This window comes from Rutidosis leptorrhynchoides, chromosome 3 (genome assembly GCF_046630445.1).
Source record: "Rutidosis leptorrhynchoides isolate AG116_Rl617_1_P2 chromosome 3, CSIRO_AGI_Rlap_v1, whole genome shotgun sequence".
NCBI classification, from domain to species: domain Eukaryota; kingdom Viridiplantae; phylum Streptophyta; class Magnoliopsida; order Asterales; family Asteraceae; genus Rutidosis; species Rutidosis leptorrhynchoides.
In genome coordinates this window covers 39,051,502-39,123,590 of record NC_092335.1, presented here as the reverse complement: position 1 = coordinate 39,123,590, position 72,089 = coordinate 39,051,502, and the positions used below count along the sequence as shown (strand labels likewise).

The window sequence follows — 72,089 nt, the reverse complement described above, 5'->3', positions numbered from 1 at the left end:
TTATTACATTAATGTACGTGAGTATCGTTATTTTTTTAGTTTGCTTGAAGTTCTCCAGCGAGACATACCATATCCTTTCAGACAAGTTTGGTATTTCAAAAAACCCGACGTTCCCGCCACGCTACTTGAAGATGACCACGATTGTTATGCTTTGATTGGAAAAGCTTTGGTACGTAAACTCTTAACAAAATTAACCACATTTTCATCATCAGAATCATCAATGATAAAATCGAACATTTTGTATGCATTTTTCATTGTATGTGTTTTTTTTTAAAGAAGAAAGAGAGAAATATAGATATTGTGTGTGTAAAATGATATATTTAGATGTGTATATATAGATAAATAAACTTAAAATTAATTTTTTTTATTCAAACTTGAAAATGGCCAACGGATTTTTTTACCAACCGAAAACATCCAAGTAGCCTCAACTGCCGTTGGAAGTACCGTTGGAGTCTCCCCAACGCCGGAAAAACGCAGGTGGCCAACGCCGGGATACGGCCGATTGTTGGCGTTTCCGGCCTGCCACATAGGCACCAACGTCGTTGTGCTTGGTGCGTTACAACTCATCTTATACCTTAATATAGAAAAAGATTGATGGAATAATGATGTAAAATTGATATACTCTAATATGCTACCAACAACACTTGTGTAATCAAGAGCATAAAAAAGCTCGAAGTGCGGTAACTCTAATCGGGTCCACTTTAAATCATCTTATGCCTATCACGTGAGAGGTAACTCAACATCTAGCGCCTAACCAACTTATTCAACGATAACAAATAATTTTTTTAATATAATTGATTTCTCTTTGTTGTTGGTAAGGATTGAACCTAAGCTACTTTCAAATGTCCACATATACAGAATCAACTAGAATACACGTTGAAGACTAGAGCAATAGGTATATCACAAGTGTATTATAATTATGCGTGCTTAATGAAAATTCATATTTTAATAACGTGATAACTGTATAAAGTAAGAAACTTAGTTAAAATTGATCATCTAGTCCTCTACAAGACAACAACAAACATTACATAAATTTTTTGCTAAGTTTTTTTTTTTTTTTTTTTTTCCCTGCTGAGTATAGAGATTAGAGAGCAATAGATGGTGATATATAATATATAATTATTATAATATAATAATATAATATAATGTGATTATTAAATAGAACAAAAATATTCAATGAGAAGTCTACACACACGGTCACTTGCACAGTTGACTTTATAACTTAATTGTTTCTTGAAATCATTACTACTTTTAACACTATTAAACATATTCACATATACTACCAACTTGATATTAACTTTATATATTTTTATAATTTATCATTTTGTTATTCCCGCTTTAAGAACATCATTTTAAAATTTCTAGTTGACCCTATTTCACATGGTAATAAAGTAGTCAAAAGTAAAATAAGAAAACTACGGTCGATAATAGAGTATAATACAGAGTATAAGACTAATTGTAATATAATTATTAGTTATAGTTAACTATACAATTGATCCATGTAATTTAGTTAAAATTATACCCAGATGTGTCTTCGAGCATAGACAAGATGAGCAACCGTCTATGGCTCAAAAAATTAGAATGGTCCAAAATTTTGAATATGTAAATATTTTTTTCATTATATTTAATTTAATCAAATAAAAAATTATCAATTAAAGTTAAAATACATTGTTTTTATTAGTAAAATACATTGTTTTTAGAGTAAAATACAATGTAAGTAAATAAATAGATAAATAAAAGTATTATTTTTTTATGAGTAGTAAAAAATATTAACGTATATGCGAGCCCATTTTTATTTTCGTCTAGGGCCTTTAAATTGTTGAGGCGGCCCTGATTATACCGGTAGTCTTTCCTTTTTAAAATCATACGGTAGTCCCAATGATTTTTATAGCGCACGTCATTGATCCTATATCAAACGCCAAGTTAAATTTTTTTCGTTAAATATGTAGATGTGCATTGTACATGATGGACAATTAAGTAATTTGAGTAAATTAGAAGGACCCAGATATAAATAGCTCTATTATTATTATTATTATTATTATTATTATTATTATTATTATTATTATTATTATTACTATTATTATTATTGTTATTGTTATGTTGTTATTATTATTATTATTATTATTATTGTTATTATTATTATTATTATTATTATTATTATTAAATAAAACCTTTTTGCTACAAAGCATAAATAAAAAATAATTGAAGGTTTTCTAAAAATTACTTTAAATAAGAAGGCTAAAACTTAGAAGCAAGTTATCAACCAATTTAGTTTATTGTAATCTAAGATAGAAAAATAATTTTCAACATATCATTCCATCCGAATTCATTAGAGTATTCTCTCTCATATTCATGGCTCTTATAATATATTCATTTTATCATATGTAATTATGATAATTAAAATTAATTATCATGATGAAATTTTTATTTTTAACAAAAATAGCGCAAACTCGTATAAAAATGAAAACGTTTTTCAAAATAAAATATTCTCTACCGAAAGATACAAACCGATAGCATAAAGACTCAAACCTATAAAGCATGACCAAACAAAACGAAAACTATGTATCACCAAGCCTCAAATTATGCAAGAAACAAAAAAAAATCGTGCACCACACAAAAAAAAAAAACTAAAATCTAAACAAAAGAACAAAACAAAAGAACAAAACAAAAGATAGTACAACAAAACAACCAACCAAAGACACTAAATGTAGTGACCCGAACTTTTCCATGTTTATATATATTAATTGAGATTGATATTTACATGACTAAATGTTTCCAACGTGTTAAGCAGTCAAACTTGTTAAGACTTGATTAAATGAAATAAGTTTCATATAGACAATTGATCACCCATGTTGACCGGCAATTCACGAACGTTACAAAATTGTAAAAACTACATGTTGTGGTATATATAGACATATATATATGGTTGACATAAGATTATGATGAGTAAGTATCTCACTAAGTATATTAACAATGTGTGATATACATAAGAAATGAGATTACTAAGTTAAGAAACTCGAAATGATATATATAACGATTATCGTTATGATAACGTCTACTAAATACATATGTATCATATTAAGATATTGATACACTATATTTAACATGATAAAATGATATTTAAATATATCATTAAGTGTGTTAACAATGAACTACATATGTAAAAACAAGACTACTAACTCAAGAATTACGAAACGAGACTTATATGTAACGATTACCGTTGTAACGATATTTTAATGTATATATCATATTAAGAGATATTAATACATCATAATATCATGATAATATAATAATTTAACATCTCATTTGATATAATAAAGATTGGGTTAACAACATTAATTGAGATCGTTAACTTAAAGGTTTCAAAACAACACTTACATATAACGACTAACGAAGACTTAACGACTCCATTAGAATGTATATACATGTTGTGTTTTGATATGTATTCTTACACTTTTGAAAGACTTCAAGACACATATCAAAGTACTTCTACTTAACAAAAATGCTTACAATTACATCCTCGTTCAGTTTCATCAACAATTCTACTCGTATGCACCCGTATTCGTACTCGTACAATACACAGCTTTTAGATGTATGTACTATTGGTATATACACTCCAATGATCAGCTCTTAGCAGCCCATGTGAGTCACCTAACACATGTGGGAACCATCATTTGGCAACTAGCATGAAATATCTCATAAAATTACAAAAATATTAGTAATCATTCATGACTTATTTACATGAAAACAAAATTACATATCCTTTATATCTAATCCATATACGAACGACCAAAAACACCTACAAATACTTTCATTCTTCAATTTTCTTCATCTAATTGATCTCTCTCAAGTTCCATCTTCAAGTTCTAAGTGTTCTTCATAAATTCCATAAGTATAGTTTCATAAAAATCAAGAATACTTTCAAGTTTGCAAGTCTACTTCCAAGCTTTCTAATCCATTCTAAGTAATCATATAAGATCAAGGAACCTTTGTTATTTACAGTAGGTTATCTTTCTAATTCAAGGTAATATTCATATTCAAACTTTGATTCAATTTCTACAACTATAACAATCTTATTTCGAGTGAAAATCTTACTTGAACTGTTTTCGTGTCATGATTCTGTTTCAAGAACTTTCAAGCCATCCAAGGATCCTTTGAAGCTAGATCCATTTTTCTCATTTCCAGTAGTTTTATCCAGAAAACTTGAGGTAGTAATGATGTTCATAACATCATTCAATTCATACATATAAAGCTATTTTATTCGAAGGTTTAAACTCGTAATCACTAGAACATAGTTTAGTTAATTCTAAACTTGTTCGCAAACAAAAGTTAATCCTTCTAACTTGACTTTTAAAATCAACTAAACACATGTTCTATATCTATATGATATGCTAACTTAATGATTTAAAACCTGGAAACACGATGAACACCATAAAATTGGATATACGCCGTCGTAGTGAAACCGGGGGCTGTTTTGGTTTGGATAATTAAAAACTATGATAAACTTTGATTTAAAAGTTGTTCTTCTGGGAAAATAATTTTTCATATGAACATGAAACTATATCCAAAAATCTTGGTTAAACTCAAAGTTAAAGTATGTTTTTCAAAATGGTCATCAAGTTGTCGTTCTTTCGACGGAAATGACTACCTCTTTAGTAATTGACATGTAACTTAAATTTCCGAATATAAACCTATACTTTTTCTGTTTGGATTCTTAAATTAGAGTTCAATATGAAACCATAGCAATTTGATTCACTCAAAACGGGTTTAAAATGAAGAAGTTATGGGTAAAACAAGATTGGATATTTTTGATCTTTTTAGCTACTGGAAATGTTTAACAAATCTATACAAATCATATCCTAGTTAACTTATATTGTATTATACATGTATTCTAATATATTATGTAATCTTGGGATACCATAGACACGTATGCAAATGTTTTGACATATCATATCGACCCATGTATATATATTATTTGGAACAACCATAGACACTCTATATGCAGTAATGTTGGAGTTAGCTATACAGGGTTGAGGTTGATTCCAAAAATATATATACTTTGAGTTGTGATCTAGCCTGAGACGTGTATACACTGGGTCGTGGATTGATTCAAGATAATATATATATATCGATTTATTTCTGTACATCTAACTGTGGACAACTAGTTGTAGGTTACTAACGATGACAGCTGACTTAACACACTCAAATCTTTAAAACATAATAAAAATGGTTGTAATTATATTTTGATCATAATTTGATATATATGTACATATTTGTATAGGTTCGTGAATCGATCCGTGGCCAAGTCTTATTTCCGAGGAAGGAAAAATCTGTGAAAGTGAGTTATAGTCCCACTTTTAAAATCTAATATTTTTGAGATGAGAATACATGCAGGTTTTATAAATGATTTGCAAAATAGACACAAGTACGTGAAACTACATTCTATGGTTGAATTATTGAAATCGAATATGCCCCTTTTTATTAAGTCTGGTAATCTAAGAATTAGGGAACAGACACCCTAATTGACGCGAATCCTAAAGATAGATCTATTGGGCCTAACAAACCCCATCCAAAGTACCGGATGCTTTAGTACTTCGAAATTTATATCATATCCGAAGGGTGTCCCGGAATGATGGGGATATTCTTATATATGCATCTTGTTAATGTCGGTTACCAGGTGTTCACCATATGAATGATTTTTATCTATATGTATGAGATGTGTATTGAAATATGAAATCTTGTGGTCTATTGTTACGATTTGATATATATAGGTTAAACCTATAACTCACTAACATTTTTGTTGACGTTTAAAGCATGTTTATTCTCAGGTGAATACTAAGAGCTTCCGCTGTTGCATAATAAAATAAGGACAAGATTTGGAGTCCATGTTTGTATGATATTGTGTAAAAACGGCATTCAAGAAACATATGTCGATGTAATATATTTCTATTGTAAACCATTATGTAATGGTCGTGTGTAAACAGTATATTTTAGATTATCATTATTTGATAATCTACGTAATGTTCTTAAAACCTTTATTGATAAAATAAAGGTTATGGTTGTTTTAAAAATGAATGTAGACTTTGAAAAAAGTCTCATATAGAGGTTAAAACCTCGCAACGAAATCAATTAATATGGAACGTTTATAATCAATATGAACGGGACATTTCACTAAAGGACCACTATTGTGACAACCCGGAAATTTCCAATCAAATTTAAACTTTATCTTTATATTATTCTGACACGATAAGCAAAGTTTGTTAAGTTAAATCTCAAGAATTTTAAAATGTGTTCATACATTCATTATAACCTCGACCAAATTCTGACGATTCATGAACCGTTATATATAAATAGATATGTATATATATGTATATATATATATATATATATATATTATAACTTGAGAATATTAATAAAGTATTAAACGTATATTACTTTACACGAACGCATTTGTTTCAATATATTTATCGATGGAATTAGAAGATAATATCAAATGATTGATTTATCAGATACATTGTGATATGATTACGGGTCTATGTTATGAGGTCCACTGTGATTTAAGAAATCTATTCTTTTTGACAACATTCGGAAAATGGTAAAGTGATTTATAAGTAAGAACGTGGAGTGTAAATAACTTAGATGTTGGATATCGACAAGTTAAGTAACTCGACATTTTTCATACGTTTATTTAACCTTTGGACTTTATCCCATGCTTCACCAACAGACCGTAATTTAAAAACTTGAAACCTATTATGAATATATATGATTCTACTTTTCTAAAACGTTTTATGATATAACGATTTCCATTATTTTAACCTTTTAACAAAATGATTCTTAAATATATTTAGTTTTGGAAAACAAAATTATCATATTTATTTGATTTATTTTCAAACGTACAAAAACGTTTTTAGTTTAAAAAGAACTTTATTATTAAAACGTATATAACTTTTATAAATATCTAGAACCACTTTTGACAACTCATTACTTAACCAGTATGATAAAGATAACGATATTTATATTTTATTTTATTAAATATAAATAATGATTTAAATTAATTTTATATATATTTATACGCGTATTATACGTACATAGTTTTATACTTTTACTATACTTTAACTTTATATTTACTTTACTTTTACTTTACTTTAACTTTAATAATTTACTTTAATAATTCATACTTTAATAATTCACTTTAATAATTCATACTTTAATAATTCACTTTAATAATTCATACTTTAATAATTCACTTTAATAATTCAAAAATCTATTATAAATAGAATTCAATAGGTTTCATTATTTCATAGAAACTTGAAATATATTTCTCTAAACTCTCTCAATCGACTTACATATATATATTTACTCAGTATTATATCAAGATATTATTAGTATACATAAAATACTACGACGAGGTCATGAGCGTATTATTTCAAAATGGATTTTTCGAGCGGGATAGAGCTAAGGAAAACATGGGTTATAGCTATGGAGGTGATGGGTATGGTTCATGGGTATGCTTGTGAGGTCAATCTAGTGTTTATCGTCTCTGTTGCGTCTACGTACCTTTCCTGCAATATTGAATCTTAATATTGATACGTGAGTACTCGTAAATTATTTTTACATATTAATAGTGTATCCCTGACTAGTGCTCGAGAATATAGGATTATGCATGCTTGTACTTTTGATATTGCCCTTAGATAGGTTATGTTGAATCCTGAATTAGTTACACTTGCGGTTGAGATAAGGTATAAGATATGCATGTCCTTGGAAGGCTAGCAAAAAATTGAGAACTTTTCATTTAGATTTCGAATGGGTTCGATGAACGGATTAGAAGTTATAGTCAATTGAATTTTTATAAAAATGATTATTATTATCGTCGTTCTAGTTTTATCTTATTATTATCATTATTAATAAAAGGAATTATCATTAAAAATTGTTATTTTTATTATTATTACTATTGTTATCATCGTTAAAGTTATAATTAGTATTATTATTATTATTATTATTATTATTATTATTATTATTATTATTATTATTATTATTATTATTATTATCTTATTATTATTATTATTATTATTATTATTATTATTATTATTATTATTATTATTATTATTATTATTATTATTATCATTATCATTATTAATATATATATCACTATTTAAAAATGGTTATTGTTATTGTTATTATTATTATTATCATTAAAATAGTTATTAGTATTATTAATAATATCATAGTAATTATCATTATTAGTATTATTGTAATTAAAACTAATATTAGTAACACCTAATTCTTTTTAGTACTACTATTATTATTAGTATTATAAACACAATATAAAAGACGATTAAAAGCTATTAAACGAAACGATTAGGAAATAATGAGTATGAGTATCATGATGAAATTAAAATATTATAAGATATTGATCTAGATAAAATTATCATTCTTATTATTTTTATCATTACTATTATTATTAAAAGTATCGTTAGTATTAAAACTATCATTTTAACAAAAAATATCATTTTAATAGAAATGTCATTGTTTTATAAAATATCATTATTATTATCATTTTAAATAGAATTATTATTTTAAAGTTAATATTAAAAAGTATCATAAATATTAAAGTTATCATAATTAGAATTATCGTTTTATTATAATATCATTATTAGTAAATATAAATATTGATATTTTTAAAAGAATAATAATAATTATTATTGCAAAATAATACAACTTTTACTTATTATTATTATCAATGTTATTTTATCAAATAAATATGTAATACAAATAATATAATTACCTTAATAAAACCTATCATAATATTTTTTTTAAATTAACTTTATAAATTTTATTACTTAAGATATATAAAAGTATATTTTTATATAAAATTTTATTTATTAATAAATGAATTATATTATTTACTCTATTAAATCTTTTAAAAATATTTAAAAATATAAAATGACGATATTTAAACTACATAATAATCATGTATAAATTTTGGAAATCATTTTGAGTCAAATTAACTTTTGTTGATCTTTGCATATTAGTCTCGAGCATTAGGATTGTGGTACACTATGACTTGACCTAATTTGTTAGACAAATATTGACCAGCACATATATATACATAATTAATTTAGGTTCGTGAATCCGAGGTCAACCTTGCACTTGTTCAATGACGTTATATGTATTTTTACTACGAAATACAGTATGGTGAGTTTCATTATTCCCTTTTTAAATGCTTTTGCAATATATATTTTTAGGACTGAGAATACATGCGCTATTTTTATAACTGTTTTACGAAATAGACACGAGTAAATGAAACTACATTCTATGGCTGAATTATTAAACGGAGTATGCCCCTTTTTAGTCTGGTAATCTAAGAATTAGGGAACAGACACCCTAATTGACGCGAACTCTAAAGATAGATCTATCGGGCCCAACAAGCCCCATCCAAAGTACCGGATGCTTTAGTACTTCGAAATTTATATCATGTCCGAAGGAGGATCCCGGAATGATGGGGATATTCTTATATGCATATTGTTAATGTCGGTTACCAGGTGTTCAATCCATATGAATGATTATTTTTGTCTCTATGCATGGGACGTATATTTATGAGAACTGGAAATGAAATTCTTGTGGTCTATTAAAATGATGGAAATGAATGATTATGATAAACTAATGAACTCACCAACCTTTTGGTTGACACTTTAAAGCATGTTTATTCTCAGGTATAAAAGAAATCTTCCGCTGTGCATTTGCTTGTTTTAAAGATATTACTTGGAGTATTTCATGGCATATTTCGAACAATGTTGCATTCGAGTCATTGAGTTCATCAAAGATTACTATTAAGTTAATTTATAATTGGATAGTGGATATTATGAAATGGTATGCATGCCTGTCAATTTTCTATGTAAAGAAAGTTTGTGTTTTAAAAACGAATGCAATGTTTGTAATATGTATCATATAGAGGTCAAATACCTCGCGATGTAATCAACTATTGTGAATCGTTTATAATGTATATGAACGGGTCCTTTCAGTTGGTATCAGAGCGGTGGTCTTAGCGAACCAGGTCTGCATTAGTGTGTCTAACTGATAAGTCGTTAGGATGCATTAGTGAGTCTGGACTTCGACCGTGTCTGCATGTCAAAAGTTTTGCTTATCATTTCTAGTCAGAAATCATCTGCTTATCATCCTTAGGAAATTACCTACTTATCATTATTAGTCTAGACACGTCTTGCTACATTAATTGCATGAGTAGTGTATAGACAAAATTCATATCTTAGCGTATCTGCTAAATCATATCTTATCGTATCTATTACTGTAAACTTTGTCTGACATATTCCGTAAATTCCTCCGTAATCTACGAAATCTTTTGATCTATATACATATATGGATATCCTATGTAAATAGAATACCACCCGATAGCCGGAAAATCATTTTATATCGAAAAATCCTTTATCCAATCGTACGAAATGGAAGTTGTCATCAGTTCAAGTCACTCGGATTCTGAAATGGAATCTCACTCAAGCTCCGAAAGCAGTGTGACCGGAATGGATCAACCAATCAGTCATCATCTATTCTGGATGAATTTGGGATGGGTTCATAGTCTCCTCAATCATTGGAGACAAGAAGAAGGCGATCCTTTCCATCCACCACATTGCCCTCTTGACGAAGAACCTGAAGCACTTACCGGCGAACCTGTCCAAAACACCATTTTCTCTCTCATTTTCAGAGTATCTCGTCACGATTATATACTCCATCAAATTCTAGATTTTATTTATCCACTCGTCCGAACCGACAATCACCCCGGTGTAATAGAAGATGTCAACGAGCTTCGCGCTCGGGTAGTGGCTTTGGAGAATATGGTGCAAAAATTACAAACACCAGTAGCAGCACCAGCAGCAACACCAGCAGCATAACCAGTACCACCATCATCAACGCCAACAGTACCATTACTACCTCCAACCACAACCGCGTCGTAAACCTCAACTTCACAATCTGTCCCACGAGCATCAACGTCATACGCACCATAGATATCAAGGAATACCAGCAACAATAACTGACGATGTATTAATTCATAACTTCATTGGAGAAACATTCCACGAAGATTATGTAATCTATAAAGTCTTAGAGATTATCTAATCTAGCCCTAACCATAAATCAGTTAAGCGAACCAAAATGATAGAAGGAAGAGTAGAAACCCTGACAAAAATGGTGTGTGATTAACAATCTAAACTTGTTTTACCAACAGCATCAACAGTACCGTCAGCGTCACCAGCATCGTCAGTACAGTCAACATCAGAATCAACAACACCTATAACATCACAAACTCCGTCAGTTCAAGAATCACTGTGGACATCATTACTAATCAATAACGCATATATTGTATCAAGGAGTTATGAAGAGTTAACTCATTCCCTCTGAAGAAATTATATGTATATTTTATATATACATATTTTGAAATAAAAATAAATCTTTCCGTGCTAAGCTATTGTGTGTGAATCTTAACTACTCGGTTAATTCATCTTACAAATATGCAATAATGTACGTCCTTCACCCGCAACTTAACCATCGTTAACTACAATCTCTGTCTCAATTCAACAAATTCCAATTCATAATAAATCAAGTATATATTTGATTTTACACTTTCATCATCGATGTAACCGAAACTTCTCAGATACCATCACTCGTACTTTGCGAAGTTCACAAGAATTTAACAAAAATCAACATCACGCCTCAACAAATAACGAAGTATTGATTCGTAATTTCAATATTATTGAAGAAATACTTATGTAATCTCTAAAGCCTTCAAGGGATTATTCAATTCTAGTTTCAACCGTAAATCGAATGAGTTTAATTTAGTATTAACTCATTAAAATTTATGTTATATCTGAAGAGAATATATACATATATATTTTCACAAAGACTGTAATAAAATTCTTATGTACAAAATATTAATTGTGAAATTTTTTAAAGGGTAGGTAATACCCGAGAGATATATATATTCACAATTAATATGTTACATTCTTCGAATCTGATCAAGCAAATTATCAATTATACTTCCTACTTTCACAATAATATACATTCTTTCATAGAGATCAAAACAACCATACTCATTCAAACCCAATTACAAATTTTGATTTTGAAACCTCAGAATTCAATTCGAGATATAACCGGTATCATCACTTTTAGATTCCTACATCTTTCAAAGCTATACTTTGACTTCAAAACTGTGTTAGAACATCAAATGTATATTAACGATTACAATCTGTGTTCAAACCCTTCGAAAATATCTGAAGACACTTCAAATAATGAGCAATCGAGATGATGATCCAACCACATATTACCCACAGTTAGGTACTTAAAAAGCACTCGAAACTAAAGTCATAATTCCACACATATCTGTGTCAGATTCTTTGGCATTTATTAGCAAAAATAACTTTGCAATTCCTTTTCAAAGTAGCCAATTTTGTCACAGCTACAGCAAGTCAACTTCGACTTTTCAGTCAGACTAACCTTATTATAACCTTGAGATATACACCATCGTTACCAGGGAACCTTTTACATCCCACCACATTATTAGCAGATGTACCAACAACTTCATTACCCTTTGACTTTAACCTCTCCAAAAAGTCATTATAGTTATTCATTGAAACCCCACCATTTACTCATTCGCATCTTGTAACAAGAATTGCCATACGAATCATCGGGAATTAGCAATCATTAATTTGAAATCTCGCAGCATGTCTACGCCAACAGTTATATGTTGATGTCTAACGAGGTGTATATAAAATAGTTATTATTTTACTAGGAAAATACTATTAAATACGATACAATTTTACACAAGATATTTATTTATTTATAGAATGGATATACTTAAACCTTGCTACAACACTTATAGGCAGTGTACCTAATCGTACAGTAGTGTAGTTTTTAGTAAGTCCGGTTCGTTCCACAGGGAAATCTTTAAACAAAGCTCAACGCTATATTAGTTTACTTTTATAAAAATACAAATATATATATAAGTAATATTATTATTATAAAGGGGGGTTTTTACCGTTTAATGACCGGTTTGTCGATTTTAAAACTTTAGTCGCAGTTAAAACCTAATGTAAAATATAAAATAAATACAAGACTTTAAATTAAAGCGTAAAGTAAATAACGATAATGAAATTGCGAATAATAAAAATGCGATAAAATTAAATTGCGATAATTAAAAGTACGATAATTAAAAGTGCGATTAAATAACAATAAATAAAAGTGCGATAATTAGAAGTGCAATTAAATATAAAATAAAGGAAATTAAATATGAAATAAAAGAATTATGCTTATTTAAACTTCCGTAATCATGATGTTTGACGTGTTGATTTTAGTTTTATGCCCATGGGTTAATTGTCCTTTGTCCTGGATTATTCAATATGTCCGTCTGGTTTTTGTCCATAACAGTCCATCAGTCATAAATATAAAGTGCAAGTGTCCTTGTCAAATTATTATTATACCCGAAGTTAAATATTCCAACTAATTGGGGATTCGAATTGTAACAAGGTTTTAATACTTTGTTTAATGAATACACCAGGTTATCGACTGCGTGTAAACCAAGGTTTTACTACTTTGTTAACAATTACACCAATTACCCTTGAATGTAATTTCACCCCTGTTTTAATTATTCTAGTGGCTATTAATCCATTCCCGTGTCCGGTTAAATGAACGATTATTCGTACATATAAATACCCCGCCCATCGTGTCCGATCGAGTGTATATGGTAATTTATAGGGACGCCCAATTGTAAATCTTTATATTAACATTAACAAACTTTCATTTAGTTAAACAAATATAAAGCCCATTAATAGCCCATAGTCTAATTTCCACAAGTGTCGTTCTTTTGTCCAAACCCCAATTATGGTACAAAGCCCAATTACCCAATTTTAGTAATTAGCCCAACATCATGATTACTTCGTTTTAAATAAGCATAATAATAACTTAGCTACGAGACATTAATATAAAAAGGTTGAACATAACTTACAATGATTAAAAATAGCGTAGCGTTACACGGACAGAATTTCGACTTACACCCTTACAACATTCGCTAACATACCCTTATTATTAGAATTATAATTAAAATTAAAATATAAATTATAAATATAAATATATTTACGTATGAAGAGGAAGAGAAAAAAAATGTAGTAAAACTCGGCAGAAAACTGGCTTTATATAGGACCTGACCAGCAATCTCACACCATGCGACTCGCATGGATTTGTGCTTCTGGCCATGCGAGTCGCATGGCCACCCTGGATTCAGCCAACTACTTTGTTTTCTTCTTGCCGACGTAATATAATAATAATAATATATATAATATATAATTATATATAATTATATATATATTATATTATATTCTTGTGCATAGTAGACTAGATATTTTTGGCCCGTTGCGTCGGGCGTTTCTTCTTGGCTCAGGTCCCGGTTCCGGATTTTCGGACGTCCTCGCGTATTATTTTAAATCGCGTACTTTGCGTTCCGCAACTTGTACTCTTGTCATTTTGAGACGTTCCTCATCAATATTTTGAACCTTTTTAATTGTATCTTGTACTTTTTAGCTCTTTGGACCTTTTTGTCTTCAATTTGTCGAATCTGCTTTTTATCTTCTCTTTTTAAAATTTAAACGAATATCGCTTGTAAATCGAACAATTGCAACTAAAAGCTTGTCTTTCTTGAGGAATAATGCTATGAAATATATGTTCGTTTTTAGCATTATCAAATATTCCCACACTTGAGCGTTGCTTGTCCTCAAGCAATATTGTCTTGAAATACTAGAATCACTTCTTTATTCTTCACACTTTGTACATCAGTGATTTCTATACGGCGGTATAAACAATGGTAGTAACGATATGGTTTACAGTCCCACATGACTATAAAAATTTAGATCCATTAAGGAAATTGGATCTTTATGAAAACATTTGATCTTTTGAAATCTAGTTTTTACCCTAGATAAGTTTTCCGGAATAACCCTTTACCGGTGTTTGCAAAATATTTTTGTGGGTTTGGTGGGTTTCAGATTTGAAAATTTTAGCTCAAAACTTGCGGTTTTGTGTCACCCACTTGCTAACCTTGTATTTGGAAAGCAACACGTCCAGTTTACTTGTTCCGTATATTACCTTTCGGCAAACTACCGTCCGGTTGTAAAGGAAAGCATTGAACAAGCAACTGTTAAGGCAATGTCCCGTGACATGCTTTTGATTATGGTCTATAACGTGTCGGACGCAATTACTATCCTTGGTAGGAGCAATAGTAAAGCTCACCCTTATAATTTGTCGGTTTGGCACAAGGTCCTGTCTTTGACCATGTTATGCAACCACCGTTCTTACGGTTGACACCCGATTTAGTTCAGGTGACCTAATGAATTTCAGGTGAATTCCTAGGATTTTACGTTCAATGGTAATGAACGCATTGAAAATAGGGTTTTCAGAAAACAAATCGGTTTGTATTTTTGATCAAAATATTTTCTCGTTCAAGCTCGAGTTTAGATATCATTGAATTCCATGAGTTTGAATTCTCAATCTTTAAGGTCAATCTCAAGGATTGAGTAATATCAGTCTTAAAAGCTGATTTTTAATCTTTAAGGAGATTATCCTTTCTGGGGATCTGATTCATTAGTCTTATCCAGCTAATTTGCACGGTGCCTCCCCATTGTACGAGATAAATCCTTCTCATGGTTAGGATAAATCTGACCACTTGGCGACCCTGTTTGATGCTGAGGTCCGTGGATTTCCTGCTGATTTTAGTGATGACTTTTCTAGATTTTTCGTCAACCTACAGCTGGTCTGGACGACAACTTCATGACCTAAATCAAGAAGCGCGTGTCTTTTTCGGAAGACTTTACTTCCTTTTAATGATGGAATTGATTCATCGTGTAGATCCATCTCTTCTTTTCTTTCATTGGGTAAAACAGTTTAGTTTAGTCCAAAGCAAAAGTATTTTCAGTTATTTGTTACAGATATATGTGACATATGTTTAAGATAACTTGGTAAATTTTCCCACACTTGGCTTTTATTTTCCTTTTTATCGTCCTCTATTCCATTTTAAATGAATTTTAACATTTTAGTTTGTTTCTCAATTTATGTCCTTTCCGAGGTAACAATAATTTCGGTGTTAAAACCTAGTTTTATCGTTCATAAATATGTATAAACATGATTTGAATTCATTTAATTGAAAATTTTGAAAAATTTTACTAGAATTGGGTAGTCAGTATATAAGACTAGGGCTGTTCTTTTTTATCAGAGAGCACTAGATTCTAATACAACTACTGCTTTACTAGTATTTTTAATGGTAACCAAGTGTTTAATATAAAAATTTTAAAATCCGAAAGAATTTAACCCCTTCCCACACTTAAGATCTTGCAATGCCCTCATTTGCAAGAAATCAGTAACAATTTAAATTATTGAGGGTGATTTGTGTGAAAATGATTAAATTTTTACCAAAATTTCCAAATATATTGGCGTTTGTTTGCTGAATGATAAATGGTGCACATCATTTGTTCATTCCGTCTTGTTGTTATTTCACATATATTTTGCATCATTGTCGTCAAAATTACTTGCTTTTGCTGAACTTAATGCCAGTCTTTGAAAACGCGTTGTTTTACCCTGTTTTGTGCATAAAAGAGAATACATACAATACAAATATAATCATACATGCAATTTGAAATGGAACTTTCGCATCCCACTTTCAAACTATAAGAAAAATATTAGTACACAATAATAATAAGAATATCAAACATTACATAAATGTAATAAAATGTTAAGTGTTTAAAATAATAAAAATAAAAATTACCAACTTATCTCTACTGATCAGGAGGTGGGTTAGGAGGAAAATTAGGATATGGATCCCAATTCATGTTCGCGTCCGGGTTCCATGGCTGATTATAGGTGAACTGGTATGCTGCGTCATAATCATATGAATCATAGGGTGGTCTCATTTCTGGCTGATGTGCGGGATAGTATGCGGGTCGGGTCGGATAATACATCTCGCCAGGCTGCAACTGGCTTATAATTTGGCGCTGATGATAATCCCATCGGCCATGCTCTCGTTGCCGGGAATGCTCGTAGTCATTCCGGCGTTGCCATGCCTCGTACTGCATATGCCTATCATAGTTCGTCATGTATTCATCCTCCATACGAATGCCTAAATCAAGAGCAGTCTCCCGAACAACTCCTATAATGTTGTTCGCCTCCTCCATCTCATCATCCGAACCTCTCTCTACCTGTCGCTGAGGTCCCTCGTATCGATATACCCGACCACGTCTCATCAATAATACCCTTGCACCGTGATAAAGGTTTGAACTTATGGTTTCACCTCCGTCCTCTATTTCGTTCATTGGACCCCCTTGGTGCTTATCTACACCTAAATACTCTCCAATGAGAGTAATGAAAATACCACCACCTATAATACTCCCCGATTTCATCCCCGAAACTACATTAGCGAGATAATAACCAACACAATAGGGAATGTTAACGAAACTCCTCGGGTCTCTAATACACTTGAGGTAGAACAAATCGTTTACGGTCAATTTCTCCTTATTCCTACCCCTTTGTGTAATTGTGTTTGCTAAGAATCTATGAATCACCCAGAGTTCAGCTCTGTCTATATCTAAGTATGTATGATTTCCACTGGCGTGAAATTCATTAAAGTGGGACATACGCCTCCAGACAGCGTTAATATCAAATTCCCTATCTACCCTTTCTCCTTGGGCAATCAGGCTATTACAGTCGGGGCTCAAAAGTTCAGCAGGGGTGTAAATCTGTAAGGCCCTGGCTAAATCTATCATGGACATTCTGTACATGCGTCCACCTAACAGAAATCTAATAAAGCTTCTATCATCTATCCTCCTAACATCACTGTTTAACTTAATAGTACTAAGTAATTCTATACACCATTCCCTATATATGGTTCTACGAATGGAAAATAGGCGCATCCAATCGTTAAACTGAGAATTACCATACCTTTGCACCAATAATTCCCGAATCGGTTCGGCAAGGTCAACTGTTTCCAAAGGTACCCAGTCAATTGCCCTTGGCATTTCAACAACCTTAAAGTAGAGAATGTGCATGTTCTTTTGATAATCTGGATACTCTATCCAACATCGATCAAATCTCAGATTTGGGTGTAACTGATCTTCATTAATGTCTAAACTCAGAATCCTTTGATGTGGAGCGAATTGAAGAAACTGATTAATAAATAATTGATCTTGATCGTGATATGGAATATGTTGCTCCTCCTGTTCTTCTTCTTCTTGTTGCATATGTTGTTCTTGTTCATGAAACATTTCCGGTTCGGGCTCTGGTTGCCTGGACGATGATGCTCCTGAACCTCCAGTATCGGCTTTCTGCAAAACACATTAAACACAAAATTTGTGCATCCAAATATGCATTAGTGTTAGCAAAATAATAACTTGAAACAATTATGATGACATGTTCAAATCATAACACATTTTATACATATTTTCCTAAAAATAACAATTATATACTTTTACATACGAAAATATGTACAATGTTTTATCACATTTAAACTCTTAAACATGTCAACAATAATTATTATAACAATTAAACACTTGTTACATGGCATTCAAATCAAACTAGTGCTCATTTTCATATTTTTGTCAAGTCTACACTTTGTCAAATAAGCATATACGAAAAATGTACATCAAGTTCATAAGCATTTATCTTAAATAACATGCCAAAATAATCACTACTAGCAATGAAACAAGTTTCAAATGGCCTTTATATCAAATTATCCAAGTTCATGAATTTTTAGACTTAAAAAGTCCACTTTAATTCTCAAAAACATGTTTAGGCTCAAAGTTTGGATCAATTAACTACCTAAACATGTTACACTACTTAATTTAGCAACAATTCATGACAAAAATCGGCCATAACCTGTTTATATCAAAAAGCCCCAAATTTCTCAAGAACACAAACCCCAGATTCTTAAAAATTTGAAGTTTTTAGCTTCAATTCATGTTAAATAGCTTCTATCTAGGATATACATGCATAATATAACAACAATTTAGCTCTAATTACACCTAAATTTAACAAAATCAAAATATAAAATTTCTAGCTCAAGAACACAAAAATTCGAATTTAAAGAGATTAGGGGTGAAATCTTTACCTTTCTCCTGAAGGGGTTGAGACTACTGAATCTAGGCATGATTATTGTGAAGTTTTGCAAGAAATTTGATGAAAAATGATGAATTTTTGAGAGAGTTTGGGAGAGTTTTCGTGTATATGTGTGTGTGTTTGTGAAAGAAGCAGAACTCGGCTGGATTTTGTTCCTGTCCAGTTTTTAACAGCCATGCGAGTCGCATGGCTTCCTGCCCATCCCCATGCGACTCGCATGGGGGCCAATTCCAGGTAATTTTAATTTTTTTTTTTTTTTTTTTAAAAATAAAAACCTTATACTTTTAAAACATAAAATTTAATAAAATTTAAAAATTTTGTTTCTTTTTAAGACGAGGTCGTTTCGGGATGATGCCCTAGTCCGTCCCTCGACAAAATTTTAAAATTTGTCAATTTCAAGCAATTGTTTTAAAAGCTTAGATTTTTGGGTTTTTTTAATGTTCTTGGCATACTTTAAATTAAAAAGATTAAAAATAATGATAATAAAAGTTCTCGTCCCTCCCTCGGGTAAAGCAATTTCGGTTCAAAGACCTAGTCTTCAACTTACGACGAATTTTAAAAATCATATTTTTAACTTAATGAGATAAAGTAAATTTTTGTTTTTAAATTCACACAACTTAAATATAAAATTCAAAATTCACACCAAACTTAAAATTTGAAATGCATAAAATTAAAATTTCATATTTTAAAAATTCACACCAAACTTAATTTAAAAATTCATAAATTCATACCAAACTTATATTAATTTTTCAAATATTTACAATTTTAAAAATATTGTTTTTACAAAGTTTACAATATTAATTTAAAATTTAAATATTAATTTTAAAAACATAGTAAAATTAAAAATCTTTTTATTTTTTTATCCCACTTTAATCAATCAAATATTATCAAAAATATGCGCCCCTCTTTTCGGTAAAGTAATTTCGGTTCCAAGACCTAATTTAACTCATGACGAATTTTTGAAATATTTTGGGTTGATTGATTAAAGATATTTATACCTTAAGAATAAACGTTAAATTTCGCAGTGATGTAATAAATTTTTGAATGATATCAATAATTTCGGTCGCCAAACCTAATTTTATTTAATACCAATTTAATACTTTTTAGCGAACAAATTAGCGTTTATTATCAAAAGGTTAAAAAAAAAATATAAAATAAAAATAAAAACTGTACAGACATACCTGTGAAATAGATTTCTTAGTTATATGATCTATTATATTCATAAGATAGTCGGTTTAATTGGTTTTCCATGGCTGCATAGGCGTAACCTCGAGCATTCATTGTCTTTTCTTCTAAACATATGAACGGTCCGTCTCTGCATAAAGTAACAAATTCGGTATTTGAATAGGTTTGATTATTTGAACATTTACCTCCATGTGACCATTTTCCGCATTTGTGACATCGTTCTAGGTGTCGTGCTCTTCTTTTCGCTGCGGATTTTGATTTTCCTTTACCAAATTGTATCTTATTATCTTCACATCTGGATCCTTTTCTGACTCCGTCCATTCTTTCTCTGATTACTGATACTATTTCACTCGGGAGTATGTCATTATTACGTTTAGTGATCAAAGCGTGTAGCATTAGACCATGGTTTAGTTCACAGGCAGTCTTCATTTCGTAAAAACCAAAAAAAAAATAAAAATTCAGAATGGGGGGAGAAGACTAGTTCTTTAGGGTCTGCTAGGGAAAGACCATACGTGTTCCATTTTCGAGAACTACACGAAAACAGACAATCTAACTCTAACAGAAATACATATTATCCTTTAAAGACTTGATTCTCCCCACACTTAGTTAGCTGTGGTGTCGAAATTGTGATTAACTTCGTTGTTGACTTCCATCGGACCATGTATGTAATGTTTAACTCTGTGACCATTAACTTTAAATTCAATCCCATTTGAATTTATCAATTCTATCGTTCCGTATGGGAAAACTCTTTTGACTATGAATGGTCCAGACCATCTTGATTTCAATTTTCCAGGAAATAGCTTGAATCGTGAATTGAAAAGAAGAACTCTGTCTCCTTCTTTAAATTCTTTTGAACTTCTGATTCTTTTATCATGCCATTTCTTCGTTCTTTCTTTATAGATTAACGAATTTTCGTATGCTTCATGTCTTAATTCTTCTAATTCGTTTAGTTGACTTAATCGTAGACGTCCGGCTTCATGTAAATCAAGATTACATGTCTTCAAAGCCCAAAATGCTTTGTGTTCAATTTCTACTGGAAGATGACATGCTTTTCCATAAACAAGTCTAAAAGGTGTGGTTCCAATTGGAGTTTTGTAGGCTGTTCTAAAAGCCCAGAGTGCATCCTCCAATTTAATGGACCATTCCTTCGGATTTGATCCTACGGTTTTCTCTAGAATACGTTTTAAAGCTCGGTTGGTATTTTCAACTTGTCCACTTGTTTGTGGATGATATGCGGTGGAGATTTTATGAGTTACTCCATATCTTTTAAGAACTTTCTCAAGTTGATTATTACAGAAATGAGTACCCCGATCACTTATTAAAGCTTTCGGTGTTCCAAACCTTGCAAAAAGACGTTTTAAAAAGTTGACTACAACTCGTGCATCGTTAGTTGGGAGAGCTTGTGCTTCCGCCCATTTAGATACATAATCAATGGCTACGAGTATATATAGATTATTATGAGATTTTGGAAATGGACCCATAAAGTCAATACCCCAAATGTCAAATACTTCACATACTTGGATGACACTTTGTGGCATTTCATCACGTTGACTTATTTTTCCGGCCCTTTGACATGCATCACAGGATTTGCAAAGAAGGTGTGCGTCTTTGTAAATTGTAGGCCAATAGAATCCAGCTTCATAAACTTTTCTTGCTGTTAGTTGAGGCCCATAATGCCCTCCTGTTGGTCCTGTGTGACAATGGTTTAAAATTTTACTAGCTTCATCTCCAAATACACATCGGCGTATTATTCCATCGGGACAACTTTTAAACAGATGTGGATCTTCCCAGAAATAGTGTTTTATATCACTGAAGAATTTCTTTCGTCTTTGGTACGATAATCCTTTTTCAAGGAATCCACATACTAAATAATTTGCATAGTCTGCAAACCATGGGATTTCTTTATAATCTATCTTCAATAGATATTCATCAGGAAAGTTGTCTTGTATGGCCGATTCATTCAGAACTTCTAATTCGGGATTTTCAAGACGAGAAAGATGATCAGCGGCGAGATTTTCTGCTCCCTTTTTATCTCGGATTTCAATATCAAACTCTTGTAAGAGTAAGATCCAACGGATTAATCTTGGTTTAGCATCTTGTTTTGAAAATAGATATCTAAGAGCAGAATGGTCGGTATAGACCACCGTTTTTGCTAGAACGAGATATGATCGAAATTTGTCAAAAGCAAAGACAATAGCAAGGAGTTCTTTTTCAGTAGTTGTATAGTTCGTTTGTGCTCCTTGTAATGTCTTACTAGCATAATATATAGGTTGAAATCGTTTTTCAATCCTTTGTCCTAAAACGGTTCCCATTGCAAAATCACTTGCATCGCACATTAGTTCAAATGGTAGATTCCAATTTGGTGTTATCATGATCGGTGCATTAGTGAGTTTTTCTTTAAGAATATTAAAAGATTTGATACATTCATCTGAAAAGATGAATGGCGCATCCTTTTCTAGGAGTTTATTCATAGGAGTGGCAATTTTAGAAAAATCTTTTATGAAACGTCGGTAAAAACCGGCATGCCCTAGAAAACTCCTAACTCCTCTAACATTGGTGGGATGTGGAAGTTTAGCAATTACATCTACTTTAGCTCTATCCACTTCAATTCCTTCTTTTGAAATTTTATGTCCAAGCACGATGCCTTCTTTAACCATGAAATGGCATTTCTCCCAATTAAGTACTAGATTTGATTTTTCGCATCTAATTAGCATTCGTTCCAGATTAACTAGACATGATTTAAATGTATCACCGAAGACTGAAAAGTCATCCATGAATACTTCCATGCATTCTTCTATCATGTCGTGAAAAATCGCCATCATACACCTTTGAAAGGTTGCAGGGGCGTTGCAGAGTCCAAATGGCATGCGTTTGTAAGCAAAAGTACCATAAGGGCACGTGAATGTGGTTTTCTCTTGATCTTCGGGTGCTATTGGAATTTGAAAATATCCGGAAAATCCATCTAGAAAACAATAGTAACTATTTCCGGCTAATCTTTCCAACATTTGATCTATGAAAGGTAAGGGAAAGTGATCTTTTCTGGTGGCGTCATTTAATTTTCTATAATCAATACATACACGCCATCCTGTTACAGTCCTAGTAGGAATAAGCTCATTTTTCTCATTTGTGATGACAGTCATGCCACCCTTCTTAGGCACGCATTGAACTGGGCTTACCCATGGACTATCAGAGATTGGATATATCAAACCTGCATCTAGCAGTTTAATAATCTCTTTCTTAACTACATCTTGCATATTAGGATTTAGTCTTCGTTGGCGTTGCACATACGTTTTATGACCTTCTTCCATAAGGATTTTATGTGTGCAATACGAAGGACTTATTCCTTTAATATCATGAATCTTCCATGCAATGGCTGGTTTATGAGCTTTCAACACAGAAATGAGCTGTGATTTCTCATTTTCAGTAAGAGAAGACGATATTATTACAGGTAATTCAGATTCACCATGTAAATAAGCGTATTCCAAATGGTTTGGAAGTGGCTTTAACTCTAATTTCGGAGGTTCTTCTATCGATGATTTATATCGATATCTGTCTTCTTCTTTTAGCATTTGAATTTCTTCTGTTGTTGGTTCATATCCATTAGCTATAAGTGTAGCTAACATTTCAGCTTCATCAATTGGTTCATTACCTTCTCCTAAAGAACATTCTCCTGTTCCTTGTAATTCTGGAAATTCTTCTAATAATTCTGCATGTGCATCTATAGTTTGAATATAATAACATGTATCATCTGCAGATTGTGGTTGTTGCATTGCTCTATCAACTGAAAAGGTAACACTCTCATCCTCTATACTTAGGGTCAGTTTCTTACCGAACACGTCTATCATTGCTTTAGCCGTGTTTAAGAATGGTCTTCCTAATATGAGAGGAACTTGAGAATCTTCTTCCATGTCCAAAACAACAAAATCTACTGGAAATACTAAAGTACCAACTTTAACTAGCATGTTCTCCATTATCCCTCTAGGATATTTTATTGATCTATCGGCTAGTTGTATGCTTATTCTTGTTGGTTTCAATTCTCCAAGGTCTAGTTTAGCGTATAGTGAATACGGCATTAGATTTATACTAGCACCTAAATCAGCCAATGCTTCTATTGAACTAAGACTACCCAGAAAACATGGAATTGTGAAACTTCCTGGATCAGATAGTTTTTCTGGTATCTTATTCAACAGCACTGCTGAACAATTTGCATTCATAGTAACAGCCGAGAGTTCTTCCATTTTCTTTCTATTCGTGATTAGATCTTTCAAGAATTTAGCATACCTTGGCATTCCTGAAATCACATCAATGAAAGGAAGATTTACATTTATCTGTTTAAACATATCCAAGAATTTGGATTGCTCGGCTTCAAGTTTTTCTTTCTTCATTTTACTCGGATAAGGAAGTGGTGGTTGGTATGGTTTAACATAAGGTTTATCCTTAACTGTATTATCTTCATTAACTTTTTCAATTACCGGTTCTTTTTCCTTATCTTGATCAGGTTGTGGTTCTTGTGGAGTAGGAATAGTTTCATCAGAAGTTACAGGTATTTCAGGTGGTTTAAGTGTTGTACCACTTCTTGTGGTAATAGCTTTAGCTGTTTCATTCCGGGGGTTAGCATTTGTATCGCTTGGTAGACTTCCCGGTTTTCTTTCACCTATTAACCTTGCTAGGTTGCTCACTTCTTGTTCTAGATTTTGAATAGAAGCTTGTTGATTTCTAAATGCTTGAGCATTTTGTTCATTTGTTTGTTTTTGAGATGTGAAAAACTGCGTTTGAGTTTCAACTAGCTTCGTCATCATATCTTCTAAATTCGGCTTTTTATCATCGGTTTGTTGTGGTGGTATGTTTTGAAAATTAGGTCTTTGCTGATTATAAGTATTATTGGATACTTGTTGATTGCTAGGACCTTGTTGGTTGTTGTATGGAATATTTCGGTTATAATTCTGGTTTTGATTATAAATCGGTCTTGGCGGTTGATAATTATTCTGATAATTATTTCCAGGCCTTTGGTTTATGTATGAAATATTCTCTCTTTGTTCCATTGTTAATTCAATACTGAGACAATCTTTTGTCAAATGTGGTCCTCCACACTGCTCACAACTAATTCGTATTGCATGAATATCCTTAGTCATCTTTTCCATTCGTCTCTCGAAAGCATCTATCTTTGCGGAAATGGAATCTAAGTCATGGCTAGAATCGGCTCTAGCTGCTTTAGATGATCTAATGATATCTTTTTCTTGGTGCCACTCATGCGAGTGAGAAGCAGTATTATCAATAATTTTGTAAGCATCAGTTTCGGTTTTCTTCATAATAGAACCACCAGCTGCTATATCTATGTCTTTTCTTGTAGTGATGTCGCATCCTCGGTAGAATATTTGTACTATTTGACAGGTGTCTAAACCATGTTGCGGACATCCTCTTAACAACTTTCCATATCTTGTCCACGCCTCATATAGAGTTTCATTTGGCTTCTGTGTGAACGTAACAATTTCTGCTTGAAGTCTTACGGCTTTAGATGCAGGAAAAAATTGTTTAAGAAATTTGTCAACTAAAACATCCCATGTATCGATCGCCCCTTCAGGTAACGATTCCAACCAATCTTTGGCTTCTCCCTTTAAAGTCCAGGGAAATAACATGAGATATATCTGTTCATCCTCCACTTCTCGGATTTTAAATAGTGTGCAGATCCTATTAAAGGTACGTAGATGTTCATTTGGATCTTCCTTCGGCGCACCACTAAATTGGCATTGATTAGTCACCATGTGTAAAATTTGTCCTTTGATTTCATAATCTGGCGCATTAATGTCTGGATGAGTAATTGCGTGACCTTGGCCAGTGCGTTTAGCTCTCATTCGGTCTTCCATACTTAAAGGTTCCAGATTCTCCATAATTGAATTTGTTGAATCGGTATCACTAGATGATTCTGATTTAATAGTTCGTTCCTCAACAATCTCTGTTTGAATGATTGGTGGTTCCGGAGGAAAGTTTAATGGTTCAGGATCTATGAACCGTTCCTGAATATTTTCTGGATTCTCAATTGTGAGGTCGGGTTCAAAAAATGGATTATCGGTAATTTGAACTGAAGTACTTGGTCGACTGGATGACGATTCTAAAGAAAAATCAACGGCGGTTATATTTGTTAAATGATGTCTTGATCGAGTTACAGGTGGTGAACGTACAAAAGGTGGTGAACGTCTTGCTCGGTGCATTCACAGAATATCCTATTAGTTTTTAAAAGGAAAGAAAAATTATAATAAGTTATCCAATCAATAGACTTTTCTGATTTTGCCCACGTTTCGAATAGCCAAAAGATGCAGCAGAGGGGCAGGATTCGTTTGGTCTCAATATAATTGAGGACTGTTTGGCTCCAATAACCCGGTCCACGTACAAATCCAACTATTACTACGAACCAGAAAATTTTGATGTCTATCAATTTAACCACTTAAAATAAATTTTCGTAATTTTAAGAAATTTAGATAAGAAGTAGAAAAAATTCTTAGTCCTAAAACTAGAATAGCGAGAAATAAGAGAGAAAAAGAGTTCGTCGAAAAAGGTTGAAAAAGAAAAAATGGTTGAAAAATAAAAGGCGACGGAAAAATAAAAGAAACTTATAAAAACTTAAAAATACTTTACTAACCTAACCTTATTACTACAACTAACTTAATATTATAATCGCAAATTGAAATTACTAATTGGAATGATAATTGATACATAGTAAAAGGTCTAAAAATATTAAAGCTTACAGGAAAAACTAAATCCCAAATGGAAATAACTTAAAAAGAAACTAAAACTTAAAAAGGCGTCGCAAAATTCTAAAGCACCTAAATCTTAGTCTAAAGAAAAAGCACTTAAGGAATTTTACGGCAAAGCCTAAAAATCTAGGAGTAAAAATAACTATAGCAAAAACTAAGTTTAAAATTAATTATGAGCGAAAAATATAAATATTACGCTACAACGATTAAAAAGGGACAAAATATAAAAGTTATAAAAAGTTATAAAAATATTAGATTTTATAAAAATATTATTTTTATATTAATTATATTAAAGTATTAAGTTTTAAATATAATAAAACTAATTAAAAGTAATTAATTAAACTAAAAACTTAATTAATAATAATAAATAAAATTAGGTTTTAATAATAATAATATTATATTAACCGTAATAAATGCGAAATTAGGGTTTCTTTGTGGCCCTGTCAGACCCCTCATGCGAGTCGCATGATTTAAAAGGTTGGGTCATGCGAGTCGCATGACTGAACTGGACCGGTTCAACTGGACAGGTCCAATTTGACAGGTCACGTTTTATTTAATATTTATTTTTTTTTCTGTTTTATATTTAAAATATAAATATATATATAATTAAAATAAAAACTTAAAAATAACTTAAAATACTTTATAATTTTGTAAAAATAAAAGAAAAACTTAAAAATATACTTAAAATATATTTTTTTTTCGATTTTAAAAGCTTTTTTTTTTTTTTATATTTAAACAAAAATATAAATTTTACAAAAACTAATTATAACTTAAAAATTAAAAATATGGCGTTTCGCTTCGGCGAATGTTCCCCGGCAGCGGCGCCAAAAATAACTTGATGTCTAACGAGGTGTATATAAAATAGTTATTATTTTACTAGGAAAATACTATTAAATACGATACAATTTTACACAAGATATTTATTTATTTATAGAATGGATATACTTAAACCTTGCTACAACACTTATAGGCAGTGTACCTAATCGTACAGTAGTGTAGTTTTTAGTAAGTCCGGTTCGTTCCACAGGGAAATCTTTAAACAAAGCTCAACGCTATATTAGTTTACTTTTATAAAAATACAAATATATATATAAGTAATATTATTATTATAAAGGGGGGTTTTTACCGTTTAATGACCGGTTTGTCGATTTTAAAACTTTAGTCGCAGTTAAAACCTAATGTAAAATATAAAATAAATACAAGACTTTAAATTAAAGCGTAAAGTAAATAACGATAATGAAATTGCGAATAATAAAAATGCGATAAAATTAAATTGCGATAATTAAAAGTACGATAATTAAAAGTGCGATTAAATAACAATAAATAAAAGTGCGATAATTAGAAGTGCAATTAAATATAAAATAAAGGAAATTAAATATGAAATAAAAGAATTATGCTTATTTAAACTTCCGTAATCATGATGTTTGACGTGTTGATTTTAGTTTTATGCCCATGGGTTAATTGTCCTTTGTCCTGGATTATTCAATATGTCCGTCTGGTTTTTGTCCATAACAGTCCATCAGTCATAAATATAAAGTGCAAGTGTCCTTGTCAAATTATTATTATACCCGAAGTTAAATATTCCAACTAATTGGGGATTCGAATTGTAACAAGGTTTTAATACTTTGTTTAATGAATACACCAGGTTATCGACTGCGTGTAAACCAAGGTTTTACTACTTTGTTAACAATTACACCAATTACCCTTGAATGTAATTTCACCCCTGTTTTAATTATTCTAGTGGCTATTAATCCATTCCCGTGTCCGGTTAAATGAACGATTATTCGTACATATAAATACCCCGCCCATCGTGTCCGATCGAGTGTATATGGTAATTTATAGGGACGCCCAATTGTAAATCTTTATATTAACATTAACAAACTTTCATTTAGTTAAACAAATATAAAGCCCATTAATAGCCCATAGTCTAATTTCCACAAGTGTCGTTCTTTTGTCCAAACCCCAATTATGGTACAAAGCCCAATTACCCAATTTTAGTAATTAGCCCAACATCATGATTACTTCGTTTTAAATAAGCATAATAATAACTTAGCTACGAGACATTAATATAAAAAGGTTGAACATAACTTACAATGATTAAAAATAGCGTAGCGTTACACGGACAGAATTTCGACTTACACCCTTACAACATTCGCTAACATACCCTTATTATTAGAATTATAATTAAAATTAAAATATAAATTATAAATATAAATATATTTACGTATGAAGAGGAAGAGAAAAAAAATGTAGTAAAACTCGGCAGAAAACTGGCTTTATATAGGACCTGACCAGCAATCTCACACCATGCGACTCGCATGGATTTGTGCTTCTGGCCATGCGAGTCGCATGGCCACCCTGGATTCAGCCAACTACTTTGTTTTCTTCTTGCCGACGTAATATAATAATAATAATATATATAATATATAATTATATATAATTATATATATATTATATTATATTCTTGTGCATAGTAGACTAGATATTTTTGGCCCGTTGCGTCGGGCGTTTCTTCTTGGCTCAGGTCCCGGTTCCGGATTTTCGGACGTCCTCGCGTATTATTTTAAATCGCGTACTTTGCGTTCCGCAACTTGTACTCTTGTCATTTTGAGACGTTCCTCATCAATATTTTGAACCTTTTTAATTGTATCTTGTACTTTTTAGCTCTTTGGACCTTTTTGTCTTCAATTTGTCGAATCTGCTTTTTATCTTCTCTTTTTAAAATTTAAACGAATATCGCTTGTAAATCGAACAATTGCAACTAAAAGCTTGTCTTTCTTGAGGAATAATGCTATGAAATATATGTTCGTTTTTAGCATTATCATATGTGTACGTACAACGTCTATCTCCTGGACTTACATACTTTGAATGTGAAGTTTCTGAAAAACACCTTGAACTGTTAACTAGTTCTTGAAATGCTGACGAAGCAGCAACAACTGTAAACGATCTTAACAATAAAAAGTTTGATGATAAAGAATAGTGTATTGGCAAAGCTCAAAAAAAGAGAAGTTTTGGAACTGGAAAACGGATTGAGCAAAGTATGAAAGAGGCAACGGTGAAACATGCCTTCAAAGAATCTAAATGATTCAGTACCTGCTGAAGTCATTAAAGGAATACCTTGCTCTTGACTCTAAACCCCTGCGGACAATATTCTTCATCATCCTCTGATATTAGAAATTCTAAGATATCATCATATCTTTCATTATAAATATCCTCCATATTTCTGAAGATATTTTCTTAATTATTCTTATCCGAAATCATTTACCTCTTCGCGTTATCTGTATTACATCAAAAAAGAAACTATTTTAGTTTCTAAATTCTGAAACATTCGAGTTTAAAATAGGAATTTTTTTTTTTGAAGTAGTGTTGGGAGCTGAAGCATGAGTTAGTATAATATAATGACACTTGATCAACGTGATTATATTACAGTAATTCATGCTGAGTTTCTAAATGGAACGCGATGATTCACAGATCATAACGTCATCATGTGCCATGTTACACGACTCCTATATTCTATTTAATCTCTAAAATATCAAGAAAATATTTCTTGATGATTCGGTCTTTTCTAGGGTATTCTGGTAATTTAACAAATCAAGATCATGCCATTACAATTTCCTTCTTAGAACATTAACTATGTTCATTCAGAAATTCATATCTACGAATTCTGGACCATTACATACGGTGCTTAATCTCAAGAAGAGGAAACGAAAGAATGAAGCTCCGAAATAGAAATAGGAGTATAAATCGCAGCAAATAGAAGGGAGCATTAACTATGGATGACAATAATTATAGAAGACAGGAGCAGGGACTTCGAAATATAAAGGAGGATATAAAGCCCAACGACTACCCAGAAATTATAAACCATATATATCGATGCATATAGCAATATAAAGACATGGGAGAACTAAAAACACTATAAAACTAAGAGTATAGTAAAAGTAAATAGATTCTTCCGGTGGCAGATGAAAGAAAAGAATGACAGATATGAAAGTTAGGAGTATATCAAGAATCAGAACTGGATGGAGCATATTAGTGAATAAAAGGTGTGAGTTGTGGAAATAAGGAAACGAAGGGGGTGGATATATAGTAAAATATCCGACAGAGCAATCAAAACATATTATCGCATTTAATCAAAGCTGATCTTAACTTCCTTAATTTTCGAAGAACCAAATCTTATTACGAAGATTTTCTCTAAATTCCTTGAATTTCAAAAATCAACCGTGACTATGTCATTGGTTAAAAAGAACGTGCATTTACTCATTTCATTCTTTTGTGATAACTTCACTCGTACCCTTCACAAAAATCAAATTGCTTTATCTATATTACTTGATGATAATAAAACTCTAATTTTCAACTCGTATACGTCATGAAAACATACTTATTATCAGCCATGACCATTCCATTCGAATTTCGGGACGAAATTTCTTTAACGGGTAGGTACTGTGACAACTCGAAAATTTCCAATCAAATTTAAACTTTATCTTTATATTATTCTGACACGATAAGCAAAGTTTGTTAAGTTAAATCTCAAGAATTTTAAACTGTGTTCATACATTCATTATAACCTCGACCAAATTCCGACGATTCATGAACCGTTATATATAAATAGATATGTATATATATGTATATATATATATATATATATATATATATATATATATATATATATATATATATATATATTATAACTTGAGAATATTAATAAAGTATTAAACGTATATTACTTTACACGAACGCATTTGTTTCAATATGTTTATCGATGGAATTAGAAGATAATATCAAATGATTGATTTATCAGATACATTGTGATATGATTACAGGTCTATGTTATGAGGTCCACTGTGATTTAAGAAATCTATTCTTTTTGACAACATTCGGAAAATGGTAAAGTGATTTATAAGTAAGAACGTGGAGTGTAAATAACTTAGATGTTGGATATCGACAAGTTAAGTAACTCGACATTTTTCATACGTTTATTTAACCTTTGGACTTTATCCCATGCTTCACCAACAGACCGTAATTTAAAAACTTGAAATCTATTATGAATATATATGATTCTACTTTTCTAAAACGTTTTATGATATAACGATTTCCATTATTTTAACCTTTTAACAAAATGATTCTTAAATATATTTAGTTTTGGAAAACAAAATTATCATATTTATTTGATTTATTTTCAAACGTACAAAAACGTTTTTAGTTTAAAAAGAACTTTATTATTAAAACGTATATAACTTTTATAAATATCTAGAACCACTTTTGAAAACTCATTACTTAACCAGTATGATAAAGATAACGATATTTATATTTTATTTTATTAAATATAAATAATGATTTAAATTAATTTTATATATATTTATACGCGTATTATACGTACATAGTTTTATACTTTTACTATACTTTAACTTTACCTTTACTTTACTTTTACTTTACTTTAACTTTAATAATTCATACTTTAATAATTCACTTTAATAATTCATACTTTAATAATTCACTTTAATAATTCATACTTTAATAATTCACTTTAATAATTCAAAAATCTATTATAAATAGAATTCAATAGGTTTCATTATTTTATAGAAACTTGAAATATATTTCTCTAAACTCTCTCAATCGACTTACATATATATATTTACTCAGTATTATATCAAGATATTATTAGTATACATAAAATACTACGACGAGGTCATGAGCGTATTATTTCAAAATGGATTTTTCGAGCGGGATAGAGCTAAGGAAAACATGGTTTATAGCTATGGAGGTGATGGGTATGGTTCATGGGTATGCTTGTGAGGTCAATCTAGTGTTTATCGTCTCTGTTGCGTCTACGTACCTTTCCTGCAATATTGAATCTCAATATTGATACGTGAGTACTCGTAAATTATTTTTACATATTAATAGTGTATCCCTGACTAGTGCTCGAGAATATAGGATTATGCATGCTTGTACTTTTGATATTGCCCTTTGATAGGTTATGTTGAATCCTGAATTAGTTACACTTGCGGAGTTGCGGTTGAGATAAGGTATAAGATATGCATGTCCTTGGAAGGCTAGCGAAAAATTGAGAACTTTTCATTTAGATTTCGAATGGGTTCGATGAACGGATTAGAAGTTATAGTCAATTGAATTTTTATAAAAATGATTATTATTATCGTCGTTCTAGTTTTATCTTATTATTATCATTATTAATAAAAGGAATTATCATTAAAAATTGTTATTTTTATTATTATTACTATTGTTATCATCGTTAAAGTTATTATTATTATTATTATTATTATTATTATTATTATTATTATTATTATTATTATTATTATTATCTTATTATTATTATTATTATTATTATTATTATTATTATTATTATTATTATTATTATTATTATTATCATTATTAATATATATATCACTATTTAAAAATGGTTATTGTTATTGTTATTATTATTATTATCATTAAAATAGTTATTAGTATTATTAATAATATCATAGTAATTATCATTATTAGTATTATTGTAATTAAAACTAATATTAGTAACACCTAATTCTTTTTAGTACTATTATTATTAGTATTATAAACACAATATAAAAGACGATTAAAAGCTATTAAACGAAACGATTAGGAAATAATGAGTATGAGTATCATGATGAAATTAAAATATTATAAGATATTGATCTAGATAAAATTATCATTCTTATTATTTTTATCATTACTATTATTATTAAAAGTATCGTTAGTATTAAAACTATCATTTTAACAAAAAATATCATTTTAATATAAATGTCATTGTTTTATAAAATATCATTATTATTATCATTTTAAATAGAATTATTATTTTAAAGTTAATATTAAAAAGTATCATAAATATTAAAGTTATCATAATTAGAATTATCGTTTTATTATAATATCATTATTAGTAAATATAAATATTGATATTTTTAAAAGAATAATAATAATTATTATTACAAAATAATACAACTTTTACTTATTATTATTATCAATGTTATTTTATCAAATAAATATGTAATACAAATAATATAATTACCTTAATAAAACCTATCATAATATTTTTTTTAAATTAACTTTATAAATTTTATTACTTAAGATATATAAAAGTATATTTTTATATAAAATTTTATTTATTAATAAATGAATTATATTATTTACTCTATTAAATCTTTTAAAAATATTTAAAAATATAAAACGACGATATTTAAACTATATAATAATCATGTATAAATTTTGGAAATCATTTTGAGTCAAATTAACTTTTGTTGATCTTTGCATATTAGTCTCGAGCATTAGGATTGTGGTACACTATGACTTGACCTAATTTGTTAGACAAATATTGACCAGCACATATATATACATAATTAATTTAGGTTCGTGAATCCGAGGCCAACCTTGCACTTTTTCAATGACGTTATATGTATTTTTACTACGAAATACAGTATGGTGAGTTTCATTATTCCCTTTTTAAATGCTTTTGCAATATATATTTTTAGGACTGAGAATACATGCGCTATTTTTATAACTGTTTTACGAAATAGACACGAGTAAATGAAACTACATTCTATGGCTGAATTATTAAACGGAGTATGCCCCTTTTTAGTCTGGTAATCTAAGAATTAGGGAACAGACACCCTAATTGACGCGAACTCTAAAGATAGATCTATCGGGCCCAACAAGCCCCATCCAAAGTACCGGATGCTTTAGTACTTCGAAATTTATATCATGTCCGAAGGAGGATCCCGGAATGATGGAGATATTCTTATATGCATATTGTTAATGTCGGTTACCAGGTGTTCAATCCATATGAATGCTTATTTTTGTCTCTATGCATGAGACGTATATTTATGAGAACTGGAAATGAAATTCTTGTGGTCTATTAAAATGATGGAAATGAATGATTATGATAAACTAATGAACTCACCAACCTTTTGGTTGACACTTTAAAGCATGTTTATTCTCAGGTATAAAAGAAATCTTCCGCTGTGCATTTGCTTGTTTTAAAGATATTACTTGGAGTATTTCATGGCATATTTCGAAGAATGTTGCATTCGAGTCATTGAGTTCATCAAAGATTACTATTAAGTTAATTTATAATTGGATAGTGGATATTATGAAATGGTATGCATGCCTGTCAATTTTCTATGTAAAGAAAGTTTGTGTTTTAAAAACGAATGCAATGTTTGTAATATGTATCATATAGAGGTCAAATACCTCGCGATGTAATCAACTATTGTGAATCGTTTATAATGTATATGAACGGGTCCTTTCAACTATCTTCAGTTTTCCGACGATAGTCTCTCGCTCAATTCTTTTTCCATTCCGGTTAACAATCTTGTAAGTCAAGACATTAGAGGATCTGTCCCGAACTAGGGTAGCTTCGGAAGGAACAATAACTCGCCAGTCTTCTATATATTGGAATAAATCTTTCACAACCGGTTTGACCCTAGATCTAATTCCCTGATCGAGAAGCTCTCACCTACCTCCCCGACTTGATCATCAATAAACATTTTTTGAATCGCATCACCAAAATCTGTATCATTTCCGTTATCATGTAAATTAAACGAAAACGTAACAATCACTTCTTTCTTCTTCTTTCTAAAAGTTGACTTGGCTAAAATTTCATCATGCGGTTCTTCAAATGACCATTAAGAATATATCATTCCGTGAAAAACCCTACACACGGATCAACACAATAGCAATATCTCCTACCTTCTCGACGAAACTCAATTGATTTATAAACAATCATTAGCGACTTTATTTCCCTTACAAGCTTCCGAAGATGATGAAATGATAGTATGATTCACTAACAATTGAACATATCAAAAATAAAATAAAATAAAATGTACGTTATATAATAATTTAATAATGCAGTATTAACCATAAGTCCATTATACTCTGTATTGTATAGCGTTTCATAATGTGATTAGTGTACGGTTGAAATGTGACCTAGCTAGGTGGTCGAAAATGGACATTCAACAATAACTATGGGGTTAAAAATGAATACTTAATAAAATATAGGGTTCTATTTGAAACTATATATTACAATTACCCCCCATAAAATCTTCCGTCCCTTCTAAATCCTTCTGTGTTTTCTGCCTCCCTCGATCCTTCACTTCCCTTACAAACCCACCATAATTTCTTGTAGATTCTTCCAAATTCATAACACCCACACACAAAAAATCTATCTTTTTTCATCTAACATATAATCGATCTAATATTTTCTTGATTGAAAGCTTGTCTACGAGACAGAGAATGAGATTCCGAGGAGATATATACAACGATACAAGAATATATATACACACAGTGTCATCCATAGGTTTTAGAGAGATTAAAACCCAAAAAGATCACCTGATTTTACAATTTTAGTGGTTTTCGAGACACTATCAGTAGTTAATTTCATCCAGTAGTTAATTTGATCATAGCTCAGTTATAGTGAGAAATTTGTGTGTGTGCAAGTATGATGTCACCTGGAATTAATTTAGTGATGACTGTAATTGGATTTACTGTTAGTACTATGTTTATTGTGTTTGTGTGTACGAGATTAATTTGTGCTCGAATTCATTACATATCTGCAAGAAGATCATTTCGGATGTCTTCTAGATCCGATCTCAACTCTGTAAGTATCTATATATGTTTCTTTGGTATCTAATTTTAGTAACATGGTCATATGTTATATGTTTTCATCTCATATACTCACATTTAACCCCATTTGTTTGATCATTTTTATCTTGTTTGTGATTTTAATTATTTATAAACGTTTGTGCAACAAAACATTTTTAAATTAAAATTCCTGTAAGCTGTTATAATTTTACTTTAAAAATAATAATAATATAATAATAATAATCTAACACCCCATTAAGACCACTTGTATCACCAGAAAAAGTGAGCAATTGCTATCTTTCTAGTTGTCTTTAGCAGATATGGTATAGTGAGTGTAGGTATCTGACAAGTGTATTAAGCAATAACTTTAGGTGAATGGGTGATAATGTAAAGCAGAAAAAAAGGGCCAAAAGTGTACCTAAAGGAGTATAATTTGAAACTTGCAGTCATGTGGTTATTCTTGAAGTTGTACTTGTATTTGAAAAGAAAAGATATGATATAATGGGGTCCAATAATGCTACCATGTTAGGTATCTAGTTTTGTTTTCTATCCCTCTTTAGCAACTTTTAAGCCTAAAAAGGATTGTGTAACAAAACTATTGTTTGTGTACGGATTGTGTTAGGTTTTTGGTGTTTTCATTCATGTTCTTCTTTAATTTGTTTTATCTATTATCTATAAAAAGTTGTTTAGGCTTCAACACTTGTGTTTCTTGATTTTGACAATGGCCTATATGTTTGTTAGTCCGTACTAATGATGATTTTACACGTATTTTCTATGGTTTATAGTTGGAGCGAGGTGCTGAATTCGTTGCAGCAAACTTCCCTACGAAGAAGTATAGTGATCCGTTCTTTTCTTGTGCAAAAGATGCCCAGTAAGTAGACATTTTAAAGCTAGCTGTTTTCATTGAACAGAATTATGTAAAAAGGCCAATGCTTTTTCGGCCTTTGCAAGAACGTATTGCAGGCTATGACTAGTGAAATGGTTTGTGGGATTTTATGCTCTTGCCCTATTAGTGAAGAAAAATTCAATCTTTATGATCTATAATCACGAAGATTATTACAAATTTTATCTTATTTTATCAAGATTATATAGGGTTCTTGTAACATATTCACACGTAAACCTGAATCAGAAATGGTTATGGGTTTTTTTTTTTTCCTTAACCTATTTGATGAATAAAAAACCTATCTTTATAATTTTTAAATACCGGATTTATACGATCTTATCTTATATCTACAATTTTGAAGTTAGAAAAAAGGAATACTGATTGTGTCACTTTAAAGAAGTCAACTTTTTGAATGGAGGGATCAGTTCTAAACTATTTTGGTTTCTTCATGGGGGAGCAATGCAGTGTAGTACGGAGTATTATATATCGAATACTAAGTCAAATTAATTAGTTAATTCTCTAATGAAGTTATTGTAAGCCTATCAGCTTATGCCAAATTAATACTTAATTCTCTCTTTGAATAGTTAAATGGAATTAAATGGATCACTCACTTGTCTTGTTGACTTTATAAGTGTGTTGAAATTTTGACCCGTAAACGATTCTTATCCTTGTCCTTTTTTTTTGTAGATGTATAGTTTGTCTTTCGGAATATCATGCAGATGACACTCTGCGGATTCTACCTTTCTGTGGACACTTTTTCCACTCATCGTGTATCGACATATGGCTGCAGCAGCACTGCACGTGTCCCGTTTGCCGAGTCTCGTTGCGTGAGATCTTTGATAAACGCTGCTTGATGCAACCCATGTTTAGTTCACCCATTTTGTTTTCATCAAGAGCTGATGACTCTCATAGAATGAGCCCAATCACTGATAGTCAACCCAGGTCAACTGAAAATGAACAAGAAGTGGAACAGAACAACTCAAACACAAATGAGAACAGTTCAGCTTGCTCGAAAAGTCCGGTTAACAAACAATTTGAAAGCCCATCTGATGTATAAGAATTAACAGCTCTCAGATGCAATCTAGGTTTGCAGCTTTAGTATCTTCTCTTTTATATGTTAAAAAGAAAGATGGCAGGGGTATTATTGTCTTTCTAGGGATTTGTTTGTTTGGGTTTTACTAGTATTTGTAAATATTGAAAAATCTGAAGAGTTTGATTAGTAGATTGTTTATAAATATCGACCTTCTGTGTTGACATTAGTCAAAGTCTTAACCTATTCTTATCAAGAAAATGATCAAGAATAGTGTAGAAGACGTTTTTAAATACGTGTACTTTGGATATAAAGTAAAAAACTAGACTAGACATGCTAATTGGTCAAAATGTTCTAATATTTTTGCTTTCGACTTTGATACAAATTTTTTATTTTTTAGAATCACATTATTCAATCAAAATAATGCATTCAACAACACCATCAGTTGAAACATTAACCGAAGATTATTTCAATTTCTAGTACTATAAGCTAGCTACAGTGTATACATTCTTATAACTCGTTCCTATCTGTGAAATTAGCATTGATCATGTAGGAGAATAATCTATGAATAAATATGATAGATTAAGGATAGAAACATCTACGACCGCATAGCGCAGTGGATTAGCGCGTTTGACTTCGGATCAAAAGGTCGTGGGTCCGACTCCCACTGTGGTCGAATTTTTTTTCTTTCGTGTATTATCCAAAAAAATTTCATCTATTTGATCTGGAACAATATTCTAAGTCAGATTGTTCAATAATTTCAGAGTCCCTTTCACACACTCACCGAGACAAATACAATCTTTTTCAATTTTAGTTTTTTATTTTCTTTCAATACAATTTAGATAAATAACATTAGTTAACTTTTGGATAGATATGGGAAGTAGAGGGGTGTAAGTTGAAATTAATCTACATAATAAACATCAAACGACCATTAGTCAAACAATCCCTAATTAACTGCCTTAGATAATCCACGTATCCCACTAAACATGTTAATGCTCAAATTTTTCCATCACACTCATCAGATCTCATTATTCCATTACCAACCCAAATTTTTAAAAAAAGTGGAAGGTTTTTTCATTTTCAGGCTACCCGGGAAGCGAGTAATCCGACTCAATACTCTGATGTACGCAGTTCAGCAGGATTATTCCCTGGCTGTTTCTGACCCATCCGTGATCACCACAACCGATCCTTGACCACCACTAAATATTACAAGATTCGAACCCGAGACCTCTTGCAAGGAACTCGGGGCACCAAACCAAATTCAAAAACCAAAAAAAAATCTTTAAACTACCTCCGTTCAAGTTCACAACAATTCAAACACGCAGTTTCTCACATGGACATTTTGCATCTTGCACTGAGCAGCTGCACAGAACTAGTTTGGATACATCATACTATTAGTCATAGTATTATTAGTCAGTGTACATGTATTGTTAGTCAATGTTTATTAGTCAGTATATGTACTCCGCATATTCTTATCAGGTAGTTACAAGAATAGAGAGTCAAGGGTTATTCCCTAAATTAGCTCAAGCTAGTTGCAGGAAAACATGTATATATACTGATACGTTATTGAATGAAAGACAGAACAATTCACAATCTCTTATATGGTATCAGCAGCCTCTCAATCCTAATCCCTACTCATCTCTAATTCACATTCGCACCTTCACCTATTCCTGCAAACACTAACCTATTTTCTTTCACAATCATATCACAATGTCTGATACTTCCAAAATTCATCCAGCAATTACTGTAAACAACATTAAAAATTTCATACCCATTACACTTGAAATGGAAAAGAGTCCATACTCTTTTTGGTCGGGTTTGTTTAAGAATCACTGTCGAGCTTATGAGGTTCTCGATCATATCATTCCGGCCACCACTGACGCCTCATCCTCCGTCACTCAAACCTCTCCACCACCTGCACAAACACCCTCTTGGGAACGACTCGACGCTATCGTTCTTCAATGGATTTACGGAACGATTTCTCTCGATCTTCTCCGCACCGTATTCAAAGAGGAATCAACGGCCCAACAAGCTTGGGACCGATTAAAGGGTATGTTTGAAGACAACAAAAACTCACGTGCCGTTCATCTACAACATCAATTCGCCAACACTCGTATTGATAATTTTCCTGATGCCTCTTCATATTGTCAAGAACTTAAAATCCTTGCCGATCAATTAGGAAACGTCGGACCTGCAATTGAAGAAGATCGTTTGGTGCTACAACTCGTAACAGGTCTCAATGAAAGCTACGCCAGCCTTCGTTCCATCATCACTCATCGTGAGAAACTACCCTCATTCTATGAAGCCAGATCAATGCTTATTCTTGAAGAAACCCACGCACAAAAACTCGCCACTCAGGCAGCCTCAACCGACGCCACCGCACTCGTATCATCTACCGGCGCCACCAATCAACCGCCGTACAACAATTCGTCCAATCGTTCTTCTACTAATCGGGGTCGAGGTGTGTATAGAGGAAATAGGGGTAGACAGTCGTCTGGAAATAGGGGCAGAGGAAGATCTTATTCGGGTACATTTAATTCCGGGTTTAATTCGGGTCGACACACAGCTGGTCAGTTCAGTCCATGGAATCTTCATAATTGGGCCTGGAATAATAACAATAATTGGGCTTTACCCCTTGCCCGTTTCCCACTACTACCTGGACACGCCCACCATCTAGCAACCAGCAGCCTGGTCTTTTGGGCCCACACCCCAATGCTAATTATGCTTCTTCTGTGTTATCACACCCCACTGATATCGAAGCCGCTATGCACACAATGAGTCTCAACCCACCCGATGACAATTGGTACTTAGACACGGGCGCTACATCTCACATGACCAACAACCACGGTAAATTTATATTTTATTATCCAACATATTGCTCTAAACGTATTATTGTAGGTGATGGAAATGGATTGCCAATTCAAGGATACGGTCATACTCTCCTTCCTTCCCCCCCCCCCCCCCCCCCCCCCCCCCCCCAACACCTCGTCCATTACATTTAAATAATGTTCTTTACTCGTCTCATTTAATTAAAAACTTAATTTCCGTTCGCCGTCTTTCTAAAGACAATAATATTTCTATTGAATTTGATCCGTTTGGTTTTACTGTGAAGGATTTTCTGAAGGGGACCCCAATAACACGATGCAACAGCACAGGTGATCTCTATCCGTTTCAACCTTCCTTGCTGCAAGCTTTCTCAAATCATTCAGCTTTATCCGTTTCATCTTCAGATTTATGGCACAAGCGTCTCGGTCATCCAGGCGCTAACATTTTTCGTTCTCTTAGTAATAAAAATTACATTCCTTGTAATTCTAGTAATAAAAATAATATTTGTGAAGCTTGTGTTTTTGGCAAACATGTGCGTTTACCATTTTATAATTCGTCCAACATTACTCATGCTCCCTTTGACATACTTCATAGTGACTTATGGACTTCACCAATTGTTAGCAATAATGGTCATTGTTATTATATGCTTCTACTCGACAACAAAACCAATTTTCTTTGGACATTTCCACTATCCAATAAATCACATGTCTTTACTATCTTTACTAATTTCCATAAATTTGCCAAAACCCAATTCGGTATAAATATAAAATCTTTTCAATGTGACAACGGAACCGAATATAACAACACAAAATTTCATCAATTTTGTACCGAAAATGGCATGGTTTTCCGCTTCTAGTGTCCCTACACCTCTTCTCAAAATGGTAAAGCCGAAAGAAAAATAAGAGCAATCAATAATATTATCCGCACCATTCTTTCACAATCTTGTGTCCCTTCCAATTTTTGGCCTCACGCACTTCAACATGCAACTTATCTACTAAATATTCTACCAAATAAACTTCTTAACAATTTATCTCCAACTCAGCTCTTATATCACCGCACCCCTACCTATGATCACCTTCGAGTCTTCGGCTGCCTCAGCTATCCACTCATCCCTTCTACAAAAATTAACAAGCTTCAACATCGATCCACTCCATGCGTCTTCCTTGGTTTTCCTACGAATCATCGTGGCTATAAATGTTATGATCTATCCACTAAAAAGATCATCATTTCCCGCCATGTAATATTCGATGAAACCTCTTTCCCGTTTGCGTCCCACACCACAAACACCTCTACATACAAATCATTTACTGATACTTTTAATCCAATTTTCTATAACTCTCCTCCAACAAACCTACCAACCACTAGCCCAACACCATCAAGCCTAACAACATCTAGTCCAATACCCAATGCCACTCCAGACCCAAATTCGCCACCTGGTCCACTTCATCACCCAACTCCATTTACAGATCATACTAGTACTACTCCTTCTGATACACCATCTTTTAATTCTACATCCCCTACTGATACATATAATATTACGTCTACCTCTCCAACTAGTCCTACTCTTTCGCCATCTTCTAACTCCCCTACTGTCAATACCACTCAACCTACTCGCACCATGACGACTCGCAGTATGCAAGGCATTTATAAACCGCGTGTTCCGTTCAATCTTTCCGCATCTACTTCCAATCTGTCTCCACTACCTTCAAACCCAAAACAAGCCTTGACCGATCCTAATTGGCACCATGCCATGACCGATGAATACAAAGCACTTGTTGATAATAAGACATGGATTTTGGTACCTCGGCAACCACATATGCATGTCATTCGTTCTATGTGGATTTATAAACATAAATTTCGTTCTAACGGTTCTTTTGAGCGATATAAAGCTCGTTTGGTTGGTGATGGCAGGTCGCAACAATTAGGAGTCGACTGCACAGAAACATTTAGTCCGGTCATTAAACCAGCAACTATTCGAGTCGTCCTTTCACTAGCACTTGCACACTCGTGGCAAATACGACAACTAGATGTGAAAAACGCATTCTTACATGGCAAACTCAATGAGACTGTGTATATGTACCAACCCATGGGATTCCGGGACCCTCATTATCCTGACCATGTCTGCCGATTAAATAAATCTCTATACGGCCTCAAACAAGCACCTAGAGCATGGTACGAACGATTTGCAACTTACGTGTCTTCTATCGGCTTCACACACAGCCGGTGTGATCACTCTCTATTTATTTATAAAAAGGGTAATGACGTTGCATATATATTACTTTACGTGGACGACATCATCTTAGTCGCATCTTCAGACGCTTTGCGCGCCACTGTTAGCAACATTTGTCGAGTGAATTTGCCATGAAGGACCTTGGTGTCTTAAGTGATTTTTTGGGCATTTCAGTACATCAACTGGTCTGTTCCTAAACCAATCCAAATATGCTAAGGAAATAATTGCCCGTGCTGACGTGCTGACATGCAGTCTTGCAAGTCCTCAAATACACCTGTGGATACTACGTCTAAGTTGAGCAATAATATTGGTAATCCTTACAATGACCCATCTCTTTATAGAAGTTTGGCAGGTGCACTTCAATATTTAACATTCACAAGACCCGACATCTCGTACTCCGTTCAACAGGTGTGCCTACACATGCACAATCCTCATGACACTCACATGGCGGCCCTGAAAAAGATAATTCGTTACATCCAAGGAACGATTGATTATGGAATACACATGAATAAAACCAACACGACTTCCTTGATCTCCTACACGGACGCGGATTGGGTCGGTTGTCCCGACACTCGTAGGTCAACATCTGGGTATTGTGTGTATCTTGGTGATAACTTAATCTCTTGGTCGTCTAAACGACAACCCACTATTTCCCAATCAAGTACCGAAGCCGAGTACCGGGGCTACGCAACCTTCTACTTGAACTACATCATCCTCTCAACAAAGCTACCATAGTGTATTGTGACAACGTGAGTTCTATCTATCTTGCAAGCAATCCGATACAACATCAACGAACAAAGCACATTGAGTTAGACATTCACTTTGTACGAGAAAAGATAGCTCGTGGCCAAGTTCGTATTCTGCACGTTCCATCACGTTATCAAATTGCGGACATATTCACTAAGGGACTACCCCGACTACTATTTGATGATTTTCGCTCCAGTCTCAACGTCCGTCCACCTCCCGATTCGACTGCGGGACCCTATTGGTCATAGTATTATTAGTCAGTGTACATGTATTGTTAGTCGATGTTTATTAGTCAATATATGTAGTCCGCATATTCTTATCAGGTAGTTACAAGAATAGAGAGTCAAGGGTTATTCCCTAAATTAGCTCAAGCTAGTTGCAGGAAAACATGTATATATACTGATACGTTATTGAATGAAAGACAGAACAATTCACAATCTCTTATACATACATGTAACCTAGCTTGCAGCAAACCATGTTGTAAAAACTATTATTCATTTGACTGTTACGAAATATCGTATTCCTTCAGAACTTACCTTCATTGTGAAAGTCGATCCTTCATGTAACTTGGATGGAGCTTACTCAAAAAAACAAGAAAAAAGCACTCAAATTTTGCATTTATAAGATCTTCAGGTAGACTTAAGAAATATATACATTTTACAAGTAGTGAGTACCCTGCTATAAATAACCAAGATCTCATCTTCCAGTTAATGAATTCAATATCCCAATTTCTGTAAAGACTCAAGGCCACACTGAGCCAGAAAAAGCAAAACCGTATGTGCAGAAAGACTGAAAGACACTACAAGTCTGCAGGCCAGTGCTTCTTGTTAGTAGGCAAACTTCCATCATAATTTTACAAGTAGTGAGTACCCTGCTACCTCTTTGCCATTAAGTCTACAAGAACTATACTTCTATTGCAGGGTGCAATAAATAAATAAATATTATATATTGCTACTATAATAAACAGTTAGTTGGAAACAAATTTTAACTGTTTCGGAATTGAGTTAAAAGAGTTTCTTGAGATACCCAAATCATACACACACCTTTTAAGAATTTAAGGAGTGAATATACCATAGCTACTTCATAATTCCACTATGGAGTCGATATAATTTCCTGAAATTGCCGCTCTCAACTTCTTTGAAAAAGCATTATCATGGTCATCTGATGCAACCGGTGATAACGTAGCCATGAGAACATAATTTCCATCATTCTCAACATTGATCTCATAGACCTTGTAAAACACATCTCGAAGTTCTTGTACCAAAGTTTCATAGAACATTTTCCTAGGATGAATCACATTTATAACAACAAACCCATGATCATGAAGAAGTGATCTCATCACTTGAAAAACAAACTTTTTAACAAACTCCGGTGGTGGAGCACTAACGCCGCTTTGAGCATCACTTGAATCCAAATCAACCATAAAAACATCAAATCTATCTTTCAAACCAACAATACCAAAATTTGAACCATTCACATCCTCAACTATTCTATCGGTCATTTCAATTGCGTCTCAAACAAATAGTCGAACAGATTTCCCCTCGTTTAATCCAAAATACTGCCTTGCGGTAGTAAAAACAATCTCATCAGCCTCCACTCCAAAACTTCAAATTCTAATTGAGTGTTTAAGAAACTTAGCAAAGAACCACCACCAACTCCTAAGCATAAAGCTCGAGGAGTAACACCTACTTGAATTCGTTCATTAAGATATGAAACAATCAAGGATAAACCCGATACCATAGGACTCAAGTACGGATGAACCAAAACACTTATCAACCACAAACTCAACTTCCTTCATTTTCCTCAATCGACCAAAATCTAGTCCAATATCACATCACCTGCAACCAAACTAGGAACAATACGGACTAGCGATTGTATCAAATTAGGCGTTCTTTTAAACTTCATTCTCATTCTTATTCTCCTTCTCAATTCTTTACTTATATCATCTTTACTTTCTACTTCAACATTTTCAATTACAAACTCACCAACGGCCCAACGAATCTATCAATAATCACACGATACGCCACATCATCTTCATACGTCACCAATAAGGTTTTAGGCACACCATTTTGGAAGCACGATTTGGGATGTAAAGCAATAACTAACTGTTTCAGCTTATTTTCTAGTTTCTCCTTATCTAAGGGATCAATATTGGGAGGGCGAATGTAAATAGAAGGTTCTAGATCATCAAGTGAGAGATTGTTACCAATTAAAATGAGGCGTGAGATGTTGGACAAGTTGAATAAGAGCTGAAGATGGCCGGATTTAGTGCAGAAGGTCCAGTCGTTTTCGCGATGTTGTGGTACGATCATGGCGGCGATTAACGGGGAGGTATCGTTGGCGGTGGCAATCGGAGAATCGAGGACGGCGATATGGAGGAGTGGAGTCTCGATGTAAGAATGGTGTTTAATGGGGTAGGGATTGTGAATGTGATGTATTGGGCAGGGGTTAGGGTTTGGAATGATGATGGATTGAGCGCCATTGTTAGGGTTTGAGTGGTGTAAATTGGGTTTATGTTATGAATAATTTCTCGTTTTTTAATGGGAATGGGAATGGGAATGGGAATGGGAATGGGAATGGGAATGTTCTGCAAGACAAAAGTTGTGATGACTTTCTGAGACAAGTTAATTTTGTATAGCTAACAAGGTGTTTGGAATGCTTTTAGCAGTAGGGATTAAGTTTGGCTCGGGAACGAGTTTACCAGAAGGACATCGACCACTCCTCTAACGATAACGATACGGGTTCAAGTCAAACGGGGTGAACTATTTGGAAAAAAAAAATCATGTTTAAAACTTTGGAAGAAAGTTTCCATCTCCGCTGAGTGATTACCGTCATTTCTTGGGTGTTTGAGATGTCTCGAATTCGAGCTTCATTTGAGAATTTCATAATGCAATTTGCTTTGAAGTTGATTATGAAGTCCCCTAGGGTTTTTCCCGAGGTTTGTTACTAACGAGAGTAAGAAGTGGGCATGATCCGTATATGATCGGGTGGTTGGCTAATGGCCTCCGTCAGTGACATTAATACCGCCGTTAAATGAAAAAGAAGTGAAACCATGCTTAACACTTGAAATATTAGAACAACAGCAGCAACAACAACAACAAAAAAATTCGATACCACGTGAGTAGTGTATGGGGGATGTGAGATGTAGACAATCATTCCTTATCCAAGAATAAAAACAAGCCATTTTTCCACCCAGATTGAAACACTCTCAACAGTATAGAAAGTCATACCTCTCTCTATTCGACGGATAAAGAGATTGCTTCCAAGTGGACCTCCGGCCAATAAGTAAAATTTATTTTAAAAAATAGTAAAATAAAATTGAGACGCTATGAAAATGATAGAATCAAATTTCTATGGGTTTTAAATCTTGCCTGAAATTCAAGTTAGACTTTAAACGACAGTCAAGACGCCAATAAATCGACACTTCTTTTAACTCAGAAATAGAGCCAAAAAGAGGAAATATACAAATGAGGCAATAACAACGTTACCAAACACACAACATAATCCTTGAATTCTAGTTTATTTATGCAAGTCCTAGGTTAAATACTGTATACAATTTATTGATCCCATGTCAAGTGCCTAAACACGTGTATGGTGAAAGAATGATTTTATTCTTTACAAAAATATATCTATTGCTACAATACAACATAGGGCAACAACTTCAACATAGTTGTGCCTCGATTATATTTGAAAAACCAGTAACTTCAAATTTTTGTCAAGAGCTAGGGACGAAAACGCCAATGTAGCCAAATCCTGCTGTAAAGAATGCTATAGATTGTAGGAAGATATATACGTAGTAATGGTTCTTCCCAAACCAAAAATCGTAGCAGCCGCACACTAAGAGGTATGCTCCCATAAAGATCTCGAGCTTATATAGACTGTAATTAAACAACAATACATAAGATGTTAAACACTTATACTTCTAACTATGTATTGCTTTTAACAATTAATTTTTTTTAGAAAGGCTAACACACCCACACCCTTTTTTGTCCATGACGAGACTCGAACTCACAACCTTAATGTTGATGAGTTACATTGATAGCGCTAAGCTAGAAGCCCTCTGGTGCGTTACCAGTGCCAACTAAAAAGTTACAAACACAAATGCAATTTACCTTTCTCCAATTCGAAGTCGTGGTGTTTTGGTAGGTTCGGGACCCGATTTAGGCTTCAAAGCATCTCCAAGTTTTTTTGTGACGACCCATTCATTCACTCGTTTACCCGTCTCAAAAAGACCAATAAATGTTCCTTTAGTTCGATGTAAAGACATGACATTCTCAAAAGGGATCCAAAACACTATTAGATAAAATGATCTTGGAGTACCAACCGCATTAAGCAGAGTAACAATCGTTGGAAGATAAATAGAACCCCATTTAGGAATTTTTACTTCAGGTACGAAAACCGTTGCAGGCATTACAACACAATAGAAGATGAAGGTAACAATATGTGCGATGATTTTTCTAACAAAGAAGAAATTGTATATCAGGTAAAACTTTTTCAGCAACGTTACTTTCTGCATAACAAAAGACTAATAAGCATGATTTAATCTTTTAGAACACCTATAACGAAGAGTCATTTTATTGTTGTTGTTTTGACGAAAGTTAACGCCATTAACAAACCTTGTTTTTGGCGATTTCAAAGACCATTTTCTTGAAAAGGTTAGCGGGTCCACAAGACCATCGATGTTGTTGAAAACGCAAGGCACTAAAAGTACTTGGTAACTCATTTTTCACCTTACATGATAAACAATAAATTGTTTGATACATGAATAACATCTTGTAACAGTGATACAAAAGAATATAATCAGCTCTGATTTGAGAGGTACCTTGAGGTCATTAACGTATACAAACTTCCATCCGTTGAGACTCACACGGACAGCAAGATCCATGTCTTCCACAGTTGTTCGGTCCTGCCATCCACCAGCCTCATTAAGAGCTGAAATTCGCCACACACCTGCTGTTCCTGCATTTCATATAACAGATCTTATTAATAATCTTGAACAACAACTTTTATTTCGTTGTCATTTATATGAAACTTGGCAATTATGATTAATTATTTAGATTTGGATTGAACATCATTACCATTGAACCCAAAAAACGCATGTGTCACAGATCCGGATTCTTGTTCAACTTTAAAATGATAGTCGAGTGACATTTCTTGCATTCTTGTCATTAAACACTCATTCGAGTTCACTGCAATACACCATCACAAAATCAACAAAAGATGATATGTGAAACTTTTAGATGACTAATGTAATGTACTAATGTATATAATATACTATATACCATATGTCCATATATTATTCGTAATCTTAGTTAGCAAAAAAGATTTCTATACAATTAGAATAATTGTATAACAAAAGGGCTTCCGGCTGAGCGGTATTGAGGTGACTCATCAATTTTGAGGTTGTGAGTTCGAGTTCCATCATGGACAATAATGAGTGTGTGTGTTTTCCGTTTGAAAGAATTAGAATAAATGAATACAAAATTATGTCGTTTTGATGTTATAGTAGATAATTACAACAACGACATTACTCAATACCTACTCAAGCACAATGTTTATTAGGATTATACATTATGTGTAATACGGTTTTAGCCTAATAATATCTTTAAAGTTTAGGTTAACTTAGTCCGAATATAATTTTATGTCTCATGCTTTTTATGGTTGTCAGAACTACAATAACAATCAAGATAATCGGCGTCGTGAAGCTTCTCAAGGTTATAACAGTCATGGTTGAGATAGCAATCACCAATCCAGTTGGACGGCTAATCAACACATTGTTTGTGGTACTTGTAAAAGGTGTAGGAATGGACACATTCCTTTAGTTTGTCTAAATTGTGAATCCATTTACTATTCGTATCAAGCTAAAACAATCTACCACTTATGCCCCGTTTGGCTCATTGAATCCAATGGGATTCCGGCAGATTTGGAATTGAATTCAAACACACAATTTCCAATTCAGCCGGAATACCATTGGATTTCGTGAGCCAAACGATGCCCTTCCAGATACGGGGAAAACATCCATGTCACACATGATTGAGCAAGCATGAACAATCCAATAATAAAATACAATTCTATGGGATTATACATAATGAGTACAATGAGATGAAAGGAAATGAATACCAAATTTCCAACGTGCTTGAACGAGCGCAAGTTCAGGATTATGTGCAAGAAATGGAATGGTGCGCGTAAGGAAGTCCGGGTCGGGCTGGAAATCAGCATCAAAAATGGCCACAAACTCGCATTGTTTCACATAGGAGTGTTTCATGCCATCTTTAAGTGCACCAGCTTTGTATCCTTTTCTATTTTCTCTGATTTCATACTTTATGTTTATTCCTTTCCCTGCCCAGTTCTTGCATTCCGATTCTACTAATTCCTGTCCAAATTTCATCCAAAATTAAAAAGCACATTAAAAACCAAAAAAATTGTTGAACTACTTAACAATTGAACCATTTTATATGTATCTGATGGGTCAAGGTCAAACTTGTCTAAGTCATTTGAATTAATCCAAGTGTTTTGTTCGACGAAAAAATGTTAAACCTTGATGATCGGGTCAGAGTCATCGAGAATTTGAATTATCATCCGATCCGAAGGCCATGAGAGTGCGCATGCTGCTCCGATAGAAAACTTATAGACCTACGTACAATCCAAAACTTAACTATAAACTTACTCTATATTAGTAAAAAAACAACTTAGGATAAATGATATAGAGTGATAACAATTAACAAATAGTACCATAAAATACTTACCTCTTTTTCATTGTACATTGGTATTTGTATCAAAACCATAGGGTAAGCCAAATTACCCAACTCCAAATCCTCTTTAATCTCCTCCCATTTATACCTTTTCTCCAGCGTATATCTCATCAACTTCATAACGGCAATAACGCTTCCCATATAAACACGCTCAACAAATAACATAACCGACATGATTAGGCACAATGTCACCATAACATTCAAAAATGGCACGATCAATGGCACCTTTATTTGTTCCCACATTGTTCCCATAACCCCATTTTCAGTAACAGAGAGAAACAGATCTGTTTCCATCTCTTCCTTATTGTTTTTTTATTAATCACTTGAACTTAACTAGATATAATTAATTTGTTTGTCAGAAAACAGCCATAAAGAGTACTTTCAAGTACTACGAGTAATACAAAAGATTTGAACTTATTATTATATGTTTGAAGGTATTGTAACTACGTTATATATATGTAAAGAAGCTTGATAATGGGTGTTTGATTTTTAATTGGTCGAAAAGCACAAATGGTGGTGAACCACACAATTGAGTGTAGATGGAAGTTGTGATTTTGGCAACACATAGTGAATCTAATCTTATATGTGAAAAGAGAGTTTGTTTTATCTTGAACTTGACAATGTTTGGGGTAAGTAGCTAAAAATTAAAGCTTATAGATCTACACTAACGTATTTCACGTTTTAAATACACTAACGCAGTTAGCCAACTACCAACTTCAATTCACATCCAGACGTCTACCTAACCCCCATTCATTCACCTTCACCCTTAAACAGTAAAAAAAAACACTAAAACTTATCTCTGTTTTCCGCCATGGATCTACTCCTTTTGGAAGAAAAAAAAAAACACTTTAGCCCTCTTTACAAACATTTTACAATGCCATCTGTATCTCTGTCTCCAAGCTACGTGGCAGCTCCCGATTTGATCCTAACGCGCGATGGTGTTCGTAATGTAGTCCATAACGTTGAAAAAAAATCACCATCACGCTGTGTTACCAGCACGATAGTGGTAAAAATGGGTGCGTTAATAGTAGTCTAATGGGAGTTAATACTCCTAACTAATTAGACCCACGAGTTAACAATTTACCAAAAAACCCAATTTATTTTCAGTCACAGTTAATGAAAAAATGCCAGTGGTATACGAGTATCTAGTATGTTTATTTATTTAATTATTTTTTTGAAAAAATTCACCTAATAGTCAAGATTTAAACTGTATAAAGTCCTGAATGTAATGTTTCGGTGAATATATATAAAAAAAAAGATAGTGGATGTAAATGATGAAAAGAGGCGCTGACATATTTTGTTTTTTGTCCCCCTCTTAATGTGAGGTGGACTTCCCTATGAGAGATCAAACCGTGGATGTGGAGCTTGAAGATCACATTTTACCATACTAAAGAGTAGTATTATTTTAAGTTTACGGAATATAATAATAATAACTAGTTAAAAGACCCGCGATTTCGAGGGGTTTTGAAAGTTGAAATCATTTATTAATACATATTATATTGTATTTGGAAGGTGTTGAGTTTATACAAGCTTTCGTTAACATCAAACTTGAACAAGTTCTTGGAACGGAAGCGAATCCTAAATTGGTTAATGAATTCGTTTAATTCAAAACTCCTCTCATGTATCAATTCACCAACCCATTGCTTCTTTCAATACAAGTAACTAAATTCAATTATGTGCATCAAATAATTTTTGATGTTTGAAATGATATAGGTGTAGAGACAGAGCTATTTGTTTTGAATTACTGTATAATTTTTTACACGACGATAAGCGTTGACAAAACCCAATAGCTCATATTGAATACAATTAACGTGAATCATATATTAGTCACATTCAACGCGCTATCGTGACTACTAAGTTAATTGTTCGGGGTAATGTTCAGATGATAAAGTTATTGTGCAAAAGCTAGTAGAAGGTAAAACCAAACACAAACTATATGTTACATGTACTGGTTACATTACTTTTAAAAACCCATTAAATATTCAACATGATTTAAGATTAGTTAAATCATACCTTAGACCACTCACAGCGCAGGCGTCGTTGCCCCGCCGTTTGCCCCGCCGTTGAACGGCACCGTTGTTAGCAGCCGCGGTTGGGGCGCGGTTGGGGTGACCGTGGTGCAAAATTGCTTCCAACGACATTCGTTAGAACGAGGTGGGGCCCGAGTGAAATAAAAATAAAAATAAAAAAATAAAAACTTGAATTAGAGCCGTTGCCAACGGTCATTTGATTTTTTATTTTTATTTTTATTTTTTTGTTTTGTTTTTTATTTAACCTTTACACTTCAAACACTTCTATATAAACACACATTCAAACACTTCAATTCATAACATTTCAAACACATACACAACACAAAAAAACACTTCAAACACTATGTCAACATCCAAAAAAACGTCCAAACAAAAACAAACACCCGAACAAAATTCATCGGGTGTCGATCGGGATATGAGGTGTTCACTTTTACAAGATATGGAACAACATAATATTACCGTTCTGAGACTCGCAACTAGTTCTATCCCGAACCAAAATATTGGTGGCGGTTTTGGAGGTCCACGAGGCGGTTTTGGAGGTCCTCATAATTTTGGTGGTGGTTTTGGAGGTCCAGGAGGCGGATACGGACCTCAAGGCGGCGTTTTTGGTGGTTTTAGTGGGTACGGACCGCCACAAGGCGGCGGTTTTGGCGGTTTCGAAAACCCAAACCAAACCATGTATCAACAACATGTTAATCCTCCGTCTGAAGGTTCACAACCCGAAGTTGATGCGGTTGAAGAAACACAATTCGAAAACGAAGAAGTTGAAGAAACACAAACACCCGAGTCGCGTGGGAAAGGCAAACAGGCAAACGTTATGTGGTCCGATGAAGAAAGCCGAATTTTAGCCGAGTGTTGGCCCGAGCTTCTCTAAACAACATTATCGGAAACTCGCAAACTACCGGCACTTTTTGGTCCACCGTCCTAGAAGACTACAACAGTTTGGTTACCGAGCCTCTTCGACAAGATCAATTAACGGGAAAATGGAGTAAGATGTGTAAAGACATCAAGATCTTCATTGGAATTTACGATAAGCTAAAACTACATTGGCGAAGTGGGCACAATGACGCGGATATTATGAAACACGCGAAAAAAGGTTTCAAACTTCAAACAAATAGGGTATTCACATATGAAGAAGCTTGGAGTAGTATAAAAGATTGTCCTCAGTTTTTAACTTACAAAGGCTTCAACAACAAACGCGCCTAACCCGACTCAATTAATCTCGAGGATTCCGACCCAACACCGACACCGACCACGAATGTACCAAACTTGGAGCCTTTCTTCCGAGGAGATCCTATCCGTCGTCCTAGAGGTCGTGATAGTTCAAAAAGTGCTAAGAGTTCCGGTTCTTCAGATGCGGCTTCTCGACTTTCTTCAGACGAGACTCGAGCTCGCGTTATTGATTCGTCCATAGCTACAAGGCAAACTATGGAGGAGTTACGAAAAGAAGCACAAACGCGTACGAAGTTTGATGGTTTAAGGCTTTTATCTCAAGAAGTGTCTCCCAACATTCCTGCGGATCAATATAAGTTGGTTATGAAATATCGAAGCCAGCTCACCAAAAAGTACTTAGCGGAGTACAAGTCCGACGATGAAGAATAAATTATGTATTATTTTTTAATATGTCTTTTTAGTTTTTAGTAACGTATTGTTTTTATTTTTAAGTGTATCATTTTAATGTAATGTGTGTTTTTAATGAAGATTTTTATTTTAGTATTAAATTTGCTAAATAAAGTTGAAAAAATATTAGTAGTGATAATAATAATAATAATAATAATAATAATAATAATAATAATAATAATAATAATAATAATAATAATTAAATAAATTAAAATATATAATATTAGAAGTTGGGTCAATGTGATGGGTGTGATGGATGTTAGTGAATGTGGTTGGAAATGTGGTTGAAAGAAGCTGCTGAGGTGGTGCTGATGTGACATCAATGTGGTTCCATGACGGGTGTTATGGATAAGAGTGGTCTTAAAATGATAGTAAAAATATATCATTTTATACAGATTACAGATTTAATTGGTAAAACCAATGTACAAATTACAGATCTCATATGATAATATTAGGTAACCCTAACCTAAACCTTAAACTCTATAATTTAAACCATAAAATCTAAACTTTACACCCTAAAATCTAAACCATACACCTTAAACCCTAAACTCTTCTAAATCCTTTGAATTAAAAACTAAATCTAAACCCTAAGCCCTAAAATTTAAACCCTAGAATCTAATCTTAAACCCTAAATCTAAACTCAAAAACCTAAACCTAAACTCTAAACTCTAAACCCCAAAAACCTAAACCTAAACTCTAAACCCTAAAATTTAAACTCTAAATCCTAAACCCTAAATCTAAACTCAAAACTCTAAACCTAAACTTTAAACCCTACACCCTATTTCTAAACCCTGAATCCTAAACCCTAACCTAAGCCCCAAAAACACTAAACCCTAAGCATTAAAATATAAACCCTAAGCCGTAGAATTCAAACTCTAAACCTAAACCCTAAACCCTAAATTTAAACTCAAAACCCTACACCCTAGAATCTAAACCCTAAACTCTAACCTAAACCCTAAACCCTAAATCTAAACCCTAAACCTAAACTCTAAACCCTGAATCAAAACCTTAAACCCTAACCTAAACTCTAAATCTAAGCCCAAAACCCTAAACCTAAACCCTACACCCTAAATCTAAACCCTAACCCCTCAAAACTCTAAACCCTAACCCTAAACCCTAAAATATAAACCTTAAACCCTAAACCTAAACCCTACACCCTACACCCTACAATAACCCTAAACCCTAACCCTAAGCCCTAAAATATAATCCTGCGCCCTAGAATCTAAACCCTAAACCTAAACTCTAAATCCTAAAATCTAAACCCTAAACCATAAATCTAAAACCTAAACCCTAACCTAAACCCTAAATCTAAACCCAAAACTCTAAATCTTACACCCTAAATCTAAACCCTAACCTAAACCCCTAAAAACTCTAAACCCTAACCCCAAACCTTAAGCCCTAAAATATAAACCTTAGAATCTATACCCTAAATCTAAACCCAAAACCCTACACCCTAGAATCTAAACCCTAACCTAAACCTTAAACCCTAAATCTAAACCCAAAACCCTAAACCTAAACTCTAAAATCTAAACCCTAAACCCTAAACCCTAACCTAAACCCCAAAACCCTAACCCTAACCTCTAAACCCTACACCCTAAATCTAAACCCCAAACCTAAACCTAAACCTTAAAAACTCTAAACCCCAACCCTAAACCCTAATCCCTAAAATCTAAACCCTAAATCTAAACCCAAAACCCTACACCCTATAATCTAAACCCTAAATCTAAACCCAAAACCCTACACCCTAGAATCTAAACCCTAAACCCTAACCTAAACCCTAAACCACAATATTATTAAAACTTCACGTTTATCTAGTCATGTGATAGTACTATAGGACATAATTCAATCACATTGAACAACCACAATCTTAGTTCAACATGTTTTCTAAATTCTCATATTACCATGTAATGGAGTGTCCTATGAATTTAATTAGTTACAACTGAGTTGTTCTTGGTAATGATTTATCTTTGGTGGATTAAATGGGCACATAAAACTTATCAAAAGATGCCCATATAGTAATTTTAATGATGCAGCCTTCTTGATAGCTTCTTATTAAATAGACTTCAGATTAACACTTTAATAAACTGCAATTAACCCACTATGACCCATCACCTGCTCTTCGTGACAAACCCATTTTCTATTACCATCTTTTGAGTCTCGACGAGGTTGCCCTTTACATTAAGAATTAAACAACCCCATTCTAGAGGTCCAACATATCACAAATCACTCAATGTTATACAAAATAGTAATCTCCATAGAAAATAGCGTGGTTAACTATCATAAAAATCGATGAATATGTGATGCCTTGAAATAAAATTCAAACGTTATAGAATTTTGAAAATTACAGTTTTTTAAATGAGATGATAACAACAATTTCATATCCGTTCAACGCCGTTGGTTCGTTTTTTCTATAGTAGAACATTAATCACCGTCAATCCTTTATATAAGTGTAGCCTTTTAACCCAATTAAATGAAGAATCGAGTCCAAACCTTGAAATGCAATTCTAAAAATTAGTAGTTCAAAAGATATAATTTGGTAAACCCTGATACGGCTATATAATGAATCAAGAATTTTTTATATGATACGGTGAATTTTGTTTATTAAAATTTATTCAATAACCAAATAATTAGTTACCTACTCTGGAAATGTGGATGATCAACACACACATGAATCTGAAACTTACCCTTGAAATCATCCATCTGGTTATACATATGATCAAAAGATGGCTAATCCACTTGTATATCCATGCCCACTTTGCAGTTATAAAATCCAATAATTTGTTCTTAACTTCACCATCTTGTGATCAGTATAATGCAAAAGCACAAGTAAATTAAGTACCCGTATTAATTATAATGAAGAATAAACATAGCCCTACCCATACATTCACTACTACAGAAAAAGATATGTTGACGTGTTGAAAAGCTTATCTAGACGTGTTTTTGAACACGTCTAGATGTAACATGTCTACTTGACGAAAGATTTGTAGGCCGGTTTTAAACCGGTCTTAATATGTTTAATTAGTCCGGTTAATAGAGTAATTCGTGCGCATTAAGAATAACCTGTTAACTGGTCTTGTTGTAAATCTTTCTAGACCTTTTATCCAGTCTTTTTAATGTCGACCTAAATTAATAGGCATATTCCAGATCAAAATCAAATATTTCTATCAAGATTCAAATCACACAACGAAAGTTATAACCAAACAAATTCAATGATACAATATTATTATATATATTTGAATTGAAAGTATTTACAGTAACTTTCAACTATAAAAAAACAGAATTATATCTAATTGAACTATGAATCCTAAAATTAACCAAAACCGAAGTCTATATTAGAACAATGATATATAGGATTTCTATAATTAAGATGTAAAAATGACAAGAAAAATGTTCAGGTGTAATAAGTTAGTCATAATATCTCTTTACAGGCACACTTAAGGTCATGTGTTTTCTGTAATTCCATATATTTAAATGTCAATGCCCTTCCCTGTTAGCAAAATGACTTTTATGACTTGAGAAATCATATTAAACACATTAATCTATTCAGAAGTTCCAGATAAAGACAACTCAATCTTCAAATACCAAAAACAGCTGATTCTCACATAGATATATAGATAAACATGAAGTCTGGAACTTAACTATATAAGTTTTACAAACTTCTTTCAACTCAACATTGCGTACCTAAAACATATAACATAGTTAATGCAGTGGGACGTATCTAAAACATGGTTAGTAGTTAATGTGCGCCAATCGCTATTCATAGATAAGTTATGTTCTCAATCTTTATCTATCGAATATAACATTGTTTAATTCTTCAGTTCAATGACCTCGTGTGAGCTTAATAGAATAAATGAAGGTCAACAACATGGTTTAAAGTAGCAAATAAAGAAAATGTAGGGTGCCTATCTTGTGCAGACCAAATTGTTCTATGTCGTGCTTCTGAAACTTCCCATTTTAGACTCACTGTACAATGCATACATTAGTCCTTAGCTACAATAAATTAAGACTATATGCAATGCATACCTTATAAACCTCTGCTTCTGAAACTTCCCATTGAGAAATGTCACCACGCCATTAGCATACCTAGAGTCATAATACACACAACACCAAGTGATACATATTACATATTTAATGATGGAGAGTTGGAGACTCACTATACAATGAGCTGTAATTGTAGATCTACTCACTTTCACCAATTGAATCATACAAATCATATACACATATTACATTACATACATATATTACATTATTTAAAAAGTTGAAACATTAGTTAAGTATACACTTTGACACATTAGCCTAATATCAATTGGACTTTAAAGCACTAACAAAGGGGCAAGATAAAAGCAGACCTGATTTTGCTTCCTACAAAGATCAACACTGCATAATGGTATCAATTACATTAATTAGTTGCAGTTTTAGTAGAATGTTGTTACTCATAACAAATTGTAGCTAAAACAAAACCTAACAATGCTTTGAAATACACAATATAATAATTATCGTTGTATAATTATATATTGATCATATATCATATACGAGAGCTTACAAATATATGAATTAAGAAAGGCCAATTGATGATCAAAGCAAATCCATACCACCAGATTATCATATGAAACTCACCAATTACAGCAACACAGTTAATGCTATCAATAATTATTGTAGCCAAAGGATCAAATACGTTCAAGTAGTGGAGCCATAAACAATGTCAAAAACAACATAACATTTATATAACTACTGTTAGTACCATGACGAACACTTAACAGTTGTGTACAAAAATTCCAATACCGATATGGTTGTGTAGTAAGTATATATGCAAAGCTATAAAAAATGAAGTATTTGCCAACTCATGCTTTTTAAAGAGAAGTGTATTCAATCTTGAATTAACCTAATAATTCAAGCTAAAGGTACTTACAAGCATATCTCTTTCCTTTGGTTAATACGAAATAAAAAAACAGAAAAGTTAACGGACATCGAATTAACGAACAAACATTAAAAATTGACAAATTAAATGAATTAGGTTTAAATGGAATTAGTGGTAGTCTTTCAAGATCCCCATTATCAATGTAATAAGAAACATGAAAAAATAACGGATTAAAGGAATTAAATGCCAATAAAATCAGTACCTATAGGACACCAAGATGATTTGCAGAAACAACGGTGTTTGCAGAAACTTTTCAAACTAAGTCGGAGTACCTTGAGCCAATTAGTCTGAAGCAGCAGCCATCTTACAATGAACATCTGCAACAAAAGAAAAACGACATCAGAAGAAATAAAAATTCAGATTGCAGATGGATTTTTCAAAACACCAAAGCACCAAAAATCCATCTAAAGATCAAGTGTACTTTGGTTCCTTTTACATTAAAATAGAGAAGATCAGAGAGTAACTCCGTGAGTAAACCTCAAATTCCTACATGAACCTCTTTGTTGAATCAAGAATTCGAGGCTCTTATTGGTATCTTCAAAGCTCTTTTTTCTACAATTTAAATTAAAACAGAGAAGATCAGAGAGTAACTCCGTGAGTAAACCTCGAATTCCTACATGAACCTCTTTGTTAAATCAAGAATTCGAGTCTCTTATTGGTATCTTCAAAGCTCTTTTTTCTATAATCATACACGATTGTAGTGTTTGAGGATCCTGTATCTGTAAATGTAACATCCTGTTTTTCCATCCAAAGTGTGGGACGTCGTGTTGAAGGACCGGATGTCGTCCAGTGTTCTGGACGCCGTCCAGATGTACTGGTGGGCCAGCTGTCTTACTTTGGATACATTAAAGAGGCTTTTTGGTAATTTCACTTATGGAACGAGTTTGAGGCCCCTAGATCAGTTCATTGAGTGTCATCACTCCATTTTCAACCACCACTTCCTATCCACTTAAATTCGAGAGAGAGAAGGGTTTTAGTGTGAGAAAGCTCAATCCAAAGAGGAAGAGGCTAGTTTCAGATCAAAGTGCGTGTTTTAAAGTTGTTCATCTACTCCCTAGCTACGTTTTGATTGTAGTGGTAAGCCTTAACTTCGATTTCCTTACTTTAATTATTTAAGTGATAGGGTTTGGGTTAGTGATGAACTTAAAAACCCGTTTGTTTGTGAGTTGGGGGTTTTTGGGTGAGTTTGGGTCACGAAGACTCAATGATGACTAACCTAGGGTTTGAAATGGTAAATTTGAACCTATGAATCTTAATTGGTTAGTAAATTACTAGCACGCCTTGATGTTATGTGAAAGTGTGTTAATTGGGTTAGTGGATGACCCGAAATGGGTGTGTTGACTTTAAAAATGATTAAATGGGTAATTGTTGACCTAGTTGGGCAAGATGGGTATGAAATGTACTAAGTTTGTGTTAGTCGGTGTTGTTAGACCTTAATCACTAGCTTTTAGTGATTTATGATGGGTCTTGACCTTAAATGGACGGTTTTGGTATAAATTGGTCAACTAATGCATTTAAGTCATTAAATGCACAAGAGTGTATTGTTGGTGTTTAGTCCAACGAATTGTATATTAATTATATACATAATGTACTAGGTACGTTGCGTTGAAGGTTGCAAGCTTTATTAACTCACCAAAGGCGTTAAGGTGAGTGGAATAATTATATATGTATGTATATGATTTATTTGATTGTGGGGTATGGGTTAAAGTTCGATGTTGACGATACCATATCCTAGAGTATATTGTTTGTTTTGATGAGGGTTAAAGTTCGATGTGACGATACCTCATGTATGGATTTAAAGTTCGATGTTGACGAAGCCATACCACTATTGTAGTGACATTCGATGAGGGTTTAAGTTCGATGTTGATGATACCTCATATGTAGGTTTAAGTTCGATGTTGACGATACCACATTAATTAGGACGGATGGGGAGTAAGTTCGATGTTGAAGATACCATTCGTTGGGCTAGCCTTGGGATTTGGATACTAGTGGATGTTGTGAACATCGATGTTTGTGAATTGTGTTGTAGCATATTGTAATGTTTGCGTTATATGCTATTGTTATACTAGCTTATGTTATCGAGGATTTAGCGTTATAAGTTATGAAGGTATGCTAATTATATTGCTAGTATGTATGCGGATTTGATATAAGTGTTTGCAGGTAAGTAGGTTATATATGTATGTGTATAACTATTGCACTCACTAAGCTTTGCTTACCCTCTCGTTGTTTACCTTTTTAGGCTCCGGCGTGGATAAGGGCAAAGGTATTCGGTTGGATTAGTGGCCTCCCGCTTTGTTTTGATAGAGGACGCCTTTAGGATGTTAGCTTTTGGAAGTTTGGCCAAGATTGGGTAGTTTAACCCCAAACACCATGCTCTAGTGTCGTTTGGAAATTAAACTTGAATGGTCGAAACTTGTATTTTTGAACGAAACTCGTAAAACGGTCGATGTGTGCCCGATGTTGTAAAATTTGGTTTTATTGTAGAAACTCCTTAGTTTTAATTATGTTAACGTGTTGTGAAAAGTATTTCGTTTAAAAGTGTCGGGAAGTGAGTTTTCCGCTCATGTAATTTGGACACCTTGGTCAGAATCTGGCAGTTCATTTGGACGCCGTCCAAACTTTCTGGACGCCGTCCAAACTTTCTGGACGCCGTCCAAGTCTTCTTTGCTGGACGTCGTCCAGATAACTGGACGCCGTCCAGATGTGTCGAAACGGATTTTTTTTTTTGGGTCGTATTTTGGTATAACGAGGTTTGGGTCGTTACAAGTGGTATCAGAGCATGGTCTAAGGGATTTAGACGACTTGAGATAGGTGCCTAGACTTAGACTTTATTGTGTATGCTCTTTATGCGGGACTTGTAGGAGACGGGTCGGACTGGGGATTGGCTAGTGCCTAGGTTTAGGTAAACTAACTATGCGCTAATTGTTTTGCGTTGTGTTTTGCAATCATCAAGCGAGATAGACGTTGTATTAGCGAGTTAATGAGACATGCTCGCGTAACAATGATTAGCTACCATTGTTACGGGTTCAAATCGTGCCAAACAAGCGATGTACGACGATTGTTGAGCAAGATGGGGCGGTGTGAGATATATATATACTTTGTGTTATGTCCTTTCGTTTCATTTTTTAATCTATTTCCGTTTTATAGTATGAAGACGAGAAACGAACCCGAGAACCATGAAGGAGGTACGAGCGAGGACCTCGAGTTTACGGCCAAAGTTGAGGCCATCATTAAAAAGTAAAGAGCAGAATTTCTTGAGGATGTCCGAAAGGTTTTCCAAGAATTGGTTGATGGGCAAGTAACCGAGTTAATAAACGAACGAATGAATGCCGCGATCGAGGAGGCATTAGAAGCTAGAAATATTTATCCTCGTGGTGAAGGGGGTGATGGTAATGGTGGACATGGAAGGCGAGACTTCCATTACAAAAATTTCAAGGATGCTCAACCTCCTATGTTTAATGGAGTAAGGGATCCGTTGAAAAGCACATGTTGGATCTCCGACATTTAGGGGACTTTCCGTACCGCGGAGTGTCCTCCCGAGAAGAAGACGAGGTACGGTGTTAGTATGTTGCGTGAAGAGGCTAAGTTGTGGTGGGACGATAAAATCCGATTATTTGGGGAAGAGCAATGCATGAGCTTGACGTGGGAAGAGTTTAAAAAGGAATTTTTCAAAGAATACCGAACTCCTTCCGACCTTGATAGAATCCGGGACGAGTTGCACAATTTGCAACAAGGTTCATTGGACTTGGTTACTCTCAAGTCTACCTTCTTGGTAAAGACTCGTTTTTGTCCGGAGTATGTTGGTGATGATCACAAGTTGATGCTATCTTTTTATCATACACTAAGCGATGAGTTGAAGGGTAAGATTAGCCTGGGAATGGCTAAGTCTTTTGACGAGTTATTTGAATTGGCTCGGGGTTTCGAGCCGGAGGTTCCAAAAAGAAGCGACTTCTCTTTCTCAAAGAGAAAATTTGAAGGTTTGATTCATTCGAACTTTTCCAATAAGAAAAACAAGAAGGGTTCCGAAAGTGTGAATAGTGTGAAGAAGGGAGGTTTCGGGAACTTTATCCCTACTTGCTACAATTGTGGGGTACGAGGTCATTTGGCTCGAGATTGTACGAAGCCTTCTTCGACAAACAAACTCACTTGTTTTAATTGCAACAAAGAAGGACACCGAAAGTCGGAGTGTCCCGATTTAAACACCGACCATGTTAAACGGTTAGAAAAGGCGGCGGGTACGGCTAGAGGATGAAATTATTTGATGACGAATGATGAGGCCAAGCAATCCAACGAAGTCGTCTCAGGTACTTTCATGGTTAATGATGTGCGTAGAGGTGTATACGAAATAGTTATATTTTTACAACAAAATACTATTAAATACGATACAATTTTATACAAGTTATTTATTTATTTATTTATAGAATGGATATACCTAAACCTTGCTACAACACTTATAGGCAGTGTACCTAATTGTACAGTAGTGTAGTTTTTAGTAAGTCCGGTTCGTTCTACAGGGATCTTATAAACTAGTTCAACGCTATATTAGTTTTAACTTATAGTTGTAAAAATACAAAAATATATATAAGTAGTATTATTATTATAAAAGGGGGTTTTTACAGTTTAATGACCGGTTTGTCGATTTTAAAACTTTTAGTCGCAGCTAAAACCTAATGTAAAATATTAAAAATAAATATAACTTAAATTAAATAACGATAATGAAATTGCGATAAATAAAAGTGTGATAAAATAAAATTGCGATAATTAAAGAGTACGATAATTAAAAGTGCAATTAAATAAAATGACAGTAAATAAAAGTGCGATAATTAAAAGTGCAATTAAATATGAAATAAAATAAATTATATATGAAATAAAGGAATTATGCTTATTTAAACTTCCGTAATCATGATGTTTGACGTGTTGATTTTAGTTTATTACCATGGGTTAATTGTTCTTTGTCCTGGATTATTCGATATGTCCATACGGATTTGTCCATAATAGTCCATCAGTCATAATCATAAAGTGCGGAAGTCTTCGTCAAATTATTCTTATTCCCGAAGTCAAATATTCCAACTAATTGGGGATTCGAATTGTAACAAGGTCTTAATACTTTGCTTAATGAATACACCAGGTTATCGACTGCGTGTAGTCCAAGGTTTTACTAATTTGTTAACAATTACACCAATTACCCTTGAATGTAATCCACCCCTGTTTCAACAAGTCTATAAATATTAATCCAGTTCCGTGTCCGGTTAAATTAACAGTTATTGGTATTTATAGATATCCCGCCCACTGTGCCCAGTCAAGCGTATGTGGTTATATATAAATACATCAAATTATAAGTCTATATATTAAATTAACGAGGTATCGTTTAGTTAATATAAAGCCCATTAATAGCCCATAGTCTAATTTCCACAAGTGTCGTTCTTTTATCCAAACCCAAATTATGGTCCAAAGCCCAATTACCCAATTTTAATATTTAGCCCAACATCACGATTACTTCGGCATTAAATAAGCATAATAATAACTTAGCTACGAGACATTAATTTAAAAAGGTTTAACATAACTTACAATGATTAAAAATAGCGTAGCGTTACACGGACAGAATTTCGACTTACACCCTTACAACATTCGCTAACATACCCTTATTATTAGAATTTAAAATTAAAATTAAAATTAAAATTAAAATTAAAATTAAAATATATATATATATATATATATATATATATATATATATATATATATATATATATATATATGTATATGTATACGAGTGAGATAGAGAGATAGATGTAAAAGATATATTTTGATCAACCAAACTGCGAAATTTATAGGGAGGTGGCCAGTCACTGTTCACCATGCGATCGCATGGAGTTATAGCCTCCAGGCCATGCGATCGCATGGCCCCTTTTTCCAGCTCACAAGAGTTTGTTTGCATTCTGCCGACGGTTTATATAAATATATATAATATATAAATAATTTTAAGAATTATTTAAATATTATATTATATTTATGTGCATAGTTAACTTGTAATTTTTAGTCCGTTGTGTCGAGCGTTGAGAGTTGACTTTGGTCCCGGTTCCGGATTTTCGAACGTCCTTGCGTACAATTTAATATCTTGTATTTTGCGTTTTGTGACTTGTACTCTTGTAATTTTGAGACGTTTCTCACCAATAATTTGAACCACTTTGATTGTACTTTGTACTTTTGAGCTTTTTGGTCATTTGCGTCTTCAATTCGTCAAATCTGTCTTTTGTCTTCACCTTTTATTATTTAAACGAATATCACTTGTAAATAGAACAATTGCAACTAAAAGCTTGTCTTTCTTGAGGGATAATGCTATGAAATATATGTTCGTTTTTAGCATTATCAAATATTCTCACACTTGAGCGTTGCTTGTCCTCAAGCAATATAGTCTTGAAATAAAAAATACTAGAATCACTTCTTTATTCTTCACACTTTGTACATCAGTGATTTCTATACGGCGGTATAAACAATGATAGTAATGTTGTGGTTTACAGTCCCACATGACTATGAAAATTTAGATCCTTAAGGAAATTGGATCTTTATGAAAACATTTGATCTTTTGAAAATTCAATCTAGCTTTTACCCTAGATAAGTTTTTCGGAATAACCCTTCACCGGTGTTTGCGAAATTGTTTTTGTGGGTTTGGTAGGTTTCAGATTTGAAAATTTTAGCTCAAAACTTGCGGTTTTGTGTCACCCACTTGCTAACCTTGTATTGGGAAAGCAACACGTCCAGTTTACTTGCTTCGTATATTACCTTTCGATAAACTACCGTTCGGTTGTAAAGGAAAGCGTTGAACAAGCAACTGTTAAGGCAGTGTCCCCTGATATGCTTTTAATTATGGTCTATAACGTGTCGGATGCAATTACTATCCTTTGTAGGAGCAATAGTAAAGCTCACCCTTATGATTTTTCGATCTGGCACAAGGTCCTGTCTTTGACCATTGATAATGCTAAAAACGAACATATATTTCATAGCATTATTCCTCAAGAAAGACAAGCTTTTAGTTGCAATTGTTCTATTTACAAGTGATATTCGTTTAAATAATAAAAGGTGAAGACAAAAGACAGATTCGACGATTTGAAGACGCAAACGACCAAAAAGCTCAAAAGAACAAAAGACAATAAAAAAGGTTCCAATTATTGATAAGAAACGTCTCGAAATCACAAGAGTACAAGATTCAAAACGCCAAGTACAAGATATTAAATTGTACGCGAGGACGTTCGAAAATCCGGAACCGTGACCAGAGTCAACTCTTAACGCTCGACGCAACGGACTAAAAATTACAAGTTAACTATGTATATAAATATAATATAATATATAATTAATTATATTAATTATATATATTATATATATATATATTAAAAACCGTCGGCAGCAAGAAACTCCAAGGGTGTGAGCTGTAAATATATCTCCGCGACTCGCGGAGTTTTAAGGGCATTTTGCCGCGAGTCGCGGAGCCCCAATTTTCAACTCTGGCTATAAAGCCAACCGAATTCTGATCAAATTTCATATCTTATTTTCATCTCTCTCTCAATATATACGTAATATATATATATATAATTTATATTTTAATTTTAATTTTAATTCTAATAATAAGGGTATGTTAGCGAATGTTGTAAGGGTGTAAGTCGAAATTCTGTCCGTGTAACGCTACGCTATTTTTAATCATTGTAAGTTATGTTCAACCTTTTTACATTAATGTCTCGTAGCTAAGTTATTATTATGCTTATTTAAAACGAAGTAATCATGATGTTGGGCTAATTACTAAAATTGGGTAATTGGGCTTTGTACCATAATTGGGGTTTGGATAAAAGAACGACACTTGTGGAAACTAGACTATGGGCTATTAATGGGCTTTATATTTGTTTAACTAAATGAAAGTTTGTTAATGTTAATATAAAGATTTACAATTGGGCGTCCCTATAAATTACCATATACACTCGATCGGACACGATGGGCGGGGTATTTATATGTACGAATAATCGTTCATTTAACCGGACACGGGAATGGATTAATAGCCACTAGAATAATTAAAACAGGGGTGAAATTACATTCAAGGGTAATTGGTGTAATTGTTAACAAAGTAGTAAAACCTTGGTTTACACGCAGTCGATAACCTGGTGTATTCATTAAACAAAGTATTAAAACCTTGTTACAATTCGAATCCCCAATTAGTTGGAATATTTATCTTCGGGTATAATAATAATTTGACAAGGACACTTGCAATTTATATTTATGACTGATGGACTGTTATGGACAAAAAACCAGACGAACATATTGAATAATCCAGGACAAAGGACAATTAACCCATGGGCATAAAACTAAAATCAACACGTCAAACATCATGATTACGGAAGTTTAAATAAGCATAATTCTTTTATTTCATATTTAATTTCCTTTATTTTATATTTAATTGCACTTCTAATTATCGCACTTTTATTTATTGTTATTTTATTTTATCGCACTTTTAATTATCGTACTTTTTAATTATCGCAATTTCATTTTATCGCACTTTTATTATTCGCAATTTCATTATCATTATTTACTTTACGCTTTAATTTAAGTCTTGTATTTATTTTATATTTTACATTAGGTTTTAACTGCGACTAAAGTCTTAAAATCGACAAACCGGTCATTAAACGGTAAAAACCCCCCTTTATAATAATAATATTACTTATATATATATTTGTATTTTTATAAAAGTAAACTAATATAGCGTTGAGCTTTGTTTAAAGATTTCCCTGTGGAACGAACCGGACTTACTAAAAACTACACTACTGTACGATTAGGTACACTGTCTATAAGTGTTGTAGCAAGGTTTAAGTATATCCATTCTATAAATAAATAAATATCTTGTGTAAAATTGTATCGTATTTAATAGTGTTTTCCTAGTAAAATAATAACTATTTTATATACACCTCGCTTCACATCAAGTTATTTTTGGCGCCGCTGCCGGGGAAAAACTCTTAAACGCCGGAAGCGCAACGCTAATATAAAAAAAAAAAAAGATTTTTTGTTTACTTTTATTAAAATTCTCTTTTGTAAAAATACGTTTTAAAAATATAAAAAGAAAAACAAAAATATTAGTATTTTTAAGATTTTGTTAAATATTTAAGTTTTATAAGTTTCTTTATTTCTATTTTAGTTTATAAAAATTTAAATTTTATTAAACATCTTTTATTTATATAAAAAAAAACAGAAAACATAAAATAAAAAAAATAAAAAAAAAAAATAAAGAAAACGCGTAAAAATTACTACCTGTCAACTGAATTACTGAACCCCGCGACTCGCGGGGTTTTCCTCATTAATCACCGCAACTCGCGGAGACCTTCTGACACACGGACAAAACCCTAATCAAGCATTGATTACGGGTTATTTTTAATTATTATTAATTATTAAACCTAATTATTATTATTATTATTATTATTATTTTTAGTTTTAGTTTTATTTTTACTTTTTATTTATTTATGTATTTAGTATTAATTAAGTTTTTATTAAATTGTAAAATTAGTAGTTTAATAAAATAATAATATAAAAATAATATTTTTATAAAAATTGTACTTTTTACAACTTTTTGTATATTTTTATATTTTGTACCTTTTTAATCGTTGTAGCATAATATTTGTATTTTTTAGCTCATATTTAATTTTAAACTTAGTTTTTGCTATAGTTATTTTTACTCCTATATTTTTAGGCTTTGCCGTAGAATTCCTTAAGTGCTTTTTCTTTAGACTAAGATTTAGGTGCTTTAGAATTTTGCGACGCCTTTTTAAGTTTTAGTTTCTTTTTAAGTTATTTCCATTTGGGATTTAGTTTTTCCTTGTAAGCTTTAATATTTTTAGACCTTTTACTATGTACCAATTATCATTCCAATTAGTAATTTCAATTTGCGATTATAATTTTAAGTTAGTTGTAGTAATAAGGTTAGGTTAGTCAAGTATTTTTAAGTTTTATAAGTTTCTTTTATTTTTCCGTCACCTTTTATTTTTCAACCATTTTTCTTTTTCGACCTTTTGCGACGAACTCTTTTTCTCTCTTATTTCTCGCTATTCTAGTTTTAGGACTTAGAATTTTTTCTACTTCTTATCTAAATTTCTTAAAATTACGAAAATTTATTTTAAGTGGTTAAATTGATAGACATCAAAATTTTCTGGTTCGTAGTAATAGTTGGATTTGTACGTGGACCGGGTTATTGGAGCCAAACAGTCCTCAATTATATTGAGACCAAACGAATCCTGCCCCTCTGCTACATCTTTTGGCTATTCGAAACGTGGGCAAAATCAGAAAAGTCTATTGATTGGATAACTTATTATAATTTTTCTTTCCTTTTTAAAAACTAATAGGATATTCTGTGAATGCACCGAGCAAGACGTTCATCACCTTTTGTACGTTCACCACCTGTAACTCGATCAAGACATCGTTTAACAAATATAACCGCCGTTGATTTTTCTTTAGAATCGTCATCCAGTCGACCAAATACTTCAGTTCAAATTTCCGATAATCCATTTTTTGAACCCAACCTCACAATTGAGAATCCAGAGAATATTCAGGAACGGTTCGTAGATCCTGAACCATTAAACTTTCCTCCGGAACCACCAATCATTCAAACAGAGATTGTTGAGGAACGAACCATTAAATCTGAAGCATCTAGTGATACCGATTCAACAAATTCAATTATGGAGAATCTGGAACCTTTAAGTATGGAAGACCGAATGAGAGCTAAACGCACTGGCCAAGGTCACGCAATTACTCATCCAGACATTAATGCGCCAGATTATGAAATCAAAGGACAAATTTTACACATGGTGACTAATCAATGCCAGTTTAGTGGTGCGCCGAAGGAAGATCCAAATGAACATCTACGTACCTTTAATAGGATCTGTACACTATTTAAAATACGAGAAGTGGAGGATGAACAGATATATCTCATGTTATTTCCCTGGACTTTAAAGGGAGAAGCCAAAGATTGGTTGGAATCGTTACCTGAAGGGGCGATCGATACATGGGATGTTTTAATTGACAAATTTCTTAAACAATTCTTTCCTGCATCTAAAGCCGTAAGACTTCAAGCAGAAATTGTTACGTTCACACAGAAACCAAATGAAACTCTATATGAGGCGTGGACAAGATATGGAAAGTTGTTAAGAGGATGTCCGCAACATGGTTTAGACACCTGTCAAATAGTACAAATATTCTACCAAGGATGCGACATCACTACAAGAAAAGACATAGATATAGCAGCTGGTGGTTCTATTATGAAGAAAACCGAAACTGATGCTTACAAAATTATTGATAACACTGCTTCCCACTCACATGAGTGGCACCAAGAAAAAGATATCATTAGATCATCTAAAGCAGCTAGAGCCGATTCTAGCCATGACTTAGATTCCATTTCAGCAAAGATAGATGCTTTCGAGAGACGAATGGAAAAGATGACTAAGGATATTCACTCAATACGAATTAGTTGTGAGCAGTGTGGAGGACCACATTTGACAAAAGATTGTCTCAGTATTGAATTAACAATGGAACAAAGAGAGAATATTTCATACATAAACCAAAGGCCTGGAAATAATTATCAGAATAATTATCAACCGCCAAGACCGATTTACAATCAAAACCAGAATTATAACCGAAATATTCCATACAACAACCAACAAGGTCCTAGCAATCAACAAGTATCCAATAATACTTATAATCAGCAAAGACCGAATTTTCAAAACAAACCACCACAACAAACCGATGATAAAAAGCCGAATTTAGAAGATATGATGACAAAGCTAGTTGAAACTCAAACGCAGTTTTTCACATCTCAAAAACAAACCAATGAACAAAATGCTCAAGCATTTAGAAATCAACAAGCTTCTATTCAAAATCTGGAACAAGAAGTAAGTAACCCAGCAAGGTTAATAGGTGAAAGAAAACCGGGAAGTTTACCTAGTGATACAAATGCTAACCCCCGGAATGAAACAGCTAAAGCTATTACCACAAGAAGTGGTACAACACTTAAACCACCTGAAATACCTGTAACTTCTGATGAAACTATTCCTACTCCACAAGAACCACAACCTGATCAAGATAAGGAAAAAGAACCGGTAGTTGAAAAGGTTAATGAAGATAACACAGTTAAGGATAAACCTTATGTTAAACCATACCAACCACCACTTCCTTACCCGAGTAAAATGAAGAAAGAAAAACTTGAAGCCGAGCAATCCAAATTCTTGGATATGTTTAAACAGATAAATGTAAATCTTCCTTTCATTGATGTGATTTCAGGAATGCCAAGATATGCTAAATTCTTGAAAGATCTAATCACGAATAGAAAGAAAATGGAAGA

The 72,089-nt window shown here is 32.9% G+C and overlaps 4 protein-coding genes and 1 non-coding gene across 12 annotated transcripts; 3 read left to right on the top strand and 2 right to left on the bottom strand.

The window, feature by feature from the left end:
• The first annotated feature begins 36,185 nt into the window (after positions 1-36,185).
• Positions 36,186-38,794, top strand: LOC139895972 (RING-H2 finger protein ATL10-like). Its single transcript, XM_071878534.1, has 3 exons — positions 36,186-36,708; positions 37,478-37,563; positions 38,263-38,794. Exons 1-3 carry the CDS (start codon positions 36,550-36,552, stop codon positions 38,630-38,632), a joined length of 615 nt encoding a protein of 204 aa, XP_071734635.1. The 5' UTR covers positions 36,186-36,549; the 3' UTR covers positions 38,633-38,794.
• Positions 38,795-39,207: 413 nt separating this feature from the next.
• Positions 39,208-39,281, top strand: TRNAR-UCG (transfer RNA arginine (anticodon UCG)). Its single transcript has one exon. It is a non-coding gene; the product is annotated as a tRNA-Arg (tRNA).
• A 969-nt stretch (positions 39,282-40,250) lies between these two features.
• On the top strand, positions 40,251-41,879 carry LOC139895971 (uncharacterized). Its single transcript, XM_071878533.1, has 2 exons — positions 40,251-41,452; positions 41,718-41,879. Exon 1 carries the CDS (start codon positions 40,316-40,318, stop codon positions 41,381-41,383), a length of 1,068 nt encoding a protein of 355 aa, XP_071734634.1. The 5' UTR covers positions 40,251-40,315; the 3' UTR covers positions 41,384-41,452; positions 41,718-41,879.
• Positions 41,880-47,959: 6,080 nt separating this feature from the next.
• Positions 47,960-51,608, bottom strand: LOC139895970 (glucomannan 4-beta-mannosyltransferase 9-like). Its single transcript, XM_071878532.1, has 8 exons — positions 51,155-51,608; positions 50,946-51,041; positions 50,529-50,781; positions 49,487-49,597; positions 49,231-49,367; positions 49,025-49,138; positions 48,521-48,918; positions 47,960-48,286 (listed from the first exon to the last, which is right to left on the bottom strand). The coding sequence occupies exons 1-8, from the start codon at positions 51,452-51,454 to the stop codon at positions 48,124-48,126; spliced, it is 1,572 nt and encodes a 523-aa protein (XP_071734633.1). The 5' UTR covers positions 51,455-51,608; the 3' UTR covers positions 47,960-48,123.
• Positions 51,609-57,081: 5,473 nt separating this feature from the next.
• Positions 57,082-60,472, bottom strand: LOC139895968 (uncharacterized). 8 transcript variants are annotated; one of them, XM_071878526.1, is made up of 7 exons: positions 60,420-60,472; positions 60,206-60,280; positions 59,931-60,045; positions 59,160-59,187; positions 58,834-58,893; positions 57,450-57,609; positions 57,082-57,300 (listed from the first exon to the last, which is right to left on the bottom strand). In XM_071878526.1, exons 3-7 carry the CDS (start codon positions 60,043-60,045, stop codon positions 57,277-57,279), a joined length of 387 nt encoding a protein of 128 aa, XP_071734627.1. In that variant the 5' UTR covers positions 60,206-60,280; positions 60,420-60,472; the 3' UTR covers positions 57,082-57,276. The 8 variants fall into 8 exon arrangements, with proteins under 8 accessions (XP_071734627.1, XP_071734629.1, XP_071734625.1 ...); XM_071878528.1 differs by having other exon boundaries at positions 60,165-60,280; positions 60,420-60,460; XM_071878524.1 differs by having other exon boundaries at positions 60,165-60,466.
• Positions 60,473-72,089: the final 11,617 nt, after the last annotated feature.

Coding starts and splice junctions, on each gene's coding strand:
- LOC139895972 (XM_071878534.1), top strand. CDS start 36,550: ATGATGTCACCTGGAATTAATTTAGTGATGACTGTAATTGGATTTACT. Junction 36,709..37,477: donor CTAGATCCGATCTCAACTCT/GTAAGTATCTAT, acceptor TATGGTTTATAG/TTGGAGCGAGGTGCTGAATT. Junction 37,564..38,262: donor TCTTGTGCAAAAGATGCCCA/GTAAGTAGACAT, acceptor TTTTTTTTGTAG/ATGTATAGTTTGTCTTTCGG.
- LOC139895971 (XM_071878533.1), top strand. CDS start 40,316: ATGTCTGATACTTCCAAAATTCATCCAGCAATTACTGTAAACAACATT.
- LOC139895970 (XM_071878532.1), bottom strand. CDS start 51,454: ATGGAAACAGATCTGTTTCTCTCTGTTACTGAAAATGGGGTTATGGGA. Junction 50,782..50,945: donor ACTCTGACCCGATCATCAAG/GTTTAACATTTT, acceptor AAATTTGGACAG/GAATTAGTAGAATCGGAATG. Junction 48,287..48,520: donor CGACTTCGAATTGGAGAAAG/GTAAATTGCATT, acceptor GTTTAATTACAG/TCTATATAAGCTCGAGATCT.
- LOC139895968 (XM_071878526.1), bottom strand. CDS start 60,045: ATGTTCATTGTAAGATGGCTGCTGCTTCAGACTAATTGGCTCAAGGTA. Junction 59,188..59,930: donor ATCATCTTGGTGTCCTATAG/GTACTGATTTTA, acceptor ACCATTATGCAG/TGTTGATCTTTGTAGGAAGC. Junction 57,610..58,833: donor CAGAAGCAGAGGTTTATAAG/GTATGCATTGCA, acceptor ATACTGATCACA/AGATGGTGAAGTTAAGAACA.